Source organism: Triticum dicoccoides, chromosome 4A, assembly GCF_002162155.2.
Source record: "Triticum dicoccoides isolate Atlit2015 ecotype Zavitan chromosome 4A, WEW_v2.0, whole genome shotgun sequence".
Taxonomy (NCBI): Eukaryota; Viridiplantae; Streptophyta; class Magnoliopsida; order Poales; family Poaceae; genus Triticum; species Triticum dicoccoides.
The window spans coordinates 721,839,513-721,903,855 of NC_041386.1; the positions used below are offsets into that span (position 1 = coordinate 721,839,513).

At 47.0% G+C, this 64,343-nt stretch overlaps 1 protein-coding gene across 1 annotated transcript; it reads left to right on the forward strand.

The window, feature by feature from the left end:
- The first annotated feature begins 39,239 nt into the window (after nt 1–39,239).
- On the forward strand, nt 39,240–41,774 carry LOC119284256. Its single transcript, XM_037563454.1, has 3 exons — nt 39,240–39,508; nt 39,620–39,760; nt 40,336–41,774. The coding sequence occupies exons 1-3, from the start codon at nt 39,240–39,242 to the stop codon at nt 41,561–41,563; spliced, it is 1,638 nt and encodes a 545-aa protein (XP_037419351.1). The 3' UTR covers nt 41,564–41,774.
- The last annotated feature ends 22,569 nt before the right edge of the window (nt 41,775–64,343 follow it).

Consider the following 64,343-nt stretch of genomic DNA (forward strand, 5'->3'; position numbering starts at 1 on the left):
AACATGGCTTGTCTCCAAGCCAGTGTAGATGGGAAACGCTTGCTGAGCTGAGTACTTTCTTCTCAAGTGGCCATGGAGTTTGGTAGATTGCCCCAACGCACCAGAACCTGCAGTTTGTTGCCCTGCGCTGTCTTGATTGTCTTCTCGGCAAGGATGGCTGTCGGCAATTGCTCCATGCGAAGGATTTCCGCAGCCGGGGGAAGTTCAGCTTCAACCAGAATGTTCTCGCCCACTGCCTTCTTCAACTGTGACACATGGACTACCGGATGAATCTTGCTCTCTGACGGCAACTGCAGCTTGTATGCAACCTTCCCCACTCGCTCCACAACCTTGTATGGCCAGTAGTACCGGAATGCCAGCTTCTGGAATGGACGTTGCGCCACTGAGGTCTGAATAAATGGTTGCAGTTTGAGGAACACAGCATCCCCCACAGCGAACTCGCGATCCGTGCGTTTTTTGTCCACTTGCCTTTTCATCCTGTCCTGGGCTTGTTTGAGCTGTTGCTGGAGTAGTTCCAACATAACTTCTCTCTCCTTGAGCCATGATGCCAGATCTGGAACAGTGCACTCATCCACTTGATTCACCCCAAACTCTCTGGGCATGGTGCCATAGATCACTTCAAATGGAGTTCGTCCCAAGGCTGAATGGAACGTTGTGTTGTACCAGTATTCAGCAAGGAACAACCACTTGAACTAGTTCCTGGGGCAGGCATGAACTGAGCAGCGCAGATACGTCTCCAAACATTGATTGACCCGCTCTGTTTGCCCGTCTGTCTGGGCATGGTAGGAAGAGCTCATGCGGAGTTGCGTTTGAGCCAACTTGAAGAGCTCTTGCCACAAAGCACTTGTGAAGATACGATCCCGGTTAGAGATGATTGCCATTGGGAGCCCGTGCAGCTTGGAGATGTTTTGCATGAAGGTAGTGGCCACTGAGAGGGCTGTGTATGGGTGCTTCATGGCTAAGAAGTTGTGAAGCCCGGATAATTAAGTTACAGTGAACCTCTGCTAATGATGTCATGTCACTTCGGTTACTGTTGATAAACTTGCGCTGATTCGAAACCGATTCAAATTCAAATTCAAAATCAAGTCAAACGGTAAAGGTTTTTAAATATTAAAAATTGAAATGTTCGGGTTGTGCCAAATATTGCATAAGTAATAATGGTGGAGAAACCAACATCTTTCAAAGTGTTTGAATGTCCTAAAATTAAATAAAACTATAGCAAAGCAATAAAAAATGCCTTTTATAAATTATAAAATAGTTAAACTATTTTATTTAGGGATAAGAATTAATGTGGCAGTAGTATATTTATAAATACTAATTTAGGTGCTAGTGGTAATTTTATAAAACTAAAATAAAACGGAACTAAAAATAAAATGGTAAATAAATAGAAAACAAAAGGAAGAGACAAAAGAAAAATAAACACAAAACTAATCTACTGGGCCCTGTGGCCCATTAGCTAGAAAAACAGCCCAACCCACCTAGTCATCCCCATCCTTCCGCTACAGGAGGCAGAGAGGGCGTGGCGTGCATCCATGCCGTCTTGGCCATGAATGGCCTCCACGTAGCCTCCCCTCGACCTATAAGGCGTCCTCCCGAAACCCTAGCCCTCTCTCATACGGTTCCCCCTGTTTCCCCATCGCGCCCCCTTCCCATCTGCTCGAAATCGAGCTCAAAAGCTCGTGCGGTGACCGTGCTTGTCGTCACTGTTGCCGTGGCCACCGCCGTCCCCATCGCAGGAGAAGGAGTCCAGGAGATCCGCCGCTTTCAGCTTCGTCCGTCCCAGGCGCCAGCTCAAGCCAGAGCGGCCCGTGCGCACGCCATCGCTGTCATCTTCGTCACGTACACCGCCGACCTCCGTCGTCGATTACCACCACTCTGGTCTATCCCAAGGTTTTGGTTACCGGTCGAAATTTCAAGATTTCCAATGGTTACCACGTATTTCCGTGCCCCTCGGTAAGTCGCCGTACCAAGCAAAAAATACCATTTTTTAAATTTTTTAAATTTAAACACTCGATTTACAGTTAAGTACGTAGGATTCGGTAGCAACCTAGTTTCAGTTTTGAGAGGTCTCTAGTTCGAATATTCGTTCATTCACTTATTTGAATTCATAATTCAACTATAAAATTCGCTCGAAATATTCTCAGTATTTCTCGGTAACCATGATAACCACATTTACCAGTCCCCTTCGATAAAATTGCCTCATTCGGTAACTAAAACCTTGGTCTACCCCCCGGCCTCCTCGACCGCGCCCCCGAGCTCGCTGTGAGCTCCTGTCCCGGATCCCCTCTCTCCCTGCTTCGATCTGTCGCGTTGACGCTGTCCAAGCGCTCGGCTGCCATGGTCGGAGCTCCGCTTTCGCGTACGTGTACGTGTTGCTGCTGCTGCTGCCTGCTCCTGCCCATGGTCGCGGCTACTGTGCCTCGCCTGACCGCGTGCCCACGCGCGCTGCAACGCAGCCGCCCGTGTCCGCGTGCCGCTTTGCGCGCTGCTACCGCTCCTTCCCTGCTGCTCGCTAAACTGCTGCTGCTCTCCGCCTGTGTCGCTGACTGAAGCCGCTGTCGCTACCGGCTTGCTGCTTGCTGCTCCGTGGCCGCGTCCCTGCCTCGTTTGGCCGTGCGCCATGGCCCTGCCGCTGCCTATTGCTGCTTCTGCTGCTGAGTGCTCGCTAGCTGCTGCTCGTTGCTTATGCTGCTCGTTGCTTAGCGGCTGTTGCTACACGTTGATGCTGGCCATGGCCATGCCCGTGATGAGTTGCTAGCGAAAAAGTTCACACATATGTACAATCAGTGAATGGCCGTGTGTGCCGTGAGTGTGTAGGGCTGGCCCTTTTAGCTTAGTAATTAGGACTAGTTTAGTGTTAGGTTAAGTTATTAACAGATGACAAGTGGGTCCCGTCTAATTAGATTAGATAAATCTTTTTGAAAATTATTAAAACACTGACACGTGGGACTCACTGTTCACCTTGACCAGTTAATGCTGACTGGGTCAACTCTGCACACTGCCCTCACTTGTCATACACACTGGGTAGGAATTCCTTTGTGCACTTAGCATTTGTTCAGTTAAATTCGAAATTAATATTAAATCCAGAAATTTCATAAAATGCTTTAAACTTCGATAAATCATAGAAAATAAACCGTAACTCGGATGAAAATGTTTCCTACATGAAAGTTGCTCAGAACAACGAGACGAATCCGAATACGCGGTTCGTTTACCTGTCAGATGTCTCTAACTATCTGAACATGGAACATTCACCCTCCGGTCATCTGTCTGACACAGGTCCGGAACCGGGAATACCTTCCCGATTAAATTCCCCCTTCACCTGTATCGTGCAATACTACGTTAGAACACTCCTAGTGCTGTGTATTGCCATGTTATGCCTTGTGATGCCTTGTTTGCTCTGTATTTACTGTTTTCCCCCTCTTCTCTCCGGTAGACCCCGAGACTGATGCTGCCCCTGTGATCGACTACGTCGACGACGACCCTTCTTCCCTTTCGGCAGAGCTTCCAGGCAAGCCCCCCCTTTGATCATCCCGATATCGCCCATTCCTATTGTTATTGTTTGCTCCTATTCTGATGCATAGCCTGCTTATTGTTACCTTACCTGCTTATTCTAAATTGCTTAGTATAGGTTGGTTAGTGATCCATCAGTGACCCCCACCTTGTCCTTGTTGCCCTTGCTTTATCATCGAAGACCCGATCAACGGGATCGAAGACCAGGCCCCGGCACCGCACATCACTTTCCCCTTAGTTGCTCGACACTGCTGGGTTACTATCGAGTGCCGAGGGTGAGACCTCTACAGCACTTCTGATGTTAACCCTGTAGTGTAGCTATTCGGTCGTGGTCATCGAGGGTGATTCCGCCTTAACCACTTCCGATATGACTCTATCGTGCAACCCCTCAAGTGTGAACTTTGGGGGTGATTCCTCTTACGTTCACCTTGATGATTACATCGAGTGGAATTCACCGGGGGTGATTCCTCGGGTTTTCCCCTTGATGTTTAGACACACAGTTACTATGATTACTATGACTTAACTGAAGGAAATATGCCCTAGAGGCAATAATAAAGTTATTATTTATTTCCTCATATCATGATAAATGTTTATTATTCATGCTAGAATTGTATTAACCGGAAACATGATACATGTGTGAATACATAGACAAACATATAGTCACTAGTATGCCTCTACTTGACTAGCTCATTTATCAAAGATGGTTATGTTTCCTAACCATAGACATGTGTTGTTATTTGATTAATGGGATCACATCATTAGGAGAATGATGTGATTGACATGACCCATTCCGTTAGCCTAGCACTTGATCGTTTAGTATATTGCTATTGCTTTCTTCATGACTTATACATGTTCCTGTAATTATGAGATTATGCAACTCCCGTTTACCGGAGGAACACTTTGGGTGCTACCAAACGTCACAACGTAACTGGGTGATTATAAAGGAGTACTACAGGTGTCTCCAAAGGTACATGTTGGGTTGGCGTATTTCAAGATTAGGTTTTGTCACTCCGATTGTCGGAGAGGTATCTCTGGGCCCTCTCGGTAATGCACATCACTATAAGCCTTGCAAGCAATGTAGCTAATGAGTTAGTTACGGAATGATGCACTACGTAACGAGTAAAGAGACTTGCCAGTAACGAGATTGAACTAGGTATTGGATACCGACGATCAAATCTCGGGCAAGTAACATACCGATGACAAAGGGAACAACATATGTTGTTATGCGGTTTGACCGATAAAGATCTTCGTAGAATATGTAGGAGCCAATATGAGCATCCAGGTTCCGCTATTGGTTATTGACCGAGAATAGTTCTAGGTCATGTCTACATAGTTCTCGAACCCGTAGGGTCCGCACGCTTAACGTTACAATGACAGTTTTATTATGAGTTTACAAGTTTTGATGTACCGAAGATTGTTCGGAGTCCCGGATGTGATCACGGACATGACGAGGAGTCTCGAAATGGTCGAGACATAAAGATTGATATATTGGAAGCCTATATTTGGATATCGGAATGGTTCCGGGTGAAATCGGGATTTTACCGGAACACCGGGGGGTTACCGGAACCCTCCCGGGGGTTAATGGGCCTTAGTGGGCAATAAGGGAGAAGAGGAGGGCCGGCCAGGGCAGGCCGCGCGCCCCCTCCCCCCAGTCCGAATAGGACAAGGAAGGGGGGGCGGCGCCCCCCTTTCCTCTTTCCCCTTCCCCCTTTCCTTCTCCAACAAGGCAAGAGGGGGGAGTCCTACTCCCGGTGGGAGTAGGACTCCTCCAGGCGCACCCGTTGGGGGCCGGCCGCACCTCCCCCTCCCTCCTTTATATACGGGGGCAAGGGGGCACCCTAGGACACAAGTTGATCTTCGTGATCGTTCCTTAGCCGTGTGCGGTGCCCCCCTCCACCATAGTCCACCTCGATAATATTGTAGCGGTGCTTAGGCGAAGCCCTGCGATGGTAGAACATCAAGATCGTCACCACGCCGTCGTGCTGACGGAACTCATCCCCGACACTTTGCTGGATCGGAGTCCGGGGATCGTCATCGAGCTGAACGTGTGCTGAACTCGGAGGTGCCGTACGTTCGGTACTCGGATCAGTCGGATCGTGAAGACGTACGACTACATCAACCACGTTGTCATAACGCTTCCGCTTACGGTCTACGAGGGTACGTGGACAATACTCTCCCCTCTCGTTACTATGCCATCACCATGATCTTGCGTGTGCGTAGGAAATTTTTTGAAATTACTACGTTCCCCAACAGTGGCATCCGAGCCAGGTTTTATGCGTTGATATTATTTGCACGAGTAGAACACAAGTGAGTTGTGGGCGATACAAGTCATACTGCTTACCAGCATGTCATACTCTGGTTCAGCGGTATTGTGAGATGAAGCGGCCCAGACCGACATTACGCGTACGCTTACGCGAGACTGGTTTCACCGTTGCGAGCACTTGTGCTTAAAGGTGACTGGCGGGTGTCTGTCTCTCTCACTTTAGCTGAACCGAGTGTGGCTACTCCCGGTCCTTGTGAAGGTTAAAACAGCACTAACTTGATGAACTATCATTGTGGTTTTAATGCGTAGGTAAGAACGGTTCTTGCTCAGCCCGTAGCAGCCACGTAAAATTTGGAACAACAAAGTAGAGGACGTCTAACTTGTTTTTGCAGGGCATGTTGTGATGTGATATGGTCAAGACGTGAGCTATATTTTATTGTATGAGATGATCATGTTTTGTAACTGAAGTTATCGGCAACTGGCAGGAGCCATATGGTTGTCGCTTTATTGTATGAAATACAAACGCCCTGTAATGCTTTACTTTATCACTAAGCGGTAGCGATAGTCGTAGAAGCATAAGATTGGCGAGACGACAACGATGCTACGATGGAGATCAAGGTGTCGCGCCGGTGACGATGGTGATCACGACGGTGCTTCGGAGATGGAGATCACAAGCACAAGATGATGATGGCCATATCATATCACTTATATTGATTGCCTGTGATGTTTATCCTTTATGCATCTTATCTTGCTTTGTTTGACGGTAGCATTTTAAGATGATCTCTCACTAAATTATCAAGAAGTGTTCTCCCTGAGTATGCACCGTTGCGAAAGTTCTTCGTGCTGAGACACCACGTGATGATCGGGTGTGAGAGGCTCTACGTTCAAATACAACGGGTGCAAAACAGTTGCACACGCGGAATACTCAGGTTAAACTTGACGAGCCTAGCATATAACAGATATGGCCTCGGAACACGGAGACCGAAAGGTCGAGCGTGAATCATATAGTAGATATGATCAACATATTGATGTTCACCGTTGAAACTACTCCATCTCACGTGACGATCGGACATGGTGTAGTTAATATGGATCACGTAATCACTTAGAAGGTTAGAGGGATGTCTATCTAAGTGGGAGTTCTTAAGTAATATGATTAATTGAACTTAAATTTATCATGAACTTAGTACCTGATAGTATTCTGCTTGTCTATGTTTACTATAGATAGATGGCTCGTGCTGTTGTTCCGTTGAATTTTAATGCGTTCCTTGAGAAAGCAAAGTTGAAAGATGTTAGTAGCAATGATGCGGATTGGATCCGTGATCTGAGGTTTATCCTCCTTGCTGCACAGAAGAATTATGTCCTTAATGCACCGCTAGGTGACAGGCCTATTGCAGGAGCAGATGCAGACGTTATGAACGTTTGGCTAGCTCAATATGATGACTACTTGATAGTTTAGTGCACCATGCTTAAGGGCTTAGAATCGGGACTTCAAAGACGTTTTGAACGTCATGGACCATACGAGATGTTCCAGGAGTTGAAGTTAATATTTCAAGCAAATACCCGAGTTGAGAGATATGAAGTCTCCAACAAGTTCTATGGCTAAAAGATGGAGGAGAATCGCTCAACTAGTGAGCATGTGCTCAGATTGTCTGGGTACTACAATCGCTTGAATCAAGTGGGAGTTAATCTTCTAGATAAGATAGTGATTGATAGAGTTCTCTAGTCACCATCACCAAGTTAGTAGAACTTTGTGATGAACTATAGTATGCAAGGGATGACGAAAACGATTCCCGAGCTCTTCGTGATGTTGAAATCGACGAAGGTAGAAATCAAGAAAGAGCATCAAGTGTTGATGGTTGACAAGATCACTAGTTTCAAGAAAAGGGCAAAGGGAAAGAAAAGGGAACTTCAAGTAGAATGACAAGCAAGTTGTCACTCCCACGAAGAAGCCCAAAGCTGAACCAAAGCCTGAAACTGAGTGCTTACACTGCAAAGGAAATGGTCACTGGAAACGGAAATACCCTGAATATTTGGTGGATAAGAAGGAGGCAGAGTGAACAAGGGTATATTTGATATACAGATTATTGATGTGTACCTTACTAGTGTTTATAGTAGCCCCTGAGTATTTGATACTTGTTCGGTTGCTAAAAATTAGTGACTCGAAACAGGAGTTACAGAATAAACAGAGACTAGTTGAGGGTGAAGTGACGATGAGTGTTGGAAGTAGTTCCAAGATTGATATGATCATCATCGCACACTCCCTATACTTTCGGGATTAGTGTTAAACCTAAATAAATGTTATTTGGCGTTTGCGTTGAACATGAATATGATTTGATCATGTTTATTGCGATACGGTTATTCATTTAAAGTCAAAGAATAATTGTTGTTCTGTTTATATGAATAAAACCTTCGATGGTCATACACCCAATGAAAATAGTTTGTTGGATCTCGATCGTAGTGATACACATATTCATAATATTGATGCCAAAAGATGAAAAGTTAATAATGATAGTGCAACTTATTTGTGGCACTGCCGTTTGGGTCATATCGGTGTAAAGCACATGAAGAAACTCCATAAAGATGGATTTTCGGAATCACTTGGTTATGAATCATTTGATGCTTGCGAACCGTGCCTTTTGGGCAATATGACTAAAACTCCGTTCTCCGGAACTATGGAGCGAGCAACTGATTTGTTGGAAATCATACATACTGATGTTTGTGGTCCAATGAATGTTGAGGCACGCGGCGGGTATCGTTATTTTCTCATCTTCACAGATGATTTGAGCAGATATGGGTATATCTACTTAATGAATCACAAATCTGAAACATTTGAAAAGTTCAAAGAATTTCAGAGTGAAGTGGAAAATCATCGTAACAAGAAAATAAAATTTCTACGATCTGATCGTGGAGGAGAATATTTGAGTTACGAGTTTGGTTTACATTTGAAACAATGCGGAATAGTTTCGCAACTCACGCCACCCGGAACACCACAACAAAATGGTGTGTCCGAATGTCGTAATCGTACTTTACTAGATATGGTGCGATCTATGATGTCTCTTACTGATTTACCGCTATCGTTTTGGGGTTATGCTTTAGAGACGGCCGCATTCACGTTAAATAGGGCACCATCAAAATCCGTTGAGACGACACCTCATGAACTGTGGTTTGGCAAGAAACCAAAGTTGTCGTTTCTTAAAGTTTGGGGCTGCGATGCTTATGTGAAGAAACTTCAACCAGATAAGCTCGAACCCAAATCGGAGAAATGTGTCTTCATAGGATACCCAAAGGAGACTGTTGGGTACACCTTTTATCACAGATCTGAAGGCAACATTTTCGTTGCTAAATTCGGATCCTTTCTAGAAAAAGAGTTTCTCTCGAAAGAAGTGAGTGGGAGGAAAGTAGAACTTGATGAGATAATTGTATCTGCTCCCTTATTGGAAAGTAGTTCACCACAAGAACCGGTTCCTGTGACAACTACACCAATTAGTGAGGAAACTAATGATATTGATCATGAAACTTCAGATCAAGTTTCTACTGAACTTCGTAGGTCAACCAGAGTAAGATCCGCACCAGAGTGGTACGGTAATCCTATTCTGGAAGTCATGTTACTTGACAATGGCGAACCTACGAACTATGAGGAAGCGATGATGAGCCCAGATTCCGCAAAATGGCTAGAAGCCATGAAATCTGAGATGGGATCCATGTATGAGAACAAAGTATGGACTTTGGTTGACTTGCCCGATGATCGGCAAGCCATTGAGAATAAATGGATCTTTAAGAAGAAGACTGAAGCTGATGGTAATATAACTGTCTATAAAGCTCGACTTGTTGCGAAAGGTTTTCGACAAGTTCAAGGGGTTGACTACGATGAGACTTTCTCACCCGTAGCGATGCTTAAGTCTGTCCGAGTCATGTTAGCAATTGCTGCATTTTATGATTATGAATTGCAAATGGATGTCAAAACTGCATTCTTGAATGGATTTCTAGAAGAAGAGTTGTATATGATGCAACCAGAAGGTTTTGTTGATCCAAAAGGGGCTAACAAAGTGTGCAAGCTCCAGCGATCAATTTATGGTCTGGTGCAAGCCTCTCGAAGTTGGAATAAACGCTTTGATAGTGTGATCAAAGCATATGGTTTTATACAGACTTTTGGAGAAGCCTGTATTTACAAGAAAGTGAGTGGGAGCTCTGTAGCATTTCTAATATTATATGTGGATGACATATTATTGATTGGAAATGATATAGAATTTCTGGATAGCATAAAAGGATACTTGAATAAAAGTTTTTCAATGAAAGACCTCGGTGAAGCTGCTTACATATTGGGCATCAAGATCTATAGAGATAGATCAAGACGCTTGATTGGACTTTCACAAAGCACATACCTTGATAAAGTTTTGAAAAAGTTCAAAATGGATCAGGCAAAGAAAGGATTTTTACCTGTATTACAAGGTGTGAAATTGAGTCAGACTCAATGCCCGACCACAGTAGAAGATAGAGAGAAAATGAAAGATGTTCCCTATGCTTCAGCCAGAGGCTCTATCATGTATGCAATGCTGTGTACCAGACCTGACGTATGCTTAGCAATAAGCTTGGCAGGAAGGTACCAAAGTAATCCAGGAGTGGATCACTGGACAGCGGTCAAGAACATCCTGAAATACCTGAAAAGGACTAAGGATATGTTTCTCGTATATGGAGGTGACAAAGAGCTAGTCGTAAATGGTTACGTCGATGCAAGCTTTGACACTGCTCCGGACGATTCTAAATCGCAAACCGGATACGTATTTTTATTAAACGGTGGAGCTGTTAGTTGGTGCAGTTCTAAACAAAGCGTCGTGGCGGGATCTACATGTGAAGCGGAGTACATAGCTGCTTCGGAAGCAGCAAATGAAGGAGTCTGGATGAAAGAGTTCATTTCCAATCTAGGTGTCATACCTAGTGCATCGGGACCAATGAAGATCTTCCGTGACAATACTGGTGCAATTGCCTTGGCAAAGGAATCCAGATTTCACAAGAGGACCAAGCACATCAAGAGACGCTTCAATTCCATCCGGGACCAAGTCCAGGTGGGAGACATAGAGATTTGCAAGATACATACGGATCTGAATGTTGCAGATCCGTTGACTAAGCCTCTTCCACGAGCAAAACATGATCAGCACCAAGACTCCATGGGTGTTAAAATCATTACTGTGTAATCTAGATTATTGACTCTAGTGCAAGTGGGAGACTGAAGGAAATATGCCCTAGAGGCAATAATAAAGTTATTATTTATTTCCTCATGTCATGATAAATGTTTATTATTGATGCTAGAATTGTATTAACCGGAAACATGATACATGTGTGAATACATAGACAAACATATAGTCACTAGTATGCCTCTACTTGACTAGCTCATTAATCAAAGATGGTTATGTTTCCTAACCATAGACATGTGTTGTTATTTGATTAATGGGATCACATCATTAGGAGAATGATGTGATTGACATGACCCATTCCGTTAGCCTAGCACTTGATCGTTTAGTATATTGCTATTGCTTTCTTCATGACTTATACATGTTCCTGTAACTATGAGATTATGCAACTCTCGTTTACCGGAGGAACACTTTGGGTGCTACCAAACATCACAACGTAACTGGGTGATTATAAAGGAGTACTACAGGTGTATCCAAAGGTACATGTTGGGTTGGCGTATTTCAAGATTAGGTTTTGTCACTCCGATTGTCGGAGAGGTATCTCTGGGCCCTCTCGGTAATGCACATCACTATAAGCCTTGCAAGCAATGTAGCTAATGAGTTAGTTACGGAATGATGCATTACGTAACGAGTAAAGAGACTTGCCAGTAACGAGATTGAACTAGGTATTGGATACCGACGATCGAATCTCGGTCAAGTAACATACCGATGACAAAGGGAACAACGTATGTTGTTATGCGGTTTGACCGATAAAGATCTTCGTAGAATATGTAGGAGCCAATATGAGCATCCAGGTTCCGCTATTGGTTATTGACCGAGAATAGTTCTAGGTCATGTCTACATAGTTCTCGAACCCGTAGGGTCCGCACGCTTAACGTTACGATGACAGTTTTATTATGAGTTTATAAGTTTTGATGTACTGAAGATTGTTCGGAGTCCCGGATGTGATCACGAACATGATGAGGAGTCTCGAAATGGTCGAGACATAAAGATTGATATATTGGAAGCCTATATTTGGATATCGGAATGGTTCCGGGTGAAATCGGGATTTTACCGGAACACCGGAGGCTTACCGGAACCCTCCCGGGGGTTAATGGGCCTTAGTGGGCCATAAGGGAGAAGAGGAGGGCCGGCCAGGGCAGGCCGCGCGCCCCCTCCCCCTTAGTCCGAATAGGACAAGGAAGGGGGGGCGGCGCCCCCCTTTCCTCTTTCCCCTTCCCCCTTTCCTTCTCCAACAAGGCAAGAGGGGGGAGTCCTACTCCCGGTGGGAGTAGGACTCCTCCAAGCGCACCACTTGGGGGCCGGCCGCACCTCCCTCTCCCTCCTTTATATACGGGGGCAAGGGGGCACCCTAGGACACAAGTTGATCTTCGTGATCGTTCCTTAGCCGTGTGCGGTGCCCCCCTCCACCATAGTCCACCTCGATAATATTGTAGCGGTGCTTAGGCGAAGCCCTGCGACGGTAGAACATCAAGATCGTCACCACACCGTCGTGCTGACGGAACTCATCCCCGACACTTTGCTGGATCGGAGTCCGGGGATCGTCATCGAGCTGAACGTGTGCTGAACTCGGAGGTGCCGTACGTTCGGTACTCGGATCGGTCGGATCGTGAAGACGTACGACTACATCAACCGCGTTGTCATAACGCTTCCGCTTACGGTCTACAAGGGTACGTGGACAATACTCTCCCCTCTCGTTACTATGCCATCACCATGATCTTGCGTGTGCGTAGGAAATTTTTTGAAATTACTACGTTCCCCAACAGTGGCATCCGAGCCAGGTTTTATGCGTTGATGTTATTTGCACGAGTAGAACACAAGTGAGTTGTGGGCGATACAAGTCATACTGCTTACCAGCATGTCATACTTTGGTTCAGCGGTATTGTGAGATGAAGCGGCCCAGACCCACATTACGCGTACGCTTATGCGAGACTGGTTTCACCGTTGCGAGCACTCGTGCTTAAAGGTGACTGGCGGGTGTCTGTCTCTCTCACTTTAGCTGAACCTAGTGTGGCTACGCCCGGTCCTTGCGAAGGTTAAAACAGCACTAACTTGACGAACTATCATTGTGGTTTTAATGCGTAGGTAAGAACGGTTCTTGCTCAGCCCGTAGCAGCCACGTAAAATTTGGAACAACAAAGTAGAGGACGTCTAACTTGTTTTTGCATGGCATGTTGTGATGTGATATGGTCAAGACGTGATGCTATATTTTATTGTATGAGATGATCATGTTTTGTAACCGAAGTTATCGGCAACTGGCAGGAGCCATATGGTTGTCGCTTTATTGTATGAAATACAAACGGCCTGTAATGCTTTACTTTATCACTAAGCGGAAGCGATAGTCGTAGAAGCATAAGATTGGTGAGACGACAACGATGCTACGATGGAGATCAAGGTGTTGCGCCGGTGACGATGGTGATCACGACGGTGCTTCGGAGATGGAGATCACAAGCACAAGATGATGATGGCCATATCATATCACTTATATTGATTGCCTGTGATGTTTATCCTTTATGCATCTTATCTTGCTTTGTTTGACGTTAGCATTTTAAGATGATCTCTCACTAAATTATCAAGAAGTGTTCTCCCTGAGTATGCACCGTTGCGAAAGTTCTTCGTGCTGAGACACCACGTGATGATCGGGTGTGATAGGCTCTACGTTCAAATACAACGGGTGCAAAACAGTTGCACACGCGGAATACTCAGGTTAAACTTGACGAGCCTAGCATATAACAGATATGGCCTCGGAACACGGAGACCGAAAGGTCGAGCGTGAATCATATAGTAGATATGATCAACATATTGATGTTCACCGTTGAAACTACTCCATCTCACGTGACGATCGGACATGGTGTAGTTAATATGGATCACGTAATCACTTAGAAGATTAGAGGGATGTCTATCTAAGTGGGAGTTCTTAAGTAATATGATTAATTGAACTTAAATTTATCATGAACTTAGTACCTGATAGTATTTTGCTTGTCTATGTTTACTGTAGATAGATGGCTCGTGCTGTCGTTCCGTTGAATTTTAATGCGTTCCTTGAGAAAGCAAAGTTGAAAGATGTTAGTAGCAATGATGCGGATTGGATCTGTGATCTGAGGTTTATCCTCCTTGCTGCATAGAAGAATTATGTCCTTAATGCACCGCTAGGTGACAGGCCTATTGCAGGAGCAGATGCAGACGTTATGAACGTTTGGCTAGCTCAATATGATGACTACTTGATAGTTTAGTGCACCATGCTTAACGGCTTAGAATCGGGACTTCAAAGACGTTTTGAACGTCATGGACCATACGAGATGTTCCAGGAGTTGAAGTTAATATTTCAAGCAAATACCCGAGTTGAGAGATATGAAGTCTCCAACAAGTTCTATGGCTAAAAGATGGAGGAGAATCGCTCAACTAGTGAGCATGTGCTCAGATTGTCTGGGTACTACAATCGCTTGAATCAAGTGGGAGTTAATCTTCTAGATAAGATAGTGATTGACAGAGTTCTCTAGTCACCATCACCAAGTTAGTAGAACTTTGTGATGAACTATAGTATGCAAGGGATGACGAAAACGATTCCCGAGCTCTTCGTGATGTTGAAATCGACGAAGGTAGAAATCAAGAAAGAGCATCAAGTGTTGATGGTTGACAAGATCACTAGTTTCAAGAAAAGGGCAAAGGGAAAGAAAAGGGAACTTCAAGTATAATGACAAGCAAGTTGTCACTCCCACGAAGAAGCCCAAAGCTGAACCAAAGCCTGAAACTGAGTGCTTACACTGCAAAGGAAATGTTCACTGGAAACGGAAATACCCTGAATATTTGGTGGATAAGAAGGAGGCAGAGTGAACAAGGGTATATTTGATATACAGATTATTGATGTGTACCTTACTAGTGTTTATAGTAGCCCCTGAGTATTTGATACTTGTTCGGTTGCTAAAAATTAGTGACTCGAAACAGGAATTACAGAATAAACAGAGACTAGTTGAGGGTGAAGTGACGATGAGTGTTGGAAGTAGTTCCAAGATTGATATGATCATCATCGCACACTCCCTATACTTTCGGGATTAGTGTTGAACCTAAATAAATGTTATTTGGCGTTTGTGTTGAACATGAATATGATTTGATCATGTTTATTGCGATACGGTTATTCATTTAAAGTCAAAGAATAATTGTTGTTCTGTTTATATGAATAAAACCTTCGATGGTCATACACCCAATGAAAATAGTTTGTTGGATCTCGATCGTAGTGATACACATATTCATAATATTGATGCCAAAAGGTGAAAAGTTAATAATGATAGTGCAACTTATTTGTGGCACTGCCGTTTGGGTCATATCGGTGTAAAGCGCATGAAGAAACTCCATAAAGATGGATTTTCGGAATCACTTGGTTATGAATCATTTGATGCTTGCGAACCGTGCCTTTTGGGCAATATGACTAAAACTCCGTTCTCCGGAACTATGGAGCGAGCAACTGATTTGTTGGAAATCATACATACTGATGTTTGTGGTCCAATGAATGTTGAGGCACGCGGCGGGTATCGTTATTTTCTCATCTTCACAGATGATTTGAGCAGATATGGGTATATCTACTTAATGAATCACAAATCTGAAACATTTGAAAAGTTCAAAGAATTTCAGAGTGAAGTGGAAAATCATCGTAACAAGAAAATAAAATTTCTACGATCTGATCATGGAGGAGAATATTTGAGTTACGAGTTTGGTTTACATTTGAAACAATGCGGAATAGTTTCGCAACTCACGCCACCAGGAACACCACAACAAAATGGTGTGTCCGAACATCGTAATCGTACTTTACTAGATATGGTGCGATCTATGATGTCTCTTACTGATTTACCGCTATCGTTTTGGGGTTATGCTTTAGAGACGGCCGCATTCACGTTAAATAGGGCACCATCAAAATCCGTTGAGACGACACCTCATGAACTGTGGTTTGGCAAGAAACCAAAGTTGTTGTTTCTTAAAGTTTGGGGCTGCGATGCTTATGTGAAGAAACTTCAACCAGATAAGCTCGAACCCAAATCGGAGAAATGTGTCTTCATAGGATACCCAAAGGAGACTGTTGGGTACACCTTTTATCACAGATCTGAAGGCAAGATTTTCGTTGCTAAATTCGGATCCTTTCTAGAAAAAGAGTTTCTCTCGAAAGAAGTGAGTGGGAGGAAAGTAGAACTTGATGAGATAATTGTATCTGCTCCCTTATTGGAAAGTAGTTCATCACAAGAACCGGTTCCTGTGACAACTACACCAATTAGTGAGGAAACTAATGATATTGATCATGAAACTTCAGATCAAGTTTCTACTGAACTTCGTAGGTCAACCAGAGTAAGATCCGCACCAGAGTGGTACGGTAATCCTAGTCTGGAAGTCATGTTACTTGACAATGGCGAACCTACGAACTATGAGGAAGCGATGATGAGCCCAGATTCCGCAAAATGGCTAGAAGCCATGAAATCTGAGATGGGATCCATGTATGAGAACAAAGTATGGACTTTGGTTGACTTGCCCGATGATCGGCAAGCCATTGAGAATAAATGGATCTTTAAGAAGAAGACTGACGCTGATGGTAATATAACTGTCTATAAAGCTCGACTTGTTGCGAAAGATTTTCGACAAGTTCAAGGGGTTGATTATGATGAGACTTTCTCACCCGTAGCGATGCTTATGTCTGTCCGAATCATGTTAGCAATTGCTGCATTTTATGATTATGAATTGCAAATGGATGTCAAAACTGCATTCTTGAATGGATTTCTAGAAGAAGAGTTGTATATGATGCAACCAGAAGGTTTTGTTGATCCAAAAGGGGCTAACAAAGTGTGCAAGCTCCAGCAATCAATTTATGGTCTGGTGCAAGCCTCTCGGAGTTGGAATAAACGCTTTGATAGTGTGATCAAAGCATATGGTTTTATACAGACTTTTGGAGAAGCCTGTATTTACAAGAAAGTGAGTGGGAGCTCTGTAGCATTTCTAATATTATATGTGAATGACATATTATTGATTGGAAATGATATAGAATTTCTGGATAGCATAAAAGGATACTTGAATAAAAGTTTTTCAATGAAAGACCTCGGTGAAGCTGCTTACATATTGGGCATCAAGATCTATAGAGATAGATCAAGACGCTTGATTGGACTTTCACAAAGCACATACCTTGATAAAGTTTTGAAAAAGTTCAAAATGGATCAGGCAAAGAAAGGATTTTTACCTGTATTACAAGGTGTGAAATTGAGTCAGACTCAATGCCCGACCACAGTAGAAGATAGAGAGAAAATGAAAGATGTTCCCTATGCTTCAGCCATAGGCTCTATCATGTATGCAATGATGTGTACCAGACCTGACGTATGCTTAGCAATAAGCTTGGCAGGAAGGTACCAAAGTAATCCAGGAGTGGATCACTGGACAGCGGTCAAGAACATCCTGAAATACCTGAAAAGGACTAAGGATATGTTTCTCGTATATGGAGGTGACAAAGAGCTAGTCGTAAATGGTTACGTCGATGCAAGCTTTGACACTGATCCGGACGATTCTAAATCGCAAACCGGATACGTATTTTTATTAAACGGTGGAGCTGTTAGTTGGTGCAGTTCTAAACAAAGCGTCGTGGCGGGATCTACATGTGAAGCGGAGTACATAGCTGCTTCGCAAGCAGCAAATGAAGGAGTCTGGATGAAAGAGTTCATTTCTGATCTAGGTGTCATACCTAGTGCATCGGGACCAATGAAGATCTTCTGTGGCAATACTGGTGCAATTTCCTTGGCAAAGGAATCCAGATTTCACAAGAGGACCAAGCACATCAAGAGACGCTTCAATTCCATCCAGGACCAAGTCCAGGTGGGAGACATAGAGATTTGCAAGATACATACGGATCTGAATATTGCAGACCCGTTGACTAAGCCTCTTCCACGAGCAAAACATGATCAGCACCAAGACTCCATGGGTGTTAAAATCATTACTGTGTAAACTAGATTATTGACTCTAGTGCAAGTGGGAGACTGAAGGAAATATGCCCTAGAGGCAATAATAAAGTTATTATTTATTTCCTCATATCATGATAAATGTTTATTATTCATGCTAGAATTGTATTAACCGGAAACATGATACATGTGTGAATACATAGACAAACATATAGTCACTAGTATGCCTCTACTTGACTAGCTCATTAATCAAAGATGGTTATGTTTCCTAACCATAGACATGTGTTGTTATTTGATTAATGGGATCACATCATTAGGAGAATGATGTGATTGACATGACCCATTCCGTTAGCCTAGCACTTGATCGTTTAGTATATTGCTATTGCTTTCTTCATGACTTATACATGTTCCTGTAATTATGAGATTATGCAACTCCCGTTCACCGGAGGAACACTTTGGGTGCTACCAAACGTCACAACGTAACTGGGTGATTATAAAGGAGTACTACAGGTGTCTCCAAAGGTACATGTTGGGTTGGCGTATTTCAAGATTAGGTTTTGTCACTCCGATTGTCAGAGAGGTATCTCTGGGCCCTCTCGGTAATGCACATCACTATAAGCCTTGCAAGCAATGTAGCTAATGAGTTAGTTACGGAATGATGCATTACGTAACGAGTAAAGAGACTTGCCAGTAACGAGATTGAACTAGGTATTGGATACCGATGATCGAATCTCGGGCAAGTAACTGTTGGGGAACGTTGCAGAAAATTAAAATTTTTCCTACGGTTTCACCAAGATCCATCTATGAGTTCGTCTAAGCAACGAGTCAAGGGAGAGAGTTTGCATCTACATACCACTTGTAGATCGCGTGCGGAAGCTTGCAAGGTGATGATGGAGTCGTACTCGATGTGATTCGAATCACCGATGACCAAGTGCTGAACGGACAGCACCTCCGCGTTCAACACACGTACGGGACGGGAGACGCCTCCTCCTTCTTGATCCAGCAAGGGGGAAGGAGAGGTTGAGGAAGACAGCTCCACCGGCAGCACGACGGCGTGGTGATGGTGGAGAGGCAGTACTCCGACAGGGCTTCGCCAAGCACACAACGGAGGAGGAGAGGTGTTGGGGAGGGGAGGGCTGCGCCTTGGAGGGTGGTGCGGCTGCCCTCCCCTCACCCCTCTATTTATAGGGGGAAGGGAGAAGGGGGCCGGCCCCCCTAGAACCCGTCTAGGGGGGTGCGGCGGCCAAGGGGAGAGGGGGAGAGGGTGGCTTGCCCCCCAAGCCAAGGGGGCGCCCCCTCTAGGGTTCCCCCCCTCAACCCTAGGCGCAAGGGCCCAAGGGAGGGGGTGCGCCCAGCCCACCAGGGGCTGGCTCCCTGCCCCATGCAGCCCATGTGGCCCCCCGGGAGGGGTGGTCCCTCCCGGTGGACCCCCGGAACCCTTCCGGTGGCCCCGGTACAATACCGGTATGACCCCGAAACTTCCCGGTGCCCGTTTGACAACTTCCCATATATAAATATTTACCTCCGGACCCTTCCGGAGCTCCTCGTGACGTCCAGGATCCCATCCAGGACTTCGAACAACATTCGGTAGTCACATACTAGTCTTCCTAATAACCCTAGCGTCACCGAACCTTAAGTGTGTAGACCCTACGGGTTCGGGAGACATGCAGACATGACCGAGACGCTCTCAGGTCAATAACCAACAGCGGGATCTGGATACCCATGATGGCTCCCACATGCTCCTCGATGTTTTCATCGGATGAACCACGATGTCGAGGATTCGATCAAACCCTGTATGCAATTCCCTTTGTCAATCGGTACGTTACTTGCCCGAGACTCGATCGTCGGTATCCCAATACCTTGTTCCGTCTCGTTACCGGCAAGTCACTTTACTCGTACCGTAATGCATGATCCCGTGTCCAACACCTTGGTCACATTGAGCTCATTATGATGATGCATTACCGAGTGGGCCCAGAGATACCTCTCCGTCATACGGAGTGACAAATCCCAGTCTCGATCCGTGTCAACCCAACAGATACTTTTGGAGATACCTGTAATGCACCTTTATAGTCACCCAGTTATGTTGTGACGTTTGATACACCCAAGGAACTCTTACGGTATCCGGGAGTTACACGATCTCATGGTCGAAGGAAGAGATACTTGACATTGGCAAAGCTCTAGCAAAACGAACTACACGATCTTTTATGCTATGCTTAGGATTGGGTCTTGTCCATCACATCATTCTCCTAATGATGTGATCCCGTTATCAACGACATCCAATGTCCATAGTCAGGAAACCATAACTATCTGTTGATCACAACGAGCTAGTCAACTAGAGGCTCACCAGGGACATATTGTGGTCTAAGTATTCACACGTGTATTACGATTTCCGGATAATACAGTTATAGCATGAATAAAAGACATTTATCATGAACATTGAAATATAATAATACTTTTATTATTGCCTCTAGGGCATATTTCCAACAGTCTCCCACTTGCACTAGAGTCACCAATCTAGTTACATTGTGATGAATCGAACACCCATAGAGTTCTGGTGTTGATCATGTTTAGCTCGCGAGAGAGGTTTAGTCAACGGATCTACGACATTCAGATCCGTATGTACTTTGCAAATTTCTATGTCTCCATCTTGAACATTTTCACGGATGGAGTTGAAACGACGCTTGATGTGCCTGGTCTTCTTGTGAAACCTGGGCTCCTTGGCAAGGGCAATAGCTCCAGTGTTGTCACAGAAGAGTTTGATTGGCCCCGACGCATTGGGTATGACTCCTAGGTCGGTGATGAACTCCTTCACCCAAATCGCTTCATGTGCTGCCTCCGAGGCTGCCATGTACTCCGCTTCACACGTAGATCCCGCCACGACGCTCTGCTTGCAGCTGCACCAGCTTACTGCTCCACCATTCAACATATACACGTATCCGGTTTGTGACTTAGAGTCATCCAGATCTGAGTCGAAGCTAGCGTCGACGTAACCCTTTACGATGAGCTCTTCGTCTCCTCCATAAACGAGAAACATGTCCTTTGTCCTTTTCAGGTACTTCAGGATATTCTTGACCGCTGTCCAGTGTTCCTTGCCGGGATTACTTTGGTATCTTGCTACCAAACTTACGGCAAGGTTTACATCGGGTCTGGTACACAGCATGGCATACATAATAGATCCTATGGCTGAAGCATAGGGGATGACACTCATCTCTTCTTTATCTTTTGTCGTGGTCGGTGACTGAGCTGAGCTCAGTCTCATACCTTGTAACATAGGCAAGAACCCCTTCTTGGACTGATCCATTCTGAATCTCTTCAAAATCTTATCAAGGTATGTACTTTGTGAAAGACCTATGAGGCGTCTCGATCTATCTCTATAGATCTTGATGCCTAATATATAAGCAGCTTCTCCAAGGTCCTTCATTGAAAAACACTTATTCAAGTAGGCCTTAATGCTGTCCAGAAATTCTATATTATTTCCCATCAGGAGTATGTCATCTACATATAATATGAGAAATGCTACAGAGCTCCCACTCACTTTCTTGTAAACGCAGGCTTCTCCATAAGTCTGCATAAATCCAAACGCTTTGATGAGACATGCAGACATGACCGAGACTCTCTCAGTCAATAACCATCAGCGGGATCTGGATACCCATGATGGCTCCCACATGCTCCTCGATGTTGTCATCGGATGAACCACTATGTCGAGGATTCGATCAAACCCTGTATGCAATTCCCTTTGTCAATCGGTACGTTACTTTCCCGAGACTCGATCGTCGGTATCCCAATACCTTGTTCAGTCTCGTTACCGGCAAGTCACTTTACTCGTACCGTAATGCATGATCCCGTGTCCAACACCTTGGTCACATTGAGCTCAATATGATGATGCATTACCGAGTGGGCCCAGAGATACCTCTCCGTCATACGGAGTGACAAATCCCAGTCTCGATCCGTGTCAACCCAACAGCTACTTTCGGAGATACCTGTAATGTACCTTTATAGTCACCCAGTTACGTTGTGACGTTTGGTACACCCAAGGCATTCTTACGGTATCCGGGAGTTACACGATCTCATGGTCGAAGGAAGAGATACTTGACACTTGCAAAGCTCTAGCAAAACGAACTACACGATCTTTTATGCTATGCTTAGAATTGGGTCTTGTCCATCACATCATTCTCCTAATGATGTGATCCCGTTATCAATGACATCCAATGTCCATAGTCAGGAAACCATGACTATCTGTTGATCACAACGAGCTGGTCCACTAGAGGCTTACCAGGGACATTGTGTGGTCTAAGTATTCACACGTGTATTACGATTTCCGGATAATACAGTTATAGCATGAATAAAAGACAATTATCATGAACAATGAAATATAATAATACTTTTATTATTGCCTCTAGGGCATATTTCCAACAGTCTCCCACTTGCACTAGAGTCACCAATCTAGTTACATTGTGATGAATCGAACACCCATAGAGTTCTGGTGTTGATCATGTTTTGCACGCGAGAGAGGTTTAGTCAGCGGATCTGCGACATTCAGATCCGTGTGCACTTTGCAAATCTCTATATCTCCATCTTGAACATTTTCACGGATGGAGTTGAAACGACGCTTGATGTGCCTGGTCTTCTTGTGAAACCTGGGCTCCTTGGCGAGGGCAATAGCTCCAGTGTTGTCACAAAAGATTTTGATCGGCCCCGACGCATTGGGTATGACTCCTAGGTCGGTGATGAACTCCTTCACCCAAATCGCTTCATGCGCTGCCTCCGAGGCTGCCATGTACTCCGCTTCACACGTAGATCCCGCCACGACGCTCTGCTTGCAGCTGCACCAGCTTACTGCTCCACCATTCAACATATACACGTATCCGGTTTGTGACTTAGAGTCATCCAGATCTGAGTCGAAGCTAGCGTCGACGTAACCCTTTACGACGAGCTCTTCGTCTCCTCCATAAACGAGAAACATGTCCTTCGTCCTTTTCAGGTACTTCAGGATATTCTTGACCGCTGTCCAGTGTTCCTTGCCGGGATTACTTTGGTATCTTGCTACCAAACTTACGGCAAGGTTTACATCGGGTTCTGGTACACAGCATGGCATACATAATAGATCCTATGGCTGAAGCATAGGGGATGACACTCATCTCTTCTTTATCTTTTGCCGTGGTCGGTGACTGAGCCGAGCTCAGTCTCACACCTTGTAACATAGGCAAGAACCCCTTCTTGGACTGATCCATTTTGAACCTCTTCAAAATCTTATCAAGGTATGTGCTTTGTGAAAGACCTATGAGGCGTCTCGATCTATCTCTATAGATCTTGATGCCTAATATATAAGCAGCTTCTCCAAGGTCCTTCATTGAAAAACACTTATTCAAGTAGGCCTTAATGCTGTCCAGAAATTCTATATTATTTCCCATCAAGAGTATGTCATCTACATATAATAGGAGAAATGCTACAGAGCTCCCACTCACTTTCTTGTAAACGCAGGCTTCTCCATAAGTCTGCATAAACCCAAACGCTTTGATCATCTCATCAAAGCGAATGTTCCAACTCCGAGATGCTTGCACCAGTCCATAAATGGATCGCTGGAGCTTGCATACTTTGTTAGCGTTCCGAGGATCGACAAAACCTTCCGGCTGCATCATATACAGTTCTTCCTTAAGATGCCCGTTAAGGAATGCTGTTTTGACGTCCATCTGCCATATCTCATAATAATAGTATGCGGCAATTGCTAACATGATTCGGACGGACTTCAGCTTCGCTACGGGAGAGAAAGTCTCGTCGTAGTCAATCCCTTGAACTTGTCGATAACCCTTAGCGACAAGTCGAGCCTTATAAATGGTAACATTACCATCCGCATTCGTCTTCTTCTTAAAAATCCATTTGTTTTCTATCGCTCGCCGATCATCGGGCAAGTCTGTCAAAGTCCATACTTTGTTTTCATACATGGATTCTATCTCGGATTTCATGGCTTCAAGCCATTTGTTGGAATCCGGGCCCGCCATCGCTTCTTCATAGTTCGAAGGTTCATTGTTGTCTAACAACATGATTTCCAGGACAGGGTTGCCGTACCACTCTGGTGCGGAACGTGTCCTTGTGGACCTACGAAGTTCAGTAGTAACTTGATCCGAAGTACCTTGATCATCATCATTGTTTTCCTCTTCAGTTGGTGTGGGCATCACAGGAACGGTTTCCTGCGCTGCGCCACTTTCCCGCTCAAGAGGTAGTACTTCATCGATTTCTACTTTCCTCCCACTTACTTCTTTCGAGAGAAACTCTTTTTCCAGAAAGCATCCGTTCTTGGCAACAAAGATCTTGCCTTCGGATCTTAAGTAGAAGGTATACCCGACAGTTTCCTTAGGGTATCCTATGAATACGCATTTTTCCGACTTGGGTTCGAGCTTTTCAGGTTGAAGTTTCTTGACATAAGCATCGCATCCCCAAACTTTTAGAAACGACAGCTTAGGTTTCTTTCCAAACCATAATTCATACGGTGTCGTCTCAACGGATTTAGACGGTGCCCTATTTAAAGTGAATGTAGCTGTCTCTAGAGCGTATCCCCAAAATGATAGCGGTAAATCGGTAAGAGACATCATAGACCGCACCATATCCAATAGGGTGCGATTACGACGTTCGGACACACCGTTTCGCTGAGGTGTTCCAGGCGGCGTGAGCTGTGAAACGATTCCACATTTCCTTAAGTGTGTACCAAATTCGTGACTTAAGTATTCTCCTCCAAGATCTGATCGTAAGAATTTTATCTTTCGGTCACGTTGATTCTCTACCTCATTCTGAAACTCCTTGAACTTTTCAAAGGTCTCAGACTTGTGTTTCATTAAGTAGACATACCCATATCTACTCAAGTCATCTGTGAGAGTGAGAACATAACGATATCCTCCGCGAGCCTCAACGCTCATTGGACCGCACACATCGGTATGTATGATTTCCAACAAGTTGGTTGCTCGCTCCATTGTTCCGGAGAACGGAGTCTTGGTCATTTTGCCCAAGAGGCATGGTTCGCACGTGTCAAACGATTCATAATCAAGAGACTCTAAAAGTCGATCGGCATGGAGCTTCTTCATGCGCGTGACACCAATGTGACCAAGGCGGCAGTGCCACAGGTATGTGGGACTATCGTTATCAACTTTAAATCTTTTGGCATCTACACTATGAACATGTGTAATATTACGCTCGAGATTCATTAAGAATAAACCATTGACCATCGGAGCATGACCATAAAACATATCTCTCATATAAATCGAACAACCATTATTCTCAGACTTAAATGAGTAGCCATCTCGTATTAAACGAGATCCAGATACAATGTTCATGCTCAAACTTGGCACTAAATAACAATTATTAAGGTTCAAAACTAATCCCGTAGGTAAATGTAGAGGCAGCGTGCCGACGGCGATCACATCGACTCTGGAACCATTCCCGACGCGCATCGTCACCTCGTCCTTCGCCAGTCTCCGTTTATTCCGCAGCTCCTGCTGTGAGTTACAAATATGAGCAACGGCACCGGTATCAAATACCCAGGAGTTACTACGAGTACTGGTAAGGTACACATCAATCACATGTATATCAAATATACCTTTGGTGTTGCCGGCCTTCTTATCCGCTAAGTATTTGGGGCAGTTCCGCTTCCAGTGACCCTTCCCTTGCAATAAAAGCACTCAGTCTCAGGCTTGGGTCCATTCTTTGACTTCTTCCCGGTAACTGGCTTACCAGGCGCGGCAACATCTTTGCCGTCCTTCTTGAAGTTCTTCTTACCCTTGCCCTTCTTGAACTTAGTGGTCTTATTGACCATCAACACTTGATGTTCTTTCTTGATTTCAGCCTCTGCTGACTTCAGCATCGAGAACACTTCAGGAATGGTCTTTTCCATTCCCTGCATGTTGTAGTTCATCACAAAGCTCTTGTAGCTTGGTGGGAGCGACTGGAGGATTCTGTCAATGACCGCCTCATCTGGGAGGTTAATGTTCAGCTGGGTCATACGGTTGTGCAACCCAGACATCTTCAGGATGTGCTCACTGACAGAACTATTTTCCTCCATCTTACAACTGTAGAACTTGTCGGAGACATCATATCTCTCGACCCGGGCATGAGCTTGAAAAACTAGTTTCAGCTCTTCGAACATCTCATATGCTCCGTGGTGCTCAAAACGCTTTTGGAGCCCCGGTTCTAAGCTGTAAAGCATGCCGCACTGAACGAGGGAGTAATCATCAGCACGAGACTGCCAAGCATTCATAATGTCTTGGTTCTCTGGGACGGGAGCGTCACCTAGCGGTCCTTCTAGGACATATTGTTTCCTGGCAGCTATGAGGATGATCCTCAGGTTCCGGACCCAGTCCGTATAGTTGCTGCCATCATCTTTCAGCTTGGTTTTCTCTAGGAACGCGTTGAAGTTCATGTTGACATTAGCGTTGGCCATTGATCTACAAGACATATTTGCAAAGGTTTTATACTAAGTTCATGATAATAAAGTTCTAATCAAATTATGAACTCCCACTTAGATTAGACATCCCTCTAGTCATATAAGTGTTACACGATCTGAGTCGACTAGCCCGTGTCCGATCATCACGTGAGACGGACTAGTCATCGTCGGTGAACATTCTCATGTTGATCGTATCTTCCATACGATTCGTGTTCGACCTTTCGGTCTCCGTGTTCCGAGGCCATGTCTGCACATTCTAGGCTCGTCAAGTTAACCCTAAGTGTTTTCGCTGTGTAAAACTGTCTTACACCCGTTGTATGTGAACGTAAGAATCCATCACACCCGATCATCACGTGGTTCTTAGAAGCGACGAACTGTAGCAACGGTGCACAGTTAGGGGAGAACACTTCTTGAAATTTTTGTAAGGGATCATCTTATTTACTACCGTCGTCCTTAGTAAACAAGATGCATAAACATAATAAACATCACATGCAATTATATAGTTGTGACATGATATGGCCAATATCATATAGCTCCATTGATCTTCATCTTCGGGGCTCCATGATCATCTTGTCACCGGCTTGACACCATGATCTCCATCATCATGATCTCCATCATCGTGTCTTCATGAAGTTGTCACGCCAACGACTACTTCTACTTCTATGACTAACGTTTAGCAATAAAGTAAAGTAGTTTACATGGCGTTATTCAATGACACGCAGGTCATACAAAAAATAAAGACAACTCCTATGGCTCCTGCCGGTTGTCATACTCATCGACATGCAAGTCGTGAATCCTATTACAAAGAACATGATCTCATACATCACAATTCATCATTCATCACAACTTCTGGCCATATCACATCACATGATCAATCGCTGCAAAAACAAGTTAGACGTCCTCTAATTGTTGTTGCATCTTTTACGTGGCTGCAATTGGGTTCTAGCAAGAACGTTTTCTTACCTACGAATCACCACAATGTGATTTTGTCAACTTCTATTTACCCTTCATAAGGGCCCTGTTCATCGATTCCGCTCCAACTAAAGTGGGAGAGACAGACACCCGCCAGCCACCTTATGCAACTAGTGCATGTCCGTCGGTGGAACCGGTCTCACGTAAGCGTACGTGTAAGGTTGGTCCGGGCCGCTTCATCCCACAATACCGTTGAGCAAGAAAAGACTAGTAGAGGCAAGTAAGATGACAAAATCCACGCCCACAACAAAATTGTGTTCTACTCGTGCAAAGAGAACTACGCATGGACCTAGCTCATGATGCCACTGTTGGGGAACGTTGCAGAAAATTAAAATTTTTCCTACGGTTTCACCAAGATCCATCTATGAGTTCATCTAAGCAACGAGTCAAGGGAGAGAGTTTGCATCTACATACCACTTGTAGATCGCGTGCGGAAGCTTGCAAGGTGATGATGGAGTCGTACTCGACGTGATTCGAATCACCGATGACCAAGTGCTGAACGGACAGCACCTCCGCGTTCAACACACGTACGGGACGGGAGACGTCTCCTCCTTCTTGATCCAGCAAGGGGGAAGGAGAGGTTGAGGAAGACAGCTCCACCGGCAGCACGACGGCGTGGTGATGGTGGAGAGGCAGTACTCCGACAGGGCTTCGCCAAGCACACAACGGAGGAGGAGAGGTGTTGGGGAGGGGAGGGCTGCGCCTTGGAGGGTGGTGCGGCTGCCCTCCCCTCACCCCTCTATTTATAGGGGGAAGGGAGAAGGGGCCGGCCCCCTAGAACCCATCTAGGGGGGTGCGGCGGCCAAGGGGAGAGGGGGAGAGGGTGGCTTGCCCCCCAAGCCAAGGGGGCGCCCCCTCTAGGGTTCCCCCCCTCAACCCTAGGCGCAAGGGCCCAAGGGAGGGGGTGCACCCAGCCCACCAGGGGCTGGCTCCCTGCCCCACGCAGCCCATGTGGCCCCCCGGGAGGGGTGGTCCCTCCCGGTGGACCCCCGGAACCCTTCCGGTGGCCCCGGTACAATACCGGTATGACCCCGAAACTTCCCGGTGCCCGTTTGACAACTTCCCATATATAAATCTTTACCTCCGGACCCTTCCGGAGCTCCTCGTGACATCCAGGATCCCATCCGGGACTCCGAACAACATTCGGTAGTCACATACTAGTCTTCCTAATAACCCTAGCGTCACCGAACCTTAAGTGTGTAGACCCTACGGGGTCGGGAGACATGCAGACATGACCGAGACGCTCTCAGGTCAATAACCAACAGCGGGATCTGGATACCCATGATGGCTCCCACATGCTCCTCGATGTTGTCATCGGATGAACCACGATGTCGAGGATTCGATCAAACCCTGTATGCAATTCCCTTTGTCAATCGGTACGTTACTTGCCCGAGACTCGATCGTCGGTATCCCAATACCTTGTTCAGTCTCGTTACCGGCAAGTCACTTTACTCGTACCGTAATGCATGATCCCGTGTCCAACACCTTGGTCACATTGAGCTCATTATGATGATGCATTACCGAGTGGGCCCAGAGATACCTCTCCGTCATACGGAGTGACAAATCCCAGTCTCGATCCGTGTCAACCCAACAGATACTTTCGGAGATACCTGTAATGCACCTTTATAGTCACCCAGTTACATTGTGACGTTTGATACACCCAAGGCACTCTTACGGTATCCGGGAGTTACACGATCTCATGGTCGAAGGAAGAGATACTTGACATTGGCAAAGCTCTAGCAAAACGAACTACACGATCTTTTATGCTATGCTTAGGATTGGGTCTTGTCCATCACATCATTCTCCTAATGATGTGATCCCGTTATCAACGACATCCAATGTCCATAGTCAGGAAACCATGACTATCTGTTGATCACAACGAGCTAGTCAACTAGAGGCTCACCAGGGACATATTGTGGTCTAAGTATTCACACGTGTATTACGATTTCCGGATAATACAGTTATAGCATGAATAAAAGACATTTATCATGAACATTGAAATATAATAATACTTTTATTATTGCCTCTAGGGCATATTTCCAACAGTAACATACCGATGACAAAGGGAACAATGTATGTTGTTATGCGGTTTGACCGATAAAGATCTTCGTAGAATATGTAGGAGCCAATATGAGCATCTAGGTTCCGCTATTGGTTATTGACCGAGAATAGTTCTAGGTCATGTCTACATAGTTCTCGAACCCGTAGGGTCCGCACGCTTAACGTTACGATGACAGTTTTATTATGAGTTTATAAGTTTTGATGTACCAAAGATTGTTCGGAGTCCGGGATGTGATCACGGACATGACGAGGAGTCTCGAAATGGTCGAGACATAAAGATTGATATATTGGAAGCCTATATTTGGATATCGGAATGGTTCCGGGTGAAATCGGGATTTTACCGGAACACCGGGGGGTTACCGGAACCCTCCCGGGGGTTAATGCGCCTTAGTGGGCCATAAGGGAGAAGAGGAGGGCCGGCCAGGGCAGGCCGCGCGCCCCCTCCCCCACTAGTCCGAATAGGACAAGGAAGGGGGGGCGGCGGCCCCCTTTCCTCTTTCCCCTTCCCCCTTTCCTTCTCTAACAAGGCAAGAGGGGGGAGTCCTACTCCCGGTGGGAGTAGGACTCCTCCAGGCGCACCCCTTGGGGGCCGGCCGCACCTCCCCCCTCCCTCCTTTATATACGGGGGCAAGGGGGCACCCTAGGACACAAGTTGATCTTCGTGATCGTTCCTTAGCCGTGTGCGGTGCCCCCCTCCACCATAGTCCACCTCGATAATATTGTAGCGGTGCTTAGGCGAAGCCCTGCGACGGTAGAACATCAAGATCGTCACCACGCCGTCGTGCTAACGGAACTCATCCCCGACACTTTGCTGGATCGGAGTCCGGGGATCGTCATCGAGCTGAACGTGTGCTGAACTCGGAGGTGCCGTACGTTCGGTACTCGGATCGGTCGGATCGTGAAGACGTACGACTACATCAACCGCGTTGTCATAACGCTTCCGCTTACGGTCTACGAGGGTACGTGGACAATACTCTCCCCTCTCGTTGCTATGCCATCACCATGATCTTGCGTGTGCGTAGGAAATTTTTTGAAATTACTACGTTCCCCAACATTTACACTGAACCATGTTACTAAAGACGGGTCGACCCTGAGGGGTACCCGCGCGAGCATAATTGCGAGTGATGTGGAGTCGGGTTGACCCGGAAGGTGCCCGTGAGATAATTACGAGGCATGGTCGGGCATTCTTAGCCCTTGCCGCAAGTCCTCGAGACGGGGCAACGGGGTCACATCTTTCGTGAGTCTCTGCTTGTTACCGCGCGTTCCTAACCCACTACGATTTGGATATTTGATCCGAGGGGCCTCTGGCCTGATAGCACTAACCATCACGTGGGCATAGTATGGGCGTTCTGCGTCGTATACATCAGCCGAAGCTTAGTAGACATCAGCGACTGAGTGGCGCGCGCCGGGTTGGACTGGTAAGCACCTGCCTTTTTTAAGGAGGTAGCTAGGTCTGCTCACCGGCCGCGTTCGCAACGTGCAGGAGTTCCCGGGGAGATGGCCCATGACCCCTGGGGACATAGGTTTAGTCCGGCGTGCTGACCTCTCTATTAAGCCTAGGTCGGGTTGCGGCGTATTGTTTGGCCGAGGCCGGGCATGACCCAGGACAGTGTGTCCGGCCGGAGTTAATCGAGCGTGGTGGGTAAGTTGGTGCACCCCTGCAGGGAAGAAAACATCTATCGATAGCCTGTCCTACGGTAATGGACACTTGGAGTTGTATCCCGATCGATACAACTAGAACTGGATACTTGTGATGAGAAATGGATTGTGATGAGAAATGGATAGTATGGCTCTGGGATTGCTTTCTCGCAGGGAGTCGAGAAAGGATCTCTGGCCGAGGTTGATAACACTACTACTACTTTACTTTATGCTACTCTACTCCCTCATGTTTGCTGCAAGATGATGGTTTCCAGAAGAAGCTAGTCTTCGATAGGACTAGGCCTTCTCTCTATTCTGGCATTTCTGCAGCTCAGTCCACATATACAGCCTTCCTTTGATAATGTTGCATATGTAGTGTAGATCCTTGCTTGCGAGTACTTTGGATGAGTACTCACGGTTGCTTTGCTCCCCCTTTTCCCTCTTTATTCTTCTTTCCGGTTGATGCAACCAGATGTCGGAGCCCAGGAGCCAGATGCCACCGTTGATGCCTACTACTACGTGGAGACCGTCGACGACCAGGAGTAGTTAGGAGGCTCCCAGGCAGGAGGCCTTGCCTTTTCGATCGTAGATGCTTTTGTGCTGGCCTTCTTAAGGCAGACTTGTCTAACTTATGTCTGTACTCAGATATTGTTGCTTCCGCTGACTCTTGTGTATTCGAGCCCTCGAGGCCCCTGGCTTGTAATATAAAGCTTGTATTATTTTAATTTGTGTCTAGAGTTGTGTTGTGATATCTTCCCGTAAGTCCTTGATCTTGATCATACACATTTGCATGTATGATTAGTGTATGACTGAATCGAGGGCATCACAGAAGTGGCCATAGTTGGAGAATTTGTCCATTACCACCAGGATAACATCGTAGCCCCTGATCACGGCAACCCATCGATGAATTCCAAGGAGATCACTGCCCACGGCCGTTTGGGAATGGGCAAGGGTTGTAATAGTCCAGCCGGAGCCACCCTTTCTGTCTTCGCTTGCTGGAAAGTTTGGCACTTTCTAACGAAGGCACGCACCATCTCCTTGAGGCCTTTCCATGCAAACAACCATCACACTCGATGATACGTTGCATGAAACCCAAAGTTCCCCCCTGCTACACTGTCATGAAGCGCTGAGATCAAGGCCGTTTTAGTTTCAGTGTCCTTGCCAATGCATATGTGACCCTGAAATTTGATGGCCCCTTCACTCAATTCAAAGTCGGGATCACTTTTACTGTCCAAAGCCAATCTGGTCATCAGCTGCTGAGCCGCCGCGTCTTGCTGGTAACTCGCTCGAATTGCGTCCATCCAAGATGGTCGTGCAAGAGTGACTGCCGCCAGTTCATGGGTCTCCGTATGCGTGCGTCTGGAGAGGGCATCAGCCGCTCGATTGGCCACCCCTGCCTTGTACTGTATTTGGAAGCAAAGCCCGACCAACTTGGTGAAAGCACGCTGCTAAATAGGTGTATTGAGGCGTTGGTCCGTCAGGTTGAGCAGGTTGCGTTGGTCCGTCCGGATGAAAAACTCAGAGTGTTGAAGGTACGGTCGCCAATGATCGACCGCTAACAACAGGGCCAAGCACTCTTTCTCGTATGCCGACAGTCCCACGTTGCGGGAAGCAAGGCTCTTGGTCAAGTAAGTGACAAGGTGTCCCGCCTGCATCAGCACCATGCCAATCCCTGTGGCGCTGGCATCCGTTTCCATGACGAATTGCTTCGAGAAATCGGGCAACGCGAGGACAGGTGCAGTGACTAGTGCTTTTTTGAGAGCCTGAAATGACGCTTCTGCTGTTGGAGTCCACACAAACACTGAATTCTTTTGAGCAAGTCAATGAGTGCTACCTCTTGAGCACTGCATTGGATTTCCCCAAAGAGGAGAGGATGATGCAGTAAAGTAGCATAAGTATTTCCCTCAGTTTTTGAGAACCAAGGTATCAATCCAGTAGGAGACCACGCACAAGTCCCTCGTACCTACACAAAACGATAGCAACTCGCAACCAACTTAGGGGTTGTCAATCCCTTCACGGTCACTTACAAGAGTGAGATCTGATAGAGATAATATTTTTGGTATTTTTGATAGATAGATGCAAAGTAAAAAGTAAAAGGCAAAGTAAAACAAAGCAAGTAAATAAAGTGATATAGATTGATATGATGAGAATAGACCCGGGGGCCATAGGTTTCACTAGTGGCTTCTCTCAAGAGCATAGGTATTCTACGGTGGGTGAACAAATTACTGTTGAGCAATTGAAAGATTGAGCATAGTTATGAGTATATCTAAGCAATGATCATGTATATAGGCATCACGTCCAAAACAAGTAGACCGAAACGATTCTGCATCTACTACTATTACTCCACTCATCGACCGCTATCCAGCATGCATCTAGAGTATTAAGTAAAAATAGAGTAACGAGGTAAGCAAGATGACATGATGTAGAGGGATAAATTCATGCAATATGATAAAAACTCCGTCTTGTTATCCTCGATGGCAACAATACAATACGTGCCTTGCAACTCTTTTTGTCACTGAGTAAGGACACCACAAAATTGAACCCAAAGCTAAGCACTTCTTCCATTGCAAGAACTACCAATCTAGTTGGCCAAACCAAAAAGATAATTCGAAGAGACTTGCAAAGATAACTCAATCATACATAAAAGAATTCAGAGAAGAATCAAATATTTTCCATAGATAATACTGGATCATAAACCCACAATTCATCGGTCTCAACAAACACACCGCAAAAAGAAGATTACATCGAATAGATCTCCACGAGAGAGGGGGAGAACATTGTATTGAGATCCAAAAAGAGAGAAGAAGCCATCTAGCTAATAACTATGGACCCAAAGGTCTGAAGTAAACTACTCACACTTCATCGGAGGGGCTATGGTGTTGATGTAGAAGCCCTCCATGGTGGATGCCCTCTCCGGCGGAGCTCCGGAACAGGCCCCAAGATGGGATCTCGTGGATACATAAGGTTGCGGCGGTGGAATTAGGTTTTTGGCTCCTGTTCTGATCGTTCGGGGATACGTAGGTATATATAGGAGGAAGGAGTACGTCGGTGGAGCTCCGAGGGGCCCACGAGGTAGGGGGCGCGCCCAAGGGGGGCGCCCTCCACCCTCGTGACCGCCTCTGGCACTGCTTGGAGTAGGGTCCAAGTCTCCTGGATCACGTTCGATTGGAAAATCACGATCCCAAAGGTTTCATTCCGTTTGGACTCCGTTTGATATTCTGTTTCTTCGAAATACTGAAAAAGGCAAAAAACAGCAATTCTGGGCTGGGCCTCCGGTTAATAGGTTAGTCCCAAAAGTAATATAAAAGTGGAAAATAAAGACCAATATAGTCCAAAACAGTAGACAAAGTAGCATGGAGTAATCAAAAATTATAGATACGTTGGAGACGTATCAGTGAGCGGTCGGCTGATAGGGCCGAATTTTTTGACAAATTTCCTGTAATAGCCTGACAATCCCAAGAACCCCCGCAACTCCTTGACATTTGCTGGATGCTTCCAGTCTTGTACCGTCTGTACATGCTCCGTCATAGTGGCAACCCCTTGTTCGCTGTTCTGGTGGCCCAAGTAGGTGATCTATTTTTTGCGCGAACGAGCATTTGGAGCGTTTTGCAACTAGTTCATTATCTCTCAAGAGTTGTAACACTTGGCGCAGTAGTTGTATGTGCTTCCTTAGTGTTGCGGAGTGCACCGGTATATAATCCATGAAGACGAGGACCCCGTGACGAAGTAGAGGGGACAGAACAATTGTCACCATCGATTGAAATGTGCTAGGGCCTCCGGTGACACCATACGGCAACACCCTGAACTAAAAATGCCCCTGATGGGTTGTGAAGGCTGTCTTTTCTTCATCTTGTTCCACCAATCTTAATTGATGATACCCAACGCGTAGGTCCAGCTTCGAGAACCATTTGGATCCTGCCAATTCAACCAGGAGTTCATCAATGATTGGCAAAGGAAAATTTGGCTTGATCGTGATGGCATTCAAATGACGAAAGTCCAGACAAAAGCGCCACGTTTGATCTTTCTTCTTGACGAGTAGCACCAGAGAAGAAAATGGGCTCGTGCTTGGTACAATCAGGCCTTGTTTCAACATCTCCCTGACCTGCTTCTCAATTTCTATTTTCTGTTCAAGGGTGTAGTGGTACGGTCTGATATTCACCGGTTTCGTGCCTTCCAATAACTGAATTTTGTGGTCCCACATTTTGTGTTTTGGCAGTGTAGTGGGTTCAACGAATGCCATGTCGAATTCTTCCAGTAATTCTGCAGTCTGTGCTCCACCTCAGATGCATGTCTCGACTCTGGAGAGGAGCACTACATGTGCTACTGCATGCTGGTCCTCTAATTCCTGCAACTACACTGCTGAAATCTGCGGAACGATAGCTAATTCTGGTTGAACCCCGACCAGCTCGATCCACTGCCCTTCATGCTGGAATTGGAGTCGCTTGTGCTCCCAGTCAACCCACACAGGCCCACAACTCTGAAGCCACTCCATGTCGACGACCATATCATAACAGCCAAGAGGAAGTACTCGAATGTCAGTTGCAAATTCTTGCTCTTGTGTCTGCCATGAGCATTGGGGAATCATGCTATCACATTTCAGTATCCCTCCATGAGCAATTTTCACCGAAGAGCTCGCAGTTTTCTGAATTTTGTCTGCCATCGTCATTGCGACTGCCTCATTGACGAAACTGTGAGAACTGCCAGAGTCCACCAGGATTAAAACTTCCTTGGAGTCAATCTTGCCCACCAGGCGCACTGTATGAGGTGTTGTTTGCCCTATAATAGCCAGCTTTGAAATAGACATGAGCACCTCATCATCTGAATCGTCAGCCTGTTGATCTTGAAGCTGATCGCCCGCTTGAAGGAGATCGAGCAGCTCCTCGACCACATGGAGTTGGACCGTGGAGCACACCGGTGTCCTTGACCCCCAGCGTTCCCCACACTTGAAGCAGAGCCCTCGCGCTCGCCTGTAATTGCGGAGCGCGGCGACACGGTCATCCCCTGCTCATGGTCGCTCAAGCGCATTTGCCGCCTCGACACCGCGCCAATCTTCAGCCACAACTGGAATTCCGGGGGCTGCCGCACGAACGGGTGGCACGCCCAACGCCAGTAGGGGCCGCGCGGCTACTCATGGCAGTGGTGCTTCCTGTCGTCGGTACTCTCGCCGGGGTAGTGCGTCCAAGAGCTCCTCCTGAATGGAAGCCAAGGAAAAGGCGGAGTCCAAGTCTTTTGGTTGATGTAAAACAACACTTGCACGAATCTCATGCCGCAATCCTTCTAAGAACTATGTTGTGAAAAATATGGTATCGAAGGAAGGATTGTGCGCTAACAACTGATGCATAAGCTCTTCTAATTGTAACATGTAATTATGGACAGTGCTAGTCTCACGGAGAGTACGGAACTGACGAAGATGAGTTTGATATTGTTCCCGACCAAACTTCCCACACAAGACCGCGCACAGCTCATCCCACGACATGGATTCACTCTGAGTCTCATGCAGTTTCAACCAGCGTGCCGCATTGCCTGTGAAGTGCAGGGTTGCTACTCTGACCCACAGCTCAGACTGAACCCCATATACCGAAAAGTACTTTTCACACCGCATTTTCCAGAACTGTGGATTATCGCCGTCGAACGACGAAAAATCCAACTTCGGCAGCGAGCAACTATGGGAATTGATGTGTGGTGTGCGCGTATCGAAAGCTACCAGATGCGGTGATGGGGAATCGGTCAGGGACGTACCCTTGACTAGAGGAGGCACATGGGTGGTGACCACGCCATATGCAGGCCCTCCCGTGTCGTCGATCTCGCCGTGGCCTCTTGGCCCATGGTGTTTGGGGGCGTCGTGGTTCGAATTCGACGCCGGCCCCACCACTGTGTCGCCCTCCGGGATCGGATCCGGAGGCGCCGCCAGCACGGGGTGGAGAGCGATGCGCCCCACCTGCGCGCGCAGGTCGTCCACCTGCTTCCAGATGTGGGTGACGGCGGGGCGCCACGGCTCCAAGGACGTCTGGATCACATCCAGTCTCGCCTCGTTGGCGATTCGCCCGTCGTTGATGGCCTTTGCGAGTGCGGCGATCTGCTTCTCCATTTCCGCCGCCTGTCTTGCCTGCTTCGTCTGATAGCGGGGCTTGGGGTAGGTGGTCTCCAGGTCGAAGGATTGATGGACCTCTGATACCAGATGTAACATGCCTGGATCGAGAAGAGGGAGGAGGAGGACGAGAGCAGGTAGGGGAAGGAAGAAAGGGCATCAATTAGGTAGGAAGAGTCCAGGAGACCAGCTCCGGTTCAAGTCATGTTACATTTCATAACCCACACACACGCCACTCGCTAGTATATAAAGGTTGTTTCGCTACGCTAGCTGATCTAGACCAATCGTTGTCTTGCATCGCGTCATTTGCCTGCTGACCTGTCATCCTCAGGGTCGTCCGGCCTGGCCGTGGGGTTGACCAGCTCTTGGGGCCCATCGGTCAGGTATTGGTGCGGTACGGTCCTAAAAAGGGAGAAGAAGGTATGTGCCTGATTGCGGAAATAGACGAACGGGCGCTTAAGGCACCGTTTAGGAATTGTCATTTACATCTATGGTACTCGTCAGAAAGCTGGAAGAAACAGCGGCGTGCATTGAGGCGAGTCGCGGGAGATCATGTGCATCCTTCTTCCTCGACGTCATCAGCCGCTGCAGACTCGTCCTCATCGACGTAATACCCCCAAGAAGCCCTGCCTCGTCATGTCCTATCCTCCTCCACCTCTCTCTTCCCTCCGTCTTTATCTTCTGAAATTTCCTCCAAGTTCTTCTGCACTTCCGGCACCCCGGCCCAACCAAGCTTCCTCCATGAACCCATCAAATTTATCACGAGTCTCCCACATTTTCTCATAGCAGAACAACCTGGGAATCCAAGCCGAACGCACCGTAGGCCAACTCCAACAGGCGACCCCATTTGGTTCGGCCTTGTCCGTTTGGGTTGAAAGTTGAAACAGACAAATGAGACGGCCCAACGCGCCGTATCAAGACCAAATATTGTCCACATCGTGTCCGTCTCGACCCAAATCCAGATCAAATATGGGCCGGATTTGCGTCAAACCGGACAATTGACGGACACACACGGCTTCTCGTTGTCCGCCCCAATCATGCATGTCGGGGTCGTGCGGATTGGTGGGCCAGTCCTGGTCGTGAACTTTGACCTTGTCGTGCACGCCGGAGTTGGCATCTGCGCCGGCCATGTTGGTTGGCACCGACACATGATCACCGCTCGACGTGCCACCGCCGCCCCCCTGCTGTGCAACCGCCACAGGCGCCACCAGCCCACCTATGGAAGCCGCCTCCCTTCGTCAACCTCAGCGCAGACGAGGAAGAGGGCAACCAAGACGGTGGCGACGCCATGCAGTGAAGACAGCAGCGACGACTTGTTCTTTTTTATAATAATTTTGAGTTTAAGTTGATGCATGATGAATAGTTCGGCCATGACTTTTGGATGTTAATGTAATATATAATTATCCTTTAGATTATTTTTTATCTCTTTTTTGTTTGAATTTTAGTTTAAATCTAAACGTTTTCGCCAAATGCGATGGCCGGTCGGGTGCGACACCCGGCGGACGACCACAAATGGACGCTTGCGTCCACTTTGCTGACCCAAACAGACAGAATCCGGATAAAGCAGACGTCTGTTTGGGGTCATCCAACAACTGTTGGAGTCGGCCTTAAAACACACAGCCATAGAGCAGGTCTTAGAGCATCTCCAGCCGCGCCCCAACATCCCCCCCAAGGCCCTTTTTCGTCGCCGGTGGAGAAAATTCGGCCTAGTCGCACCCCCAGAAGCCCAATTTCGCTGGTTAGGACCGACTTTGGCGTCGGCGAACCCAGGCCGAACCCGGCGCACTGGGGGGCCGGGGGAAACGTTTTTTGGCACAAAAAGGAATGGGTCCGCCGAGTGAGTGACTTGCCACCTTCGTCGTCCTCATCGCCTCGGTTCCCGCGGGAATCAATGCCAAGGCCGCCGTGCCGGTCAGCCTTCCATTGATGCCTCACGGGCGGCGCAGTGAAGGCACGGCGATGCGCGTCCCGCCAGCTCCCGCCACGCGGCACACGGCGGCAGCTCTCCCACCGCCCATCTGCAGCTATAAGCCGTCTTCCCTCGCCGGTGAACGCACAAACTCTCGCCACCGATGCCCTTCTCTCTACCTCTCGCCGCTGATGCCTCTCTCACCCACTCTCTCTCACCCACTTCTACGAGGCCGACTATCCAGCGCCCCCGAACATGCGGGTGCCGGGCACCTGGAGGCTCGGCGCTGGCGGCGTCCCGGTGCCGCCTGCGCCAACCGGAGCGGCCCGGCAAGCCGAAATCGCGTGCATCCGGTCTTCGCTGCCGGAGCTACAGCGGAATCAGCTGAGGTACGCCCCCGACAGCAACACACCGTGGACGGCGTACTTCGAGCGGCGCCACGAGGAGCAGATCGCAGCCGCCACAACTCCGAGGGGAGGCACCGATGGTGGGGCGTCCCAGGCCGAGCCCTCGAGGCCGTCCAGGTTCTACAGGCTCCTCGGTATGTAGATGGCGGGAGGCGACAGTGGCTGGGCGTAGTCGTTTTTAGTTTGTGTTTTTAAGTTTTTTGTACAAATATCGATGAAATCATTTAGTTTGGACGAAATTGTGTCGTGTTTGGCCGATTTTATATTCCAAAAAATGGCGTCTGGGGGCGACCTGGATGCGGCGGCTGAGATCGACGCGCATCCTTCTCCATCTTCCTCGGCGTCGGCGGCCGCTGCTTCCTCGTCCTCGTCGCTCACGTAATACCCCTACCTCGTCCTGTACGCCTCCTTCTTTCTGCGTCCCATCCTGTTTCTGTTCACCTGCGGATCTTGCATCAGATCCGCCTACATCTGCATGTAGGGATTAAGCCATTGATGGATTCTGCTTATTCTCGAAGAAGAAAAACAATCCAGATTGAGACTTTCCCTGCTTTAGATGTCCAAAATTGCAGACAATAATAGAGGAAAATCATATGTGCTCTGCTTTTATTTTTCTGTCAGCATCGACACTTGCCAGATACAGTATTTGTTTGAGAAATACTACTAGGCACAAACATTTATTTTTCTATCTAGCGCATATACATAACTTCCCCATAGAATTGATATCCAGTGCCTGCATCGTTGTTGATCTTATTCTGAGCTTCTCGGGAGCCACAACTCAATGCGATTAGTACCTTTGTTCAGTTAAGTGTATGATGAGAACGTAGTGTGGCATTGATGTCCTAACGACACGCACCAGGACATGTTCTTTTTATACAGTTAAGTTATACCTTGTTTCGCATGCCTAACCTTTTTCTTGAATTTGCTGTGTCGAACAGATAGAGCGCCATGGTGCAAGTAATGGCCAACAGGACATGTTCTGCCTCTGTCTCCTCACTCTTTGCTTCATCTCGGCCACAAGGATGGGCAGAGCTCCCGGACGACCTGCTCCGACCCGTTGTCGCTCTACTACGCTCGTTCCGCGACCTCCTCGCCTTCGGTACCACTTGTCGTCATTGGTGTGATCTCTTCTCAGCACACAGGTCCTCTGTCCAGCCTCTGCTCCTCCACCCCAATCTCCGTATCTACAGTGGACAGACTCTCTCGCATAACTGTTGGACCTTATTCCACAAATGCACATGGAGATTGGCTGACCCTGCTGCCACCTCCTCATGCTCTCGCAGTTCTCTTTCCTTGAGTGACCTCAGAAGCATGACCTTTCTGCGCTACTCCCATGGTCAGCTCATCTTCTACGACAACAATGGTTTCCATATTGTTAATCCATTCAGTGGCACTAAGGTTGGTCCTCCTTCCATCCAGTCAGTTCACTTCAGTTGCATCAGCTATGTCACCTTAACTGCCCCTGTTGCATCCGCTGATTCGCATCTCCTTGTCGGTGCTGGAGCCTATCTGTTCCTGTGGCGCATCGGGAGCGACTCTTGGACAAAACACAGCCCTAAAGTTGGTCGTTTTTCGATTGAACAAAATGTGACCTTCAAGGGCAAGACATATGCCCTAGGGTCTTTCGGGTGGTTCTACATCATTCACTTGTCACCCAGTCTCATTGTTGAGAAGTTTAAAGTTGTGTTCGAGGAAGATAAAACCGAAGATCTCTATTCGGCAAATGAAAAAGCATGGCTAGTGGTGTGTGGTGACATGCTTCTCTTGATCAAACTTGTGGAGGCGGGAAGACGGATGCGCTCGGAGGCCTTCCAGTTCATGGCCTTCAAGCTTGAGTCATTGGACACCATGACCAAGAAGGCAAGGTGGGTGAAAGTGAACAAGTTAGATAACTGGGCCATCTTTATCAGCGTTGACGAGCGGTGCGAGGCGTTGCCGTGCATGAACCCGGAGGGATCGGGAGGAAGGAGCAACCACATATACTTCCCAAGTTATCAGTCTGAAAAACCTTGGGCTGCAGTCCAACTATGGAAAAAATGTTATTACCATTCGACACAGCTCTTCAACACTGGAAGACATTACCTGAAATTGGAGTCAACCTGGGTCTTCCCCGCGCGTTTCCTTGTTACGTCCTGCGATGATCTTACGGCCGTGAGTGCGGTTGATGATTAGCTTCTGATACAGCTTTGGTGGGAGGATTCTACTATGTTGCAGTAGCAAGATGAGTAGTTCACTGAATGTTCTTGACGTGTTTCAAAACTTGCATTACAAACAGAAGTGTAGATTAAGTTATCAGATTATGTACTTTCCTCTTTTTTTCTGCGGCAATTACAAGGGACCCATATGTTTTATTTCTCATTTATTACAGATTGTGGAGTTTTCTTGTACCTGGGCACTTGATAACATGGGCTAGGCCTGTAACTTCCCTTTCATACATGGATAGCTAAGAGTAACTTGTCTCAACAAAAAAAAGCTAAGAGTAATTGTACTATGGTTGTTGATTATTCACGTGATGTGCTTGAGCATATGACTATCTCATTGGGTGGAAATGTGAATATTGATAACATAGGCTACAATTTTTTAACTGAACATTGTACGCCATTTTGGGCTGGAGAGTTGCAAGGTCACCAAGAATTAAAGTGAGGATGCAAGTCCATATACATCAGGTTAATATAGACTGCAAGTTCAGCCAACAAACATATAAGCAGCATATATGCATTCATCACAAAGTTTATATTTTGCACCAACAAAAATTAGGCAGACAGAGTGTTCGACAACCAAACAGATCTGCATTTGAACATAGCTTCAGCAAACAGCTCTCTGTGCATTTGATTGTCTCTGTTTAAAAGGAGATCAAGCTACAAATAGATGTATGGACCAAACAAAGCACATAACTAAAATAAAAGCCCAGGCACATCTGACATGGTGCACATAAAAAATGTTGAAGAGTGATATGAAGACTCAAGAAGCTAGTATTGTTTCAAGATGCAAACCCTTATCTCTTGTATGCAAAATGGGAGTAATTAACAAGGTTCAGCGAAAACAGCAACATGTAGCACAAGTTTTGCCTCCAGGAATGTACACTGGGTGGCAAACAAAGATTATTACAAATCTTTTTTGAAAGGAATTATTACAAATCTTGATGTACTCCGTCAAAGGAGCGGAAACTAGAAGGAACATAGCGACAAAAAAGTCCCCAAGTGCAGCCAACGACAACAAGACAACTGCACGGTACAACGACACGTTCTCATATCCAAGCTGCAAAGGATGTAGGATTGCGAGCAAGATGAGCATTGATCGTCGCAAAACAAGGTTCTGGCTCCAACTGCTCATGTTGGTTGCCATCTACTGGGTATGAAAATACTCGAGCGTTTTCATCCAACTGATAGACAAGGCCACCCCTTAAACCCATTCTCTCTGGGTTCACTAAGAGTCGTGGCTGTCCAGTACGTTTCTCGCCCAAGAAGAACGTCCACTTCTTCAAGCCTCCCTCTTCCATAATCACATACTTTGCAGGTTCAGTTGAGAAGTCAATGGAGAAGGCTTCCCCGTTACGACCAAGTAGGAGAAGTGTGTCTTCACAAGCCACCAAATTTCCGGAAAGCACGTACGGGTCCATATAATCTCTGCAATCAAGTCTTAGTAGCTCAACATGAAACTGAGGTGTCAAATGCACGGTGTATAGTTTTTGACGCATCCTCATAATGACCCCACCTTTGAAGGACACCATCTCCTTGATCAAATGTGCATTTAGAAAATCGCAGTGCAACCAAGAGGGGCTCCCAACTCGCCAAGCATACAGGCAGTGCGGGCTGCTGACAAATAGATATGAATCCGGTGACGCCTCTGGAGATATGAAGGTTCTGTAGCATAGTTGACTCAATGGAAAAGGTGGAGCTGCAACCGTAGTGCCAGTAAGCACGTCCATAATGACAAGGGATCTCTCGTAGCAGAAAATCGCATGACCATAAGAACATTTGACGACTGCCATTTTGTCCAAAATACTTGGAGGGGTCAAGCGACACAACGGAGTACTTGGATATACAGGATCAATGAGCTCCCATGTGTTTCCAATGTTAGAGCCAGCTGAGCTTGTCTGGTCAGCACAGTTCCGGAAAATAACAGGTGGAAAGAGCTCGCCTAAGGTAGATTTGATTGACATGAATGCGGCATACCAGCTAGGGCAGGTGGCGATGAATGCAAGAAGGTCACGAGTTGAACCCAACAGGACAATGATGGAGTGCAATAATCCATGTGGTAGGTCCGCCCAGCCTTCGGGTCCAAACATGACACGGTGCCGGAGATGGGGGTGTCGGAGCTCCGGTTGATATTTTGCATGATATCAGCTTCAAATTCTGCATTAAGGATCATGAAAGGACAACAATTTTAGCAATGGACCTGAGTTAACTATATAATATAAATTGCTATCACTATTTTAATTAAATTGGTACTGCTACTGCTATGATAATTATACAAACACAATAAAAATGTTTGTAGAAACTATAAACATAATATACAGTAGAGCAAAGACTACACTATTGCCATCGAAATGTGCATCTGCCTCAAGAAAATTCGATCACGATAAAATTCATCAACAGTTGAAAAGGAAAGGCAAGTTCTGTATTTTTCTTTCCACCGAATGTTATTTATATGTGTTGCGCAACAGGTTTGACTCTTGTCTCCAGGTCGATTCCGGGCCCACAGATACGCGATAAATTTCATCAACATTTGAAATTAAAAAGTGCAAGCAATATTGAAATTCTAAGATTGTTCTACACTGATAGTGGTAAACCCTTGAACTATTTCATATTTTCATATAGTATAAACACAACAGGATCGCACATCCACCAACAACACATACACTCAGATCCCCAAATCATCAATGGCAGAGTCAGGCTAACAAGAACAAAAGTGCGATGAACGCGTCAGAGGAGGTTGCCCACAATGGGGGGATGACGGGCCAAGGAAGATGATCCTGGGCAGCCTTGCGCGGTTGAGAACTCTGTCTGATCATGGACCGTGGCACCGGTCAGCAAATATATATACTCGGCCAACCCACGAGACCATGTCCTACATGGAAATTGACTTAACCTAGATCACATCGTATACTACATATTTGGACTCAAGCTTGACGCGAACACGTGAACTCCTACTAGTACATGTACATGACTTTGGTTAGTCCCCAAAGAAATAAAGCCACGTGACATGCAAGCACCAACTACATCATGTTCCAAACAAAACAATCAAGATTATGCTAACACTAGCGTCGGCCACTGCACCACCAATGGCTGTCATGGGTTCCCAACTCCAGTAGGAGGTGGGCAAGGTCTCGTCCACCATACCGGCAATCACTCCAAAGCTGCTTGTATGTACTGTTGGAAATATGCCCTAGAGGCAATAATAAATTAGTTATTATTATATTTCCTTGTTCATGATAATCGTTTATTATTCATGCTATAATTGTATTGATAGGAAACTCAGATACATGTGTGGATACATAGACAACACCATGTCCCTAGTAAGCCTCTAGTTGACTAGCTCGTTGATCAATAGATGGTTACGGTTTCCTGACCATGGACATTGGATGTCATTGATAACGGGATCACATCATTAGGAGAATGATGTGATGGACAAGACCCAATCCTAAGCCTAGCACAAGATCATGTAGTTCGTATGCTGAAGCTTTTCTAATGTCAAGTATCATTTCCTTAGACCATGAGATTGTGCAACTCCCGGATAGCGTAGGAGTGCTTTGGGTGTGCCAAACGTCACAACATAACTGGGTGGCTATAAAGGTACACTACGGGTATCTCTGAAAGTGTCTGTTGGGTTGGCACGAATCGAGATTGGGATTTTGTCACTCCGTGTAAACGGAGAGGTATCTCTGGGCCCACTCGGTAGGACATCATCATAATGTGCACAATGTGACCAAGGGGTTGATCACGGGATGATGTGTTACGGAACGAGTAAAGAGACTTGCCGGTAACGAGATTGAACAAGGTATCGGTATACCGACGATCGAATCTCGGGCAAGTACCATACCGCTAGACAAAGGGAATTGTATACGGGATCGATTGAGTCCTTGACATCGTGGTTCATCCGATGAGATCATCGTGGAACATGTGGGAGCCAACATGGGTATCCAGATCCCGCTGTTGGTTATTGACCGGAGAATATCTCGGTCATGTCTGCATGTCTCCCGAACCCGTAGGGTCTACACACTTAAGGTTCGATGACGCTAGGGTTATAAAGGAAGTTTGTATGTGGTTACCGAATGTTGTTCGGAGTCCCGGATGAGATCCCGGACGTCACGAGGAGTTCCGGAATGGTCCGGAGGTAAAGATTTATATATAGGAAGTCCTGTTTCGGCCATCGGGACAAGTTTCGAGGTCATCGGTATTGTACCGGGACCACCGGAAGGGTCCCGGGGGCCCACCGGGTGGGGCCACCTGCCACGGGGGGCCACATGGGCTGTAGGGGGTGCGCCTTGGCCTACATGGGCCAAGGGCACCAGCCCCTAGAGGCCCATGCGCCAAGATATAGGAAAAAGGGGAGAGTCCTAAAGGGGGAAGGCACCTCCGAGGTGCCTTGGGGAGGATGGACTCCTCCCCCCCTCTTAGCCGCACCCCTTCCTTGGAGGAGGGGGCAAGGCTGCGCCTCCCCCCTCTCCCCTGCCCCTATATATAGTGGAGGGGAGGGAGGGCATCCATACCTGAGCCCTTGGCGCCTCCCTCCCTCCCGTGACACCTCCTCCTCTCCCGTAGGTGCTTGGCGAAGCCCTGCAGGATTGCCACGCTCCTCCATCACCATCACGCCGGTGTGCTGCTGCTGGATGGAGTCTTCCTCAACCTCTCCCTCTCTCCTTGCTGGATCAAGGCGTGGGAGACGTCACCGGGCTGCACGTGTGTTGAACGCGGAGGTGTCGTGCGTTCGGCACTTGGTCATCGGTGATTTGAATCACGACGAGTACGACTCCATCAACCCCGTTCACTTGAACGCTTCCGCTTAGCGATCTACAAGGGTATGTAGATGCACTCCCCTTTCTACTCGTTGTTGGTCTCTCCATAGATAGATCTTGGTGTTACGTAGGAAAATTTTTGAATTTCTGCTACGTTCCCCAACATGTACAACTCAGAGCAAGGGGTTAGAACTCGACATCAACTTGGTTCCTTCCCTTGCCAGGGCTGAACCCGGAGGGCGGAGGTGATTCAAGGCCAGGCCTCCTCCATGAGTCCGGCAGCCAGCAAGGAAAATGAAGTGGACGAAGTCAACCTCAACAAGGCTCCTCCCCTACCCCTGGAGCCAGTAACATGAAAGCCAAGCACCACAAAGATAAGAATAGCACAAGGGTAAGTGTCGGTGTCAAAACCGGCGGATCTCGGGTAGGGGGTCCCGAACTGTGCGTCTAGGCGGATGGTAACAGGAGACAAGGGACATAATGTTTTTACCCAGGTTCGGGTCCTCTCGATGGAGGTAATACCCTACTCCTGCTTGATTAATATTGATGATATGGGTAGTACAAGAGTAGATCTACCACGAGATCAAGGAGGCTAAACCCTAGAAGCTAGCCTATGGTATGATTGTTGTTCTGTCCTACGGACTAAAACCCTCCGGTTTATATAGACACCGGATAGGTTAGGGTTACACAGAGTCGGTTACAATGGTAGGAGATCTACATATCCGTATCGCCAAGCTTGCCTTCCACGCCAAGGAAAGTCCCATCCGGACACGGGACGAAGTCTTCAATCTTGTATCTTCATAGTCTTGGAGTCCGGCCGTGACGATAGTCCGGCTATCCGGACACCCCCTAGTCCGGGACTCCCTCGGTAGCCCCTGAACCAGGCTTCAATGACGACGAGTCCGGCGCGCATATTGTCTTCGGCATTGCAAGGCGGGTTCCTCCTCCGAATACTTCATAGAAGGTTTTGAACACAAGGATAGTGTCCGGCTCTGCAAAACAAGTTCCACATAACACCGTAGAGAGAATAATTTTTGCACAGATCTGCTGACGTATTCCGCGGCGTGACATCACACCACGGCCAGGCCTTTATATGAATCGTTTTTACTGTTCCACCTCAGCGTGTTTAGCGAGGCAGTTTCCTTGGCACGTCTTATCAAGGCATAGATCGTGCCCCCTTATTCCGGGATTCTCATCAATACGGACGTCGGTAACCCAACCGTGCCCATTGGCCTGCCTCCTCTATCAAAGGCGAGTCCTAATCGACCACGGGGTGGGCTCTTGGTATTCAACCTCTTTATAATAAGACCAAGGCCCTCTTCTTTTTACACCCTCCATCGAGTTCGCCTTGCGCTTCGAGTTCCAACACCCAAAGCATCAGATTCGGGCGCTTCGGACTTTCAAAGATATCCGGATCCGACCAGCACGGCCGATGGATGTCTTCCTCCGTCACAGAAGAAGACGTGCTAAAACTGCGCGACGCCAGGTATCTAACCGGCGAGATCTCGCATAGGCTGCCTGCTCCAGGGTAGGTCATTCCCACTCCTGAGCCCGGCGAGAACGTGGTGTTCGTGTCCCACTTCCTTCGGGGTTTAGGCTTCCCGACAGATCCCTTTGTGCGGGGGCTCATGTTTTATTATGCGCTTGATTTCCATGACTTGAATCCGGAGTCCATCCTCCATATCTCGTCATTCATTGTCGTATGTGAGGCCTTCCTCCATATTACCCCCCACTTTGGATTGTGGCTCAAGACCTTCAAGGTGGAGCCAAAGATGATCGAGGGGCAACAAGCAGAGTGCGGAGGGGCGGCCATAAGCAAATGTGCTGATGCTCCATGGCCCGAGGGCTCTTTTCAAGAGGAGCTTGGTTTGTGGCAACGGGAGTGGTTTTATATCACCGCTCCCAGGGGCACCAAATGGGCGGCACTCCCTGCCTTCCGCTCAGGTCCACCACAGCGGCTGGCATCATGGGTCAACAAGGGGCTCGATTGGGGGCCGTATTCGAGACCTCCAGGAAAGAGGAATCAACCTGGTTGCAGTGGCGCAGGTTATGGTGATCCGGCGCCTTCAGCCCTGCAAACGTCGCCCCCTCCGCCTGTGGGAATTCAATCCGGAGGGACCACGAGCTCTCCAAAACTTTATGGGCACGACGCCCATGGAGATGTATAGATTGTTCTTCGGATCACAAGAGAAGCGTCCGGACTTGACCGAGGACGCAGGACTAAGCTGCAATCGCCCGGATACTCAAGTAAGTAGTCCTGTAACCAGACAAGCTGTTTATTCATTTATTTTATATATGTGCCCTTTAAAGGAGCCGTTTCTTGCACAGGAATGGATAGCCAAGGCAAAGTTAATAAGGTGTCCGGCTCCCCTCCCAGAGACCACGCCGGATCCCATGCTGACCAAGATGTTGAAGGTCGCGCCTTTTGAAGAAGGCGAAGGGGGGAGCGGGAAGGCAACTGCCTCTATGAAGGAGGCTATCAAGGAAGGAGGGATTAAGAGTCCCACCTTCCGAGGAGAGAAGAGGACCGCTTCAGAAGATCCGGAGGTCAAGGCCTCAAAGAGGGGAAAGGGATCTTCGGCAAAGAGTCCGGCGCTGGGAAGTAACCCAGGCGCATTATTCCCCCAAGGGGATCAGCCCTCCAGCGGGCCGTAAGTAAAAAGAAGGGGTCTTGTAAATAAGGAACATCCCTGTATTTATTCATGAAGATAACCGAAATTGTACCTTGTAGTTCGGACCTCAGCCCTTCTCAGCAGAGCTCGTCTTCGCGGGATCTTCTTCCGGAGATGATGGAGAGCGAAACGCCTCCACTTGTCGCACCCTCATGTGAAGCGGACGACCCGGAGGTGTCGTCGCGGAGGGTTCCCCCAAGTCCGGCGGGGCCGGAAGGTCCGGCGCCAAGTGGTGTGCGGTCGGAGGAGCTGAAGGATCTTCTCGGGCGAGCGGCTATTTCAGAGGATCACCGTGCTCTAATGGGTGCGGTGATTGAAAGAATTGCATCCGCGGAGAGCGGATTGCATGAAGCCGTCAGAAGCTTACTGACGGGGTTTGAGGTACGCAAAAATGATGTACCTTTTGACAGTTATGCATATAAAATGCGCCCTGTATAGATAGTAGCCCCTGAGACTCGGTATGTTGTCAAAATTGACAACGTGCCGAGGATCAAATTCTCAGTTATAACATATCGCCGCTCCTAAACAGGTGGCGGGGCGTCCGGAGGCCAGCCGGACTGATGAATATGCCGAGCTAAAGCGGCGACTTGACGAGGCGGATGCGGACATCGCACTGGTCAATAAACGGTTTGATGAGTCACAAGGTATGCGACTTCTATGCCGACACCTGGTGAGGGGGCCTGACGCCCATGTCTTATTATTCGTATGCTTAATGCGGATGGTGCCGCTGCCGTGGAGGAGCTGCGGGCGGAACTCGCCCGAGCAAAAGAGCAAGCCCGGGTCAGTAATGCGGCTGCTTTAAAGGCAGCCGAAGAGCTAGAAGCCGAACGGGCTGCTCACTGTCGAAGCAAAGAGGAAATGGCCGATATGGCCAAAAAGTTAAGGAATACTACCGATCGCTGCGAGGTTCTTGAAAAAGAACGTCAAGCGGAACAAGAGGGCCTAAAAAGGCCGCCGCCGAATCCAAGAATGCCCAAGCGGCTTTGAGAGCTGCCAAGGAGGAGCTGAGTCAGGCCGGGGCAATTGCGGCTAGAAAACCGTTTCTGCTGTGGAGAAAATACACAGATCCAAAGTATGCTCAATTGGATAAGTTGTGGAGTTCGGAGGATTCTTATCTGGACGCGGCGAGCGCTGCGGACGCGGTTGAGCACTTCCGGGGCCAGAAGGGGCACAGAAGGGAAGAGCTATATTGGTCTCAATTCCATAGTCTGGAGCGTCCTCTGTCGCTGACCGATCAGTTGGCCGAATGGGCCGAGCTGAATCGGTTGTCCGGCTTTGCCATGAAGCATGTCCTGACTCACTTGTGGCCGGCGGACCCCAGCCGAAGAGCTATTTTGGTTTAGTGCAGCAGTTCCTTGGTGCGGTACCGCGTATCGACGAAATAAAGCGATCAACGTGTATTGAGGGAGCGCGGATGGCTCTTGCCCGTGTCAAGACATACTGGGCAGAGATGAAGGCCACCGATGTTGCATCCCAAGACTCGGACAGAAGCCGAGTACCTGCCGAGCACTACTTTGAAGAAGTCCTACCGGGCGCTCGTTTAATAGAGACGCAATGCTCGAAGGATATTATGTTTTAGATGACATGTATGATTTGTGAAAATGATGTTTCAATATAATATAAGAGCTTTTTATACTTGTGCGGTCAAGTAGTAAACTACTCCCTGTGCGGCCGTTTATGTATATTTGTATATAACCTGAAAGATGGCAGTCCTTGGCTTCAGCCCCCACGCACATAGTGCGGGGGTGTTTGCAAAGAAAGCGCTTTTTCACACTTAATCCAACGTCTTGGTCCTGTTAAGGAGGTGATAGCGTAGCAAACCAGGCAACCGAACTATAATGCTTTATCACTTTCACTTAGCCATAGGAGTTCGAGGGTGGGGCTACGATATAGCCCCTGGGGGCACCGCACTCTCCCGAATTCGGGGTGCGTATGTGCCTGACAGAAAACCGGTCCTTCGTTAATGCGGAGGAATCCTAAACATTCCTGTGAGTCATCGAGTGGTTGACCAGTCTCTCGCTATATCATGACAGTCAGTTTTTGGCTTTCTCTACTGAGGTGCTCGCCCGGCCGAACCGGGGCACAATCGTAGTAGTTCTCCTGGTGTCGCGTTAGCCGTGAAAACGGAACGTAAGGCAGCAAAACACAGGAGCCGGGCAACCCAACATTTGACCAAAGACATGATTCGGAGCTGATGCATATAAGGCCTAACTCGAGACGCCGAATACTCCCTAAGGTATTCGGTCTTTATGAAAATGGGCAGAATAATGCCCTAAGCCCCTGATGTCCAGGTACGCGCAAAAATTCTGGTGCGGTCAATGCCAAAACGCCAGCCTCCTCCTCGGTTATAATAAGGAACCGGGGGATGTATATCAACAAGAGACAGTAAAAAAGGTTTACGTAGGGTCTTAATCTAAAAAGAATCCTTGCAACGGGTCCCTACTGCACGTCTGCGCATGTGTCTCTGTTGTGCCGTATCCTGGACGGGTGTAGCACGTTGTTCATCTGTAAAAGAGAGGAACTTAGTTTAAAAGAAAAAAAAGATTCGTGCAAAAGATGTACTTAATATTAAATAAACGAGTATGGTTCGAAGAAAAAGTTGAGCTTTATTGTCTCTTGTTACACATGCATGCAGCCCCTCGTATGGGGGTGTGCCGCTAGTAGGCACCGGACTCATCTAGCCGTGTCCGGGTTTTGGATGACCAATTCAGGTTCTTTGCCTAGCAGAGCCGGATAGCTTTGGGGCTGTCAAGGCAGTCTCCCATTCTTCCGTGCTCGAGTAACACTTAATACTTCCTTTTAGCGAGATGATGCCGCGTGGACCGGACATTTTAAGTGTTAGAGATGCATAATGCGGTATTGCGTTAAAGCGGGCGAAAGCTTCGCGTCCCAATAGTGCTTGATGGCTACTTTTAAACGGGGCGATATGGAAGAGTAACCTTTCGCGACGGAAGTTGTCGGATGAACCGAACACAACTTCTAGCAGGATGGAGCCCGTACAATGGGCATATGGTCCTGGCATTACTCCTTTAAAGGAGGTGTTGCTACGGCGGATTTTGGTTGGGTTTATCCCCATCCTGCGGATTGTATCCTGATATATCAGGTTTATGTCACTGCCGCCATCCATGAGGACTCGCGTAAATTGGAATCCATCGATTATAGGATCCAATATCAGGGCAGTCCATCCTGCGTTCCGGATATTTTCGGAATAGTCATGATGGTCGAAGGTGATTGGTTTTGACAACCAGTGTGCGGCGCGCCTTTTAGTGGGTGCCACTCTGTTTTCCCTTTGATCACGTGAAGTGAGTTTACTATTTTAACCTCTTGTGGGAAAGTCTTTTGTTTTCCGGGGCTCTGCTTGTGGTGCTCGTCGTCATCTTCACTTGGTGTGTCGAGCCCCTTGTGTTCGGCGTTCAGTCTGCCGGACTGTTTGAAGACCCAACAATTTCGGTGGGTATGGTTAGCAGGCCTCCCAGGAGTACTGTGGATTTGACATATCTTGTCCAGGATTTTGTTGAAGTTGGATAGCTCATCGCTATTGTCCTTAAGGGGCAGTTTTTTGTTGTTCTACCGTGAGCTTTTGAATCCGGCGTTGACTGCCGTGCTCTTTGGACTGTTCCTTTTAATCTGGCGCTGGTCCTTGTTGCGCAGTGGTTTCCCATTTCGATCCCTGATTTCGGATGTACTTGGGTCGCTAGTGCTGCATCTTGCTAGCCAGCTATCCTCTCCCGCGCAAAAGCGGGTCATGAGGCTTGTTAGTGCGGCCATTGTTCTTGGCTTTTCTTGGCCGAGGTGTCTGGCGAGTCATTCGTCTCGGACGTTGTGTTTGAAAGCTGCTAAGGCTTCGGCGTCCGGACAGTCGACTATTTGGTTCTTTTTAGTAAGGAACCTGTTCTAGAATTTCCGGGCTGACTCTCCGGACTGTTGAGTTATGTGACTTAGATCGTCTGCATCCGGAGGGCGGACATAAGTCCCCTGAAAATTTGCCTGAAATGCATCCTCGAGCTCTTCCCAGCTTCCAATGGTATTTTCGGGGAGGCTCTTAAGCCAATGCCGAGCTGGCCCTTTGAGTTTAAGGGGTAAGTATTTTATGCCGTGGTGATCATCTCCTCTAGCCATGTGTATGTGGAGGATGTAATCTTCAATCCAGACTCCAGGGTCTGTTGTTCCGTCGTATGCCTCTATGTTTACGGGTTTGAATCCCGCTGGAAATTCATGATCCAGCACCTCATCGGTGAAACATAGGGGGTGTGCGACGCCCCTATATTTGGGTGTGCTGTGATCTTCGGAATTTTGGCGTATTGCATTGCTATGACGAGCATGCTTTCTTGGTCCATAGATGGACCTAACTGGGCCATCCTTTTGATGTGAATCCTTATGCGGATCACATATTGGCTTGTGTGCGGCACCATTCGCCGCTCTCTTTTTGCCGTGAGGTCGTCCATCCGACCGGGTGGCCTTCTTGCTTTTTAATTGTGGGGGCTCTAAGGCCTCCACGTCAAATTCGGGCAGTAGCTTTCTTTTCGGGTAGCTCTTTGTTCGGCGACTGTCGCCGTACTTGTCTGCGGTGCTGAATACTTTGCTCCATCTGATCCTGAGTGCATCTTCCGCTGTTTTGAGCTTCCGCTTCTGCTTTTTCAGGCTATGCGCAGTGGCGACGAGCCTTTTCTGGAGGTCGTTTTGCTCCAATAGTTTGTCCGGCGTCAGATCGTCCGGACTGTTGTCTTCGCCGGGGACAGATTGTTTATCCAAGTTATCTTGTTCGGACGATTGCTCAATAGCTTGTTCGTTGTCCACCGGTTCGCCCTGCTCTATGGCTGGGTCTTTATTGAGGCGGGACTTTGTTCGGCGTTTACGCTGCCGTTTTGACTGCTTTTCGAGGTATTTATCCTTCGTAGCGTCCTGTTGTTCCTCGTCTTCATTTCCTTTAGGTGTATCCACCATGTATACATCATGAGATGAGGTGGCTGTCCAGCATCCTAGAGGTGCTGGCTCATTGTTGTCTCCTACATCGCCGTCCATACCGTCGATGTCTTCGGAGTCGAAGTCGAGCACGTCATGTAAGCTTTTGACAGTGGCTACGAAGTGGGTGGTGGGTGGGCGTTGAATTTTTTCATCGTCCGCATCCCAACCTTCCTGACCGTAGTTCGGCCAGGGCTCTCCGGATAAAGAGAGAGACTTTAGTGAATTCAGGATGTTGCCAAAGGGCGAGTGCTGAAAGATGTCCGCGGCCGTGAACTCCATGACCGGCGCCCAATCGGGTTCAATTGGCAGGGGCGCGGAGGGTTCGGAGTCCGGAGAGGAGTCCGGCACCCTGGAGTCAAGGTCTTCGCAAAGGACAGGGATGGAGTTCGGATCGATCGCCGTAGAGATTGTAGCCCCCGAGGCGGTGTCCAACCACTCATCCTCGATCGGGGAATCCGGCTCCGGATTAAGGGTCGGAGTGGATACTGGTGCGGCCTCCAGGGCACTGTTCGGTTGCAGAGCTAGATCATGCCCGTCGAGACAGTGCGGCACGCTTGGCTGCGGCTCGAATCCGTCGAAGATCAAGTCTCCGCGGATATCGGCCGTATAGTTCAAACTTCCAAATCTGACCTGATGGCCAGGGGCGTAGCTTTCGATCTGCTCCAGAAGGCCAAGCGAATTGGCCCGCAGTGCAAAGCCGCCGAACATGAAGATCTGTCCGGGGAGAAAAGTCTCACCCTAGACCGCGTCGTTGTTGATGATCGAAGGAGCCATCGGGCCTATCGGTGATGACACAGAGGAACTCTCAATGAAAGCACCAATGTCGGTGTCAAAACCGACGGATCTCAGGTAGGGGGTCCCGAACTGTGCGTCTAGGCGGATGGTAACAGGAGACAAGGGACACAATGTTTTTACCCAGGTTCGGGCCCTCTCGATGGAGGTAATACCCTACTCCTGCTTGATTAATATTGATGATATGGGTAGTACAAGAGTAGATCTACCACGAGATCAAGGAGGCTAAACCCTAGAAGCTAGCCTATGGTATGATTGTTGTTCTGTTCTACGAACTAAAACCCTCCGGTTTATATAGACACCGAATAGGTTAGGGTTACACAGAGTCGGTTACAATGGTAGGAGATCTACATATCCGTATCGCCAAGCTTGCCTTCCACACCAAGGAAAGTCCCATCCGGACACGGGACGAAGTCTTCAATCTTGTATCTTCATAGTCTTGGAGTCTGGCCGTGACGATAGTCCGGCTATCCGGACACCCCCTAGTCCGGGACTCCCTCAGTAAGCCAGGGAAGTAAGTTGATCAATCCCTGGTGAACACCGGGGCGGTGTTGGGTAAATGCATGGGACGTGACAGTGAGTCTTGTAGTGAGTTTGTGGCGACACCTAGTTACAAGGGTCCTGGTCTGAACAAGAAGGCATGAGGTGAGGGTAATGGAGGTGGCATGAGCAACATAGGTGTGTTAGGCGGTAAGGAAGCTATCGGCCCATTGGTTGCCAATGAATGACATGTGATAAGGAAGGCACCTATCAGGAGAAATGAGTCGCCTGATTTAGAATTGTTGGGGCCTCGGGCAGTCTCGGATATTTGAAGAGCTAGTTTGCCTCGTGCACGCGTATACCACTTGATGATCGTTTTACATTCTGAAACTCAGCAATGTGAAAGGAGTTTCAATAATCTTAGGTGGATGCTAGGCCGCCAGAATTGTATTGTGCATGATGGTAAGGGCAAGGGTGTGTTGCGTTGTTGTGAGATAAATGAACTAAAATAAAAAGATTGCCATATACCTGACGTACATCAATGTCTTAATTCATGATGATTCCCATGGACCAAAGGGAAAGAGTATCGTCGCCGAAGGGAACTACTAAAATCCCTGGCCGATGACTGCACTAAGCTGAGAGTGCTGCAATAGGATGTTTGGTCCTGGACATTAAAGATTTTGGCTCCATGATAAGCAGTACTCACTGGATGAGAAGGAATATTGTAGTCACATACTGAATGCACCATCTTATTGGTTGCGGATGGTCGGGAAAGCATCTTAAGAAAGCAGGTCTTGGAAGGGTGGTTAATGCCTATCAAAATTGTTGGGGGAGCCTCGGTGTCTCTAAACTAATGTTTGTTGATGACAGCCTTTTGTTCTTCAAGGCCGTAGGAAGAGAGGTGAGGGTAGTGAAGGACACTCCAAATCTATTTCAAAGGCGTACATGATAGCTTCTTAGCCCGGCTAAATGCTCTTTATTACTTAGTGAACATTGCTCGCCCCATGTCCAGTAAGAGATAAAGGTCACCCTTGGTGTTGTGGCTTCCACTTTTGAGAGTAAATATTTGGATTTACCAACCCCAGAAGGTAGGATGTTTTCCTCGAATTTTAGTCGATCATGGAAAGGTTCACAAAAATGTGCAAGGACTGAATTGAAAAGTATATGACCCATGCAGCTAAAGTGGTCTTGATTAAGTAAGTGGTTCAAGCGCTTCCCAATTACTTCTTTGGATTGTTCAAATGTCCTTGGGCTTTTGTGATAAGTATGAAAATTTTATCTGGGACTTTAGGTGGGGCGATGAGTAAGGACATCACAAGGCCATTTGGCTCTCCTGGTACCAAATTATAAAACAAAAGAGAGGAGGTGTTCTAGGATTCTGGGATATGCATATGTTTAACCAAGCTCTCCTGGCAAGGCAAGGGTGGAGACTGGTTCACAAGCCGGATAGTTTATGTTCCAGAGTCTTGAAATCAGAATATTATCCTTGTGGGATATTCTGGACATGGTCATTTCCTCGTATGCATCCCCGGCTTGGAGTTAAGATACTCAAGGAAGGCATCATCTGGCGTATAGTGAATGGACGAAAAATTCAGATTCAGAGAGACAACTGGATTCTGAGATAGTATGGCCTCAGGTTGCCAAATTCGCTAGAAACTCAAGGTTGAGGTGGGTTAACCAGTTGATTGTCTCGATAAAAAATGAATGGAACATTAACCTTGTCCATAGGCTATTTTCTGATTTTGATGTAGAGGAGATATTTCGCATAAATCACCCTTCTATGTAATGGATGACGTGCTTATAAACTTGCCACCAACTCAAATTCAGGTACAAATCCCCTGCTTCTAGCTCATCAAGTGCGACATATAATTGGAGTATTTGGGATGTGATTTGGAGAGATAAGGTTCCAGAGAAGGTTAAGGTCTTTGGCTGGAGGTTGCTACTGGCTCACTGGCTACACAATTGTGTAAATTTATAAAGGCGCTGAGTGTAACACCATTTGTGCTATTTCTGGTAACAATGTGGATCATGAATTCCAATCTCCACAGTGGCTTTGGGATGTTGGCTAGTGTCCCATCAACTTCTTTTTTGAGGGAATTGGTGTCCCATCAATACTTAATGCCCCCATGTCTAATGATTGCAATCAGTCCATGGTAATATACAAGTCTAGTGGTTTCCCTCAATTAAGTAAAATAAACACAACTCGAAGATCAACTAATTTTTACCTTAATTTTTCTAGAAAAAAATAGGGCGAGTTCTTCCCTTACCTTCTTCGATGTTGATAGCGGAGGGCGAAGTGGAGGCAACAACTAACTTCTCCGATGCCAGTCGTGGCAAGACGTGGCCATCGGAGATAGTATGCCGCTTTCCTCCATCGCCAATCATCATGTTGGCTCCAGATCTGGAAAAAATGGTTGGTCGCCCACACCTAGGACTCCAGATCTGGATGTAGTTGGTTGCCCAACTGCGGCGACTCCAAATCTGGATGCGGTTGGTCGCCCACACCTAGGACTCCAGATATGGATGGAAACACAGTAGGAGCCCACGCGGTTGTCTCAACGCATCATCCACCGCTCAATCGTGGGCGGTTCAAGCGCAGTCTCGGCGTGGATGGCAAGGGGAAGGGGGAACGTGTGTGACGAGAGAGAGAGCGGGGGGAGGGAGAGAGAGAAAGCGAGGAGAGGAGGAGACTAGCGTGTGGGTTTGTTCGTTATAGAAAAGCTTTACCTATAGATTATTATGTGAGCCTGCATACCACAACAAGACCTCCCGTCCTCACATTTAAATTGCCCCGCCCTCTCCCACGTGGTGGGCCCACTTCTCACCCTACCGCTCCCAAAAAAGCGTGTAGGACGAGAGTTGTGCGTGTTGGTCAGTTTGCTCGCTGGAGCGAGCAAACGCCAGGGAGTCAATATGAGGTGCTCCCAGCAAGGAGACGAAAGACACCATGCAACATGCTCCGACCGACCATGATTCCTGCATACAAATAGTGAACCATCGGAAGCAATGACCTTACCTCACTGACCAGACACCCGCGGCTCCACTCCCACACACATGATGTCAGCGTGAGGTACTCAATGTTCTCCTAGAATTCTTGTAGCCATTCGCCCATATTTTTATTCATGTTTCTCCCTGTTAACCAAGACCCCTTTACTGAATTTCCCTTTGACTTGAGAATGACGCGGAGACGGAGCGCTTCAGAACGGGCCCTAACACCGGAACATGCAACCACCGTGATGTGGAGCACGCACGAGAAGAGATCCACAGGAATGGGGATTAGCAACATTAAGTAATGTTTTATACAAGGGTCCTGGTCTAAGTAAGCTGTGTTTAGCAACATTAAGCAACAAAGTCGTTGTTGTATAGTGGTAAGCATTCCCGCCTGTCACGCGCGTGACCCGGGTTCGATCCCCGGCAACGGCGCATTTTTTTGTTTGGTTTGCCGGCCCACGACAGGCCACGCCGATCCACTGCGTCCGATGGAAGCTCCTGTTTTTTTTTTGGGTAAGCTACCTGCTGAAAAACAAAATGTAAAGAAAAAATATAATTTTCATTGAGGGAGAACTGGGAATCGAACTCACGAGGACCACGTGACTGAAATAACCTAACCAATGCACCACCGTCAGTTACTTGCTAGCTTTCGTAAAACAGCCCTCTTTGACCTTTCCTTCAGTATAAACATTAAACGTATATACTACTCCCTCCGTCCCAAAATAAGTGTGTCAACTTTGTACTAGCTCTAGTACAAATTTGTACTAAGCTCAAGACACTTTTTTTGAGACGGAGGGAGTATTATATACCCACTATAAATTATATTTGAATAAAGAAAATATAAACGTGAAAACGCATTCACATAAAACATGAATTCAAAAGAAATGTTCACAAAAATAGAAAAAAGATTGTGAATTTGGAAAAAATTCATCAAATCTTAAAAAAAAGTTCATCGAATTTGAAAAAAGCTCACAAAAATGAAGAGAGTTCACCTAAATTGAAAAAGTTCATTGAATTTCAAAAAAATATCATCAAATTTGAAAAAAAGTTCATCGTATTTGAAAGAAGTTTATCAAATTTGAAAAACAATTCACCGAAATTGAAATAGTTCATCGAAATTGAGAAAAGTTCATCGGATTTGAGTAAAGTTCACCGCATTTGAAAAAAAGTTCACCGAAATTTAAAAAAGTGCATCGACATTGAGAAAAGTTCATCAAATTTGAAAAATAGTTCATGAATTTATAAAGACTTCATAAATTTAGAAAAAGGTACAAGAAATTTATAAAACGGTGCATTAAAGAAAACAAAAAAGAATGAGAAAAAAAGAAAAAGTATAAACCAAACTGAATAAGGAATATAAGAAGAGAAACAAACTTTTTGTCCACTAGTGTGGTGATGGCGAGGTGGTTAGTGCATAGCGGTAGGATCAGAGAGGTTGAGGGGTCGAACTCTTCCATGCGAGCACTTTTTGGCGTTTTCGAAAAGTATCCCGTTCGCTCTAGAGCCCTGCCAACACATTTTGTGTCGGGCTACAAATTTGTTGTTGCAAGGGCAAAGCATGCGCGTGCTTAAGGACTACTAGAATCTAGTCATTGCCCAAATGCTTATAATGATACCGCTGCGCGAGCACTTTTTGGCGTTTTCGAAAAGTATCCCGTTCGCTCTAGAGCCCTGCCAACACATTTTGTGTCGGGCTACAAATTTGTTGTTGCAAGGGCAAAGCATGCGCGTGCTTAAGGACTACTAGAATCTAGTCATTGCCCAAATGCTTATAATGATACCGCTGATTTTGATAAAAGAAACACTTTGCTTTTGGTCTGTGCGTGCTACTTTTGGTTTGTTGGTTTTCCAGCTATATTTGCTAGCTCAAATTTAGATAAACCAGCTTTACATTTGTAGACCAAATGAGTTCGTGTTATATGTTATATATGCGTTCATATTGGTCTTTTTCTCCAATTGAGCCGGCAGAAGTTGCCTGATTTTTGGATTTGGCTCAGTTGATTTAATTGGGAAGGAAGAAGGAAGCGCAACGGGGCATGGTGTCCGCCTTTGGTGGCAACGGGGCATGGTGTCCGCCTTTGGTGGCACCCGGGCAAGACGTCGGCAAGGCCTCGGCTAGGAACGAGCCGTAGCCGCCGGAGGCTAGTTCAAAGGTTAATGGTTCGGGCTGCGGGCTCGCAGAGAAATTCTAGTGGTTTCTCTGTTTAGAGGGATGGCCGGGGTGGCACCAACACGATGGTGAGGAGAAAGGGGTGGCGGAGGCAGGCGGTTCAGCCGATAGTCATGGACAGGTTGAGGAAGAAGGTGAATAGGGGAGGACAGTAGGTGGAAGAAGGCCATCTGGTCATTGGCTGTTCATCGGGCGTTTCAAAAAAATCAATCCATCCAAATCCTTTTTTAATCGCCCGCCCTCTAGCAATCCACTTTTTCCTCATGGGTAACTGTGTCAAGATGATGTTTAGACCCCAATAAAGGTTGGACTATATATTTGTTTGTTTTGTTCTTCGAGTTGCATATATAGAACAGAAATAGAATTTAAGCTATTCTCGTCTTCACTAGAATCATTTAGTCCATCCAGATCTATGCTCATGCATTGTTGTTAATGTACTTACATTCTTCTATCTGCATGGGCCATTGTCTAACATCTCAACTCTTGGTTCCATCATCCCTAGTATCAATGATCATTGTCGAGACTATACACACCATTTTCTCGTTGGTCCTTTCTCATTTCATTCACCGGAGCGGTTGTAGCCCTCCGTGTAGGGTCGGCGGCACGAGGAGGGGTTGTCGGTGTCGTTCCTGATGTTAGAGTCTTCGGACGGGGATTGATTGTTCACGTGTTATGAAATTGGTCCTAATTTGATAGGTATTTAAGAGGGATATTTTTTTTAGAACGAATGCTCAAGAAGAGCCCGGCTTTGAATTAACAAAGTCATCAACTGGCCAGGATTACAAACTCGAAACCAACACAAGAAAGATAAGAAAATGGCAATATACAAAGGCTCTGGAAAGCAGCCCACAAAGCCTCATACACACCAAGCTAAAAAGATCGATAGGGAGAAACACAGCTCGGAGATGAAGAGGTCCTCCACGCGACCAGAACGCCATGGAAGAAGAAGAATGCCCACACTGGATCAACATGTCCAACGACAAAGAAGGGCATGCCGTCGCCTAATCATCAACAGCCCCGACCCTACACATCCGCCCAGCTCCAATGTCAAAGAAGGCCCCTGCCTCCTCTCCTGGCTCGAAAAGCGCCGCACCATTGACAAGAGGAGCAGTTCACCCTAGAACCTGGGAGATAGTCGCCGGCAGGCTACATCTAAAAAGAAAACAAACTCACCCAACAAGTCACGAACACATCACCAGGAGCATAGCACCGCCGAATCCCACGGACTGGTCACAAAAAGGAAGAGTTGCCGGAACGGATAAAGATGAGCAACAACTAGGTCTCTCTGGAAGACATTGAGAACCGAAGTGCAGGTACCGAAAGAGGGGCTAATACTCGTATGGTGCATTGAGAAGGGTCGTCAAATGAGGGGAACCCGATCCCCTCACGCCCAGGAGAATCCACAGGCCAGACAGAGCACCCCACAGTAGACCGGAGAGCTCCCAAAATGAAGGAGTCATTTAGGAAGTCGAGGTCATCGAGGGAGATCAGCTACAGCCGCCGCTACACACGAAACACATCTCTGAGAAACCCCACGCCCGCCTTGCTCCCAAAACCGGTGCCTTCAGGAAGGACGTGACACCAAGGGCGCCGCCACCGCCCAACAGCGTTGGGGATTTCTCCCGGGAGGCAAGGAGGGGAAGGGGGCAGAGGAACAGACCCGAGCGGCACCTCCAAGGAGGGGAACAGTGTTGGGGAACGTTGCGTGGGAAACAAAAAAATTCCTACGCTCACCAAGATCAACCTAGGAGATGAACATCTACGAGAGAAGAGATTGCATCTACATACCCTTGTAGAACGCTAAGCGGAAGCGTTAAGAAACGCGGTTGATGTAGTCGAACGTCTGATGTCTACTAGACAACCTTCTTCTTGTAGACGTTGTTGGGCCTCCAAGTGAAGAGGTTTGTAGGACAGTAGCAAATTTCCCTCAAGTGGATGACCTAAGGTTTATCAATCTGTGGGAGGCGTAGGATGAAGATAGTCTCTCTCTCAAACAACCCTGCAACCAAATAACAAAGAGTCTCTTGTGTCCCCAACACACCCAATACAATGGTAAATTGTATAGGTGCACTAGTTCGGCGAAGAGATGGTGATACAAGTGCAATATGGATGGTAGATATGAGTATTTGTAATCTGAAAATATAAAAAAGCAAGGTAACAAGTGGCAAAAGTGAGCGTAAACGGTATTGCAATGCTAGGAAACAAGGCCTAGGGTTCATACTTTCACTAGTGCAAGTTCTCTCAACAATAATAACATAACTGGATCCTATAACTATCCCTCAACATGCAACAAAGAGTCACTCCAAAGTCACTAGTAGCGGAGAACAAACGAAGAGATTATTGTAGGGTATGAAACCACCTCAAAGTTATCATTTCTGATCGATCTATTCAGGAGTCCGTAGTAAAATAACACGAAGCTATTCTTTCCGTTCGATCTATCATAGAGTTCATACTAGAATAACACCTTAAGACACAAATCAACCAAAATCCTAATGTCACCTAGATACTCCAATGTCACCTCAAGTATCCGTGGGCATGATTATACGATATGCATCACACAATCTCAGATTCATCTATTTAACAAACACAAAGTACTTCAAAGAGTGCCCCAAAGTTTCTACCGGAGAGTCAAGACGAAAACATGTGCCAACCCCTATGCATAAGTTCATTGAACCCGCAAGTTGATCACCAAAACATACATCAAGTAGATCACATGAATATCCCATTATCAACATAGATAAGCACGACAAGACATACATCAAGTGTTCTCAAATCCTTAAAGACTCAATCCGACAAGACAAGTTTGATAACCCACAAGTATAGGGGATCGCAACGGTTTTCGAGGGTATAGTATTCAATCCAAATTTATTGATTCGACACAAGGGGAGCCAAAGAATATTCTCAAGTATTAGCAGTTGAGTTGTCAATTCAACCACACCTGGATAACTTAATATCTTCAGCAAAGTATTTAGTAGCAAAGTAGTATGGAAGTAACGGTAACAGTAGCAAAAGTAACAGTAGCAGTTTTATAGTAATTGTAACAGTAGCAACGGTAAAGTAAATAAGCAAAGAACAATATGTGAAAAGCTCGTAGGCATTGGATCTGTGATGGATAATTATGTCGGATGCGATTCCTCATGTAATAGTTATAACATAGGGTGACACAGAACTAGCTCCAGTTCATCAATGTAATGTAGGCATGTATTCCGAATATAGTCATACGTGCTTATGGAAAAGAACTTGCATGACATCTTTTGTCCTACCCTCTCGTGGCAGCGGGTCCTAATGGAAACTAAGGGGTATTAAGGCCTCTTTTTAATAGAGTACCAAACCAAAGCATTAATTAGCACATAGTGAATACATGAACTCCTCAAACTACGGTCATCACCGAGAAGTATCCCGATTATTGTCACTTCAGGGTTGTCGGATCATAACACATAATAGGTGAATATAGACTTGCAAGATAGGATCAAAAACTCACATATATTCATGAAAACGTAATAGGTTCAGATCTGAAATCATGGCACTCGGGCCCTAGTGACAAGCATTAAGCATAGCAAAGTCGTAGCAACATCAACCTCAGAACATAGTGGATACTAGGGATCAAACCCTAACAAAACTAACTTGATTACATGGTAAATCTCATCCAACTCATCACCGTCCAGCAAGCCTATGATGCAATTACTCACGCACGGCGGTGAGCATCATGAAATTGGTGATGGAGGATGGCTTATGATGATGACGGCGACGAATACCCCTCTCCGGAGCCCCAAACGGACTCCAGATCAGCCCTCCCAAGAGAGATTAGGGCTTGGCGGCGGCTCCGTATCGTAAAACGCGATGAAACTTTCTCTCTGATTTTTTTCTCCACGAAAGCAAATATATGGAGTTGGAGTTGAGGTCGGTGGACGTCCAGGGGGCCCA

Coding starts and splice junctions, on each gene's coding strand:
- LOC119284256 (XM_037563454.1), top strand. CDS start 39,240: ATGCGGGTGCCGGGCACCTGGAGGCTCGGCGCTGGCGGCGTCCCGGTG. Junction 39,509..39,619: donor GAGCCCTCGAGGCCGTCCAG/GTTCTACAGGCT, acceptor GAAATCATTTAG/TTTGGACGAAATTGTGTCGT. Junction 39,761..40,335: donor GCCGCTGCTTCCTCGTCCTC/GTCGCTCACGTA, acceptor GAACAGATAGAG/CGCCATGGTGCAAGTAATGG.